The sequence below is a fragment of the Conger conger genome, chromosome 1, assembly GCF_963514075.1.
Source record: "Conger conger chromosome 1, fConCon1.1, whole genome shotgun sequence".
In the NCBI taxonomy this organism is placed as follows: Eukaryota; Metazoa; Chordata; class Actinopteri; order Anguilliformes; family Congridae; genus Conger; species Conger conger.
The window spans coordinates 58,976,300-59,048,388 of NC_083760.1; the positions used below are offsets into that span (position 1 = coordinate 58,976,300).

Genomic DNA, 72,089 nt, shown 5'->3' on the forward strand with positions numbered 1-72,089 from the left:
CAGCAGTGACATCATCCAGTCGTTCCTTTTCCTTTGATAGAAGCTGGAAACACAGAGCATCTACAAGTTACAATTGAGTATCGAAGAAATGTAATTGGGGGGGGGGGGGGTTAGGATCCTGGCCAGGAATATTTTCCAGTGATATCATTGTGTCTGTGTGTGCATGCGTGTGTGCATGGGTGTGTGTGTGCGTTCATACGTGTGTTTGTGTGTGTGTGTGTGTGTGTGTGTGCATGGGTGTTTGTGTGCTTTCATGCATGTGTGTGTGTGTGTGTGTGTGTGCATGGGTGTGTGTGTATGTGTGCATGTGTGTTTGTTCATGCGTGTGTATGTTTATGGGTGTGTGTGTGCATTCATGCGTGTATGTCAGTGTTCTTGTGTGTGCGCGCGTGTGCACATGTGTGTGCGTTTATGTGTCAATGTTCTTGTGTGTGTCTGTGTGTGTGTGCGTGTGTTTATGTGCCAGTGTTCTTGTGTGTGTGTGTGTGTGTGTATGCGTATGTGTGTGTGTCAGTGTTCTTGTGTGTGTGTGCGTTCATGCGTGTATGTCAGTGTTCTTGTGTGTGCGCGCGTGTGCACATGTGTGTGCGTTTATGTGTCAATGTTCTTGTGTGTGTCTGTGTGTGTGTGCGTGTGTTTATGTGCCAGTGTTCTTGTGTGTGTGTGTGTGTGTGTGTGTGTGTGTATGCGTATGTGTGTGTGTCAGTGTTCTTGTGTGTGTGTGTGCGTTCATGCGTGTATGTCAGTGTTCTTGTGTGTGTGCGCGTGAGCACATGTGTGTGTGTGTGTGTGTGTGTGTGCGTGCGTGTGAGCACATGTGTGTGTGTGTGTGTGCGTGTGTTTATGTTTATGTGCCAGTGTTCTTGTGTGCGTGTATGTGTATGTGTGTGTCTGTGTCAGTGTTCTTGTGTGTGTATGCGCGCGCACTTTGGTCTGTGCTGGTTTGCATGTATAAGTGCGTGCCTGCATTAGTACGTGCGTGCGTGCTATGTGCCTGCATGCATGCCTGTGTGTGGCACCCTAGCCTGCCAAGCACAGAATCGGAGACATAGTTCATTGGATTATGTTGTTAATCTGTTGATACCATTAAGTAGCATTGCAGATGTTTATGTGTCGATTTTGTGTGGTAATCTGCATTAAATGCTTTCACGAGAGAACTGAGATGTATATGCCAATTTTCCGGACCCAGACGGTTTATGAAACATGAGGAGTGGGGGCGTTATTTTAGTGGCTGGATCCAGCTGGTAGCATGGTGGGAATGGCGAATGGTAACGTCGTTTGAAAGATGCGGCCATGATGATTCAGCCCACAGCTGCAGGGCTCTCCGTCCTTCAGTTTTACACAGGCAGGTAATAGAGGCAGGGAGAGAAACTAGTGCATGCTGATAAGTGGCAAGTAAGAAAGGCCTCTTCTCATCACTATGTATTATGTTCTTGTACTTTCCTGCATACTTGTCTTTCTACACTACTGTTTATACTTTGCATTTTGGCAGTATTTGATATTATTTATTTCATGGCATTGAATTGTATTGATACACACACACGCACACTCACTATACGTAACACAATTACACCCAGAGCTGGCATTGTAAAGTGCAGAAAATACAATGTATAAGTGTGACTTTAATGAAGGTGTACTTCTAATACTTGGCTGATGCTATCTCAGGGGAGGTTATTGTAGGTTAAACTGTGAGCATGTGCTGACATTGTAAAGCAATACGTCAAATCATCATATGACCCTCATACCTGGGTAAACCACTTCAACCCGACAGATGTCTGCTCCACTGAAAAAATACTCCATAAACTCCAGAATGCTTTGCATAAAATTTCTTAAATTAATATATGCACCAACACATACATTTAAAAATAGTCTTTTTATAATTAATAATAGGCAAACTGGGGTCAAGGAAAGGATAGTTGGAAAGGAAGTGGGTTCAGTTTAAATGGCTTATATCTCAAAGTATGTTAAAATGTGATCAGTCATTATTTAAACCTTGTCTTCATAAAGTGCAATTATTCTATTTTTCCATATTTGAACATGACCGTGTTCTGGTCTGAAAATTCACAGAGGAGAAGTGGGTTGATGTATGGGGAGACAGTTACCTAATTAGACTGTAAGAAATTGAATCTTTACAGCATACGGGTCATATAATTACTGTTAATTTAACGCTCAGGTTCTCCGTCATTAATTTTTATTCTTTTAAATGTGGTTTGGCAGCAACTCCTGGGCCATAGAAATAGAATTTACTGTATGTGAAAGCGCTCTGGCCCTTTGAGTGAATTACCACAGACCTTGCAGTCCAAATAACAAGACTCGCATCGTTTATGCGTTGTTAAGCCGTGTAATTGAACGACCCATAGTTTGCATATTACACTATTAAAGTAATGGGCTTTGTGTTTCTCCTAACACGTCTGTTTAAGCCTCTGCGGCGATGTGGTAATTCTTCGAATTACAGCCCTAATTACCACAAATGTTCTTTTGATTTGGGTGATTTTAGTATTACGCGACGATGGTGTTCAAAATTACGTGGCAAAATTGCCTTGCAATTGCCTTAAACTTTCTTTTTACTTGTGAAGTCTCAAGTCTTAGATATGGACCTGCATTATTTATTTGTTTACTTGTGGATACACCTGAAATATATTATACAGCCTAATGCCATTCCAGTGATTTATTTGGTATGATTATCGTTTACTAGCCTCTTTCTGCAAAAAAAAATTATATTCGATGTTCAACAAATGCGTTTGTGCGTCTGCATCCATACTGTTACTCTTTTAGATGTAGGCATAGAAAAGCTCTCACCCTAGATCCGTTTCTCCTGATTCAAATGTTAAGAGAAGATGCCTTTGATGTAGGCCTTTTGAAAAAGAGAAGTCGAATGCTTACCCCAATTTGACATTATTGCATTACATTAATTTATCAGACGTTCTTATCCAGAGCGAGGTACAAACAAGGAGAACCAGAAATGCATCTAACTGATTAAAATTAGAAATAGCGCCAGACTAGGGTACAACATTCCCAGACCAGCGAGTACATTCAACCAATCTCTTCAGCACTGGTGCCGTAAACGATGCAGATCAAAGTACACATTCTACATAGCCTACATACAGGTTACATCCAGGCGGTCCAAGAAGCCTAAAACTATAAACAATATAATCGAAAATTATACATTTAAAAAACAACCGAAATGAGGAAAATAATTAGGGAGTGCTCTGAGGTGGAGATGGGAGGGGAAACAATTAGGGAGATATCGCATATTTATTTTGCAGTTTCTGTGTTGTGCTATTCGTGGTGGGATCCCTTTTCGTTTTCTTCTTGCATTCTCAGTTGCTAAAACACTTTAGAAAATACCTCGTATCACCTTCCTTCGTTTCGCCTATTTCCCCTTGTGACCTAGACTATATAAGACGAACTTGAAACGCCAACAGTAGCCAAACGCGAACACTAACGTTAAACAAATGTTTTTGGTTTTCTTCGCACTTCTTAGTTTTGATTTTTGATGATCAGTGAACGGAGTTGTTGTTTTAAAAACGTGCGTTTAAACTTTTTGTCAATTTGTCTATTATTGATTTGGGAATATGATGGTTTACAGCTATAGGCCAGTCTATATGCAATCACTGACATTCATTCTGACATATTTTTCTGTATCTGCCACAAAAAAAGAACCATAGCCTATGGGCTACACGCATTCGTCCATTCCAGTTGGCCACTGATAACACCATACAAGGACTAGTGTGGACACTGATTGTCGCGTAAGGAACTATTTAAACTGGCCCATTCATTACCCCATAGTATCTCTCTCTCCCTCTCTCTCTCTCTCTCTCTCTCTCTCTGTTTCTCTCTCACTCACTCCCTCTCTCTCCCTCTCTCTCTCACTCTCTCAGCGGCTTTGTCCTGTCAGCGAGCCGTTCAAATGGGTCTTTAGATATATAAGAAGAGGCGAAAGCAGCTGTGACGTGAGCTCTGTTATTTCAGTTTCTCCTCTCTATAGCAACCGGCAGTGGGCCGGGAAAAATGCCCTTTCTGTGGACAATGTCGCATCCTTCAGAGCCGCACAGAAAGCGGCAGCTGCGGCGTCCCTGACACCGCACACCCGGCCACGCATTGACGAGTGAGGGGGTAACATATTTCCCAGTAAGGGTGCATCTTCAGCATTAGCCTACTCTTTTAACACATAATAAATACCAATTCATAAAACTATTTTTATATAGTCTAATAAGTTATGTAATGTTACAGTTATTTCCTGTTGATTTGTTATTGAAATTGAGGTGTTTTTTATTAGATGTAGCCTAATTTGGAACATTTTCCCTTGAAATGTAGGATATTCATTTTTACTAAAACCTGGCCAAAATATTGACTCATCTCTGCCTATATTTCTAACTATAATGTACCCCCAAGCACAGTGTCATGCGCTGTATTTAATAGATAAAATGGAGAGATAAAACTTTTAGGCTAGTTGATTTATACGTACTGTACTGTAGGTCTCAGGCGTTGTCACTGAAACATCAAACAGGGCAGATCTAAAACAATGCTTTAAGTTAAGTGATTGAACACAGTATACCTTCAATCTGAGCACAATTCATTCGGAAAAAAATATTACAACACGGGTTATATATCCTGATTGTCCAATCAATCTGTGTCAAAATTGAAGCCTACTTTACAATAAATTATTGCCTCTATAAAAATGTTGGCTTGTCAAGCGAAGCACTTGGCGGGCCACCAAGGTGGCATTGTGACCTGTGTTTACAAGACCTTCTTAACGCATCTGAATTCATTGTGATCTTATTTCATATATTTCCCGTTAATGGAATGTGTTGTCTTTCAGACATCGCAATGAGCTCGCGTCGTAAATCGAGGATGACGTCAGCGGGATATGCTATAGCCTGGACTTTGTCAGATTCCTGATCAAACAAAATAACTAGTAATATTCCACATAAAGAGAGTAAAGCCGGTTTGTGAAGTACATTTTTGTAAACGATAATTTAAAACAAAAAATAATGCGACATTTCTAATAGCATTTGTTTCTCCAAAAATGGGCCTGTAATATCCAGTCCCTTCGGTTGTCAAAAAGAAAAGTAGATTAGGAAAAAATATATTATTTCGCATATAATTTTCAGATAAATTTTTTCTAGTCTAGCACAATAACGTTTTTGTTGAGCAGACTCGTATTGAATATGGACTTGAACATGTTTGAACAAGAAACATGAGCAAAATCTGCAGATCTTACAGCTATGACATCATCATTCACAGGGCTTCTGAGCAGAAGTCAAATGGTGCCAGAGGTAGTCTGTTAGTCAACATGTAGAAATGTACAGATATAATTGTTTTATGGGAATTCACGTTCCGTAGGCCTATTATGGTACACAGTAGTAGATTACCCGCCATATATTTTCTTTGATGATGTAGCTTCGTTAGCCTTTATTTTCTCGTAATGAAATGTATTATTTGTGTAGCAAAGTTCTCCGAAGAGAAACTTTAATTATTTCATTAAACAAACGGTATTGCCTTTCCATGCCAACAGTTTTAAGGAATAAAACATTTAACCCTTCTGGGTTTAAATAAACAGGAGTTGTTTCGTTTTTGATGGCTGATACAATACAACAAGTAAACATTTAGACTGGAATCTGTATGACCTTTATCATTTGTATGAAGGCTATGGACAGAACTAGTACTCGGTAGAACCAGTAGCCTAGCCTGCACTCATTCCAAAGCATACGAGAATACTTACTTGAAATTAAATTCCCAAATACTTTCACCCTTGGTAAATATTACCAGCAAAAACTTCATCCAATTTTTAAAAAGATCTTGAGTCTAGACCGTTAAATATCCTCCTTATGATCCGAAAACTTTCAGAATGAATAAAGTCAACTTTTTGGGCTACCTCTTTCTCTTTTAAAATCGTAGTTCTTTCACGACGAAACAGTTTTTATATCTTCCAGAAGTAGTAGTGCTCCCTGTCACGTTTAGAACTGGCACACATCTTCTACAACCACAAAGTGGCACAATGTAAGTTAGCATTTTCCTTGCTTTACACATCTTTGTAGTGATAAATATGATATAAAACATGTCAATATTTCGGAAATAATGTCACAATATTGTAATATAGTAATACAGACTGCACAAATTTAATTTTAACGGTGACGCCCATAAAACAAAAAATATATGCTAACATAAGAGATCGCATAAACTTTAGGCTACTTATTTACACATAAAATCAATAGTTTGTGGATTTGTTTGCTACAACAACAAAACTCTCTAATGCAAAAATGTTACCACTCTTTATTTTCAACGATTCCTGTGAATCACCTCCTTTCCTAGTCTCCTGTGCCGCTTTCTCGACCCATCATGTTTATCACGTTTAGAGACGCTGCAGACCTCGCTGTACTGTTGGAGAGAATAGATGGGCTTTGTAAAGAATCTCCAGTGACCAATGAACAGGCAGTTGTTAGGGGCAACTACGTCTGTCAACTGTTTGTAGCCAATAAATTGCTCGGCAAGGCGGAGCTCAGGTGCGCGCTGCTGCGTCCACTTGGCGAGGAGCCTGGGAGACGCCTGTGGCAAAAAAGTAACTGTCAAATGTGCGGCTCCTTTAATAAGAGCGATCAGTCCGGCTCCGAGAGTCATGGCGACCACAGCATCTACTCATTACAATATCCTCACCTCCAGCTCGTCCATCGTGCACTCGGAGCCCGGGAGCATGCAGCAAGCGACGGTGTACAGAGATGCACAGACTCTGTTGCAAAGCGACTATACACTGCAGAGTAACAGTCATCCGCTCAGCCACGCACACCAGTGGATAACGGCGCTGTCACACGGAGAGGGGGCTCCGTGGTCCTCCAGTCCCCTTAGCGATCAAGACATAAAACCTGCGGTGCAGAGCAGCAGAGACGAGCTGCACAACTCCAGCAGTTTGCAGCACCAGCCACGACCGCCTCATCTGGCGCACCAGCCGCATGGGACCCACCAGGACGCTCGGGCATGGAGAACGACTTCTGCTGCGCACATACCGAGCATGGCAACCCCGAACGGACAGAGCCTCATCTACTCCCAGCCTGGCTTCAGTGTGAATGGCTTGATTCCGGGCAGCGGACAGGGAATGCACCATCACACCCTCAGAGACTCACACGAAGACCACCACAGCCCGCATCTCAGCGACCACGGACACCAGCCCTCCCAGCTTCAGCACCAGCAGCATCAGAACCACCACGAACACTCCGACGAAGATACGCCGACCTCGGACGACTTGGAACAATTCGCCAAGCAGTTTAAACAACGCAGAATCAAACTGGGCTTTACACAAGCGGATGTCGGGCTAGCCTTGGGCACACTGTATGGAAACGTGTTCTCCCAGACCACGATCTGCAGATTCGAGGCCCTGCAACTCAGCTTTAAGAACATGTGCAAGCTCAAGCCTTTGCTAAACAAGTGGTTGGAAGAAGCAGACTCAACCTCTGGGAGTCCGACCAGCTTGGACAAGATTGCTGCACAGGGCAGAAAGAGAAAGAAGCGGACGTCTATCGAGGTGAGCGTGAAGGGGGCTCTGGAGAGCCATTTCCTAAAGTGCCCCAAACCAGCTGCTTCGGAGATTACTTCACTGGCGGACAGTCTTCACCTGGAAAAGGAGGTGGTCAGGGTTTGGTTTTGTAACAGAAGACAAAAAGAGAAACGTATGACTCCTCCAGGCGGACCTCTCCCTGGGACCGAGGATGTGTTTGGAGACACGCCACCACATCATGGGGTCCAGACACCGGTACAGTGAACAACAGCGGACTGCTAAAACTGTTTTGTGAATGTCTCTGTTTTCATTCCTCCTGTAATGAACTCCTAAGCACTGGACTATCCTAAGCGAATACCGGTGCTTTGTGTTTGACTGTACACGGGAAGCCCACACGCAAAGTGAGTATCACAACAAGGTAAATAAGGAGCCACTCAGTAGAGCAGTCGTGTTCCTAAAAAGCTAGATGTTGTGTAACGATAACCAGCACTGTGATACCGCGCGGTTTTAAGGTGTAACCTCATTGTGGAAAGAACGCCAATAACAGCCTCGAGGTTTCTTTAAGGTTTACATATATTGCTTTTAAATCATTGCATAATTTTGTACAGGATCCAAATGCGTGATGTAGTCAATGAAAACATTCAGAGAGCCACGTTAGGAAAACAAACCCCATCTTAAAAAAAAAAAATCAACTTGCAACTGGGGTTGCGCTTGGGCCGATTGCACCTGCCAGTTATCTGTCCCTAGTGACCATGCTATTAACCAGAGAGGTAATCAGAGATGCGCAGAATGTATTATTATTATTATTATTATTATTATTATTATTATTATTATTATTATTATTTGTTTTATAATAATAGTAATAATAATTTTAAAAAATACTGCCTTTACGTTGAAGTCCGGGAAACACGAGTTTTTCCAGGATTTTTTAAAGCATGGATGCATAAACACCGAGCCAGTGAGTCGATCATCTATTTCAGAATTATCGCGGTGCAGTAATAAAACACACAAAGGCTGCCAAAACCGAGCTCCGCGCCACGCGCCAGCAGCTCGAAACAGGTCAAGCAGGGGCTATGTGGCAAAGGAAATCTGTCTCGTTTCACGTGCGAGATATTTCAATACAGAGAATTTTGACAGAAAAAATTGTAATGAATTTTGTAAATATTGTATATTTTCAACAAAGTCATGGCTTCGTTTCCTTTACACTGGGGCACTTTTTCTTTAAATGGTTTTTAAAAAAAACAAGATAGCTGTTCAATTATTTTTTTATCCAAAATGGCTTGACATAATTTTCTATTCGGTTTTCTTACATTATATTTTTATTTATGGCAATTTATAGCAGTAATAATGCTTGCAATTTCAAGTATAATATGTTGCCGCTACAGTTTGTTTTGTTCGACTGATATTTTGTAGCCTATAGGGAGTAATGGCTTCTCTGTTTATGCTCCTGTCACTGACTTTCATGATATTGCGTGGGCATTATCTGTGCATATTAAAATGTCACCTAAACCTGAAGTTTCCAGAGAAAAGGGTGGAAAGATTCAAATGATTGGCAACAAAACAGTGATGTAAGAGAGCGGCTGTGTTACAGTATATCTCTATTTAATGTATACGTATACATAACTCCTTTAAGGAAAAATATTACATTTTTTATTTTATGTCCGAATTCTTTAATGTCTGACACCGTTGTAATATTATTATTATTATTATTATTATTATTATTATTATTATTATTATTATTATTCACAGCCATTTTGTTCATTTTTCCTTTTTGTAAGTACTGATGCGTTACTCGGGGGAAGTGGTTGTCTGGTAATGAGATTGTAATTTATTTAAGTAGCCTTTAGAGGTAAAATCAGGTTTTATAGGTTTTTATCAAAACGGATTGACAACAAATAGGATTATGAGGGTATAGGCTCAGAAAAAAGGATCTACATTATTTTTTTCTATTGTGGCATCACGAGCGGGTTTACCATCACTGCTGTGTGTAAATTTGTCTTTTCAATTACGCCCTGAATGGTTGTTGCTATATTTCTCTTTATGTCCACAGTATTTCCCAGGGAGATATGTTCACATCATATTGAGGTGGCTTGGTTCGCGCTAGTTCTTTAAAAGAGAAACAAAACAAACGGTAGCCTACATCTGTACCGCCTGGCACCGGTTCTTTCATCTGTAGCTTTAATTAATTATTCAATTATTTCATTCGTTGAAAAATCCTGTGGGGTGTATTTTTTCTTGTTGCTGATGTTTTATTATTTTTTCCTTTTTTTTTTCTTTGTTACATTTTCTATCAGATTTTGGTTAATCTGAATGAACTTGTGGGGAAATAAAACAACTCAGAGTCATTCATGATAAATCAATGTTTAAGTAATATTTTATTACTGACATAACCAAGAATTGCACATTTTATGGTCTTGACATTAAAATGTTTTTTTCATTACACGTATGTTGAATGTATTTATTCAGCTGCATAAGGGACAACATACTGAACACACTGTCACACTGCTGCCATTCATATTTGTAAGTAGTTTATATCAATCCAAGTGACTGTAATAATGTGATATCATTATACGTGATATTGCTGCTTAATATGAAAACATGATTAGGTGACAGTGTTGGATCGTATTTTACCTTTTGCATTTTAACTTAGAATTGTGTACTTTTACTGCTGGATAAATAATTTAAATATGATTTCATTCCATTCAGGCACATGGCTTATAATGCGTACATATTGTGTCTTTTAACAATAAAACGTTGTTAAACATTATTTAATGACTGTAATCTATAACATGTACTAGATTACTACCATAAAGATGTAGTTTTTTTCTAGTAAAGCCATAGAGTGGCTCCAGCGACTTACAGTGCAGAATAGTATTCCTCGCTCCTGGAAAACCCCACCGCGTATCTCAGCAGCTCAACTGGTCAGCTGAACTACAGGGTCAATAGTGCAGAGAATACAACTGGCCAATACATCAATCTAAAGAGCTCTTTTTCGGACAAGAAATCAACTGCCCTCTGCCGGCAGTAGCTTTGGCCCTCTTGGATGTATCAGACGTCAATCGATGTGTCGATATTACACCAAACCTCACAGCGAACATTATAAGAACGGGCATGTCAGTGTAGCAGCTCAATAAAAAGTAAAGTAAACCAACCTACTTGTGACCTACTGGCGCCGCGAATGACCATGCGATGAGCCTACCATTCCGTGGCCCTGTCAGTTTAACACACAATACTCTAGGCTACCCTTTTCACTCGGAGTGTTTGTGAAACATGCCATTTTACCAAATTAATAATATACATTTTCTTAATGTCAGTAGAGGAGTATGATATAAAAACGACATGCTTGTATCGCATTTGACAGTCTTGTTATATTACTTTTACTATAGGCCTACTGTTACTGAATTTCTAAAGATGTCGCTCACCTATAATATGGTGTATTGCACTGTTGTGAATAGCTTTCCTTGAAAAGTGTATGCAGGCCTAACCGTTATTTTTTAAGATTTTTATTTTCAAGGTTCCATGCATGCTGCAGATTATACGAGCTGGGTGAGCCTATCCCATTCACACCCGTATTAAATATGTGTAAACTATTTCTGGTCAGTTTGTTGGCCTATTTGACAAATATGATAATGCATGTTAAAATGCAAAACGCAACTTAGAAGGCTTGGGTACATTTTGGCGGATCTATTTATACATTCTTTGTGTAACACCAGAAAATTATATGAGTCCCTGTAACAAAAATCGTCCCATTCCTAGTATCCTAGTATTTTATAAACATTGCGTGACTTGAAAGACAAAACAGCAATTTGCCGATGGGATTAACGAATGTGGCCTAATATATATATATATATACAAAATAAAATTCACGGTTTACGTGTAGGCTAATCAGCTTTCAAGTAACAAGAACGCACAGACCTGCAAGTGCATGCGAATAGATCAGCAGATCGACTTTTGATTTGTTGTCTATAGTGGATTACTTTGTGGCGGGATGAATATTTATAGGACGAGTCATGGAATGGAGTTGTATAGGCCTATCTACAAACCTCGTGTAACCCATTGTATGCGTAATTATTATTTTACGCAGGGGTTTACTAATAATGATCAGGTCTTATAATGGTCTACTCAGCATGAGATTTGTCTCACTCCTTTTTTGACCGGAGAGAGTCATTAGGTTAACATAGTAGGAAATGATTGATGGAGACAAGAAACTTTTTCCTCTATATATTCAATTACTGTCGCGCCACTAGCTAACATTGCACACACTTGCTTTTACACATTGCCAAGGTTATAAAAGCAATCGAATATTGCTCTAAGTACCGGAAATTGAATTAAATGATAGCTGGACCGTTTCGGTGAGGCTTGCGGGTTGTGCACTGTTGTGGTTTTGAACCTGTCATTAATTGAATGAAATGACCCTTTATTGTTGATGATTTATTGGCCATTCCTTCTGAATACTCTACACTTTGTGTCCTAAACCAAATCCAAACTAACCCCAAACCATGCCATATTCATAGGTTTTTCATACATCATGGATAATTACTATTATACGCTTTAAGTTGTGTTATTATTATTATTGTTTGTTGTTGTTGTTATTATTATTATTATTATTATTATTATTATAGAACAAAATAATACTACAAGGAAGAAATAAAAAAATACATACTTACATACATACATACATACATACATACATACATACATAAAATAATGAAAATAATATTAATTATAATAATAACCAAGGGAGTCTTGGTATGAAATATATTGTTTGCGGGAGAAGGGATTCAGGCAGTGTATCATAATTTTCATCTGGTTTCTGGTGACAATCTGCAGGTCTTTCTGTACAGAACCGTACTGAAAAAAGGTAGCGCGCGCTTCTCCTCGCAGGCTGTTAACCTGTCATTTCCAATGTTTCAGAACGCTGTCGCGAGCGCAAAGCCTCGATCCTCCTGTCCTGCGTGCAGCGATTCCTAATCGGGAAAGGTGTGGTATTGTACAGTTCATTCGTCTGCGAGAAGAGGCAATTAATATTGCCGTGTGTTAATTACATCTTCTTCATTTAGGTAAGTTGAAATTTCCCTTTAGGATTACACACGGTGCCTAAACGATCCTGATCCTCTTTGAATAGATCACGGCTGTAAAATAATGGCCATCATAATACTTTAGTGCCACCTAGCGACCCTTGAGAGGGTGCGTTGTCCGAATGGGGAGACTTTGAGAGTTTGGTTGCCTATATGTCTCATGTGCTGTTCTTGCATAAAAACTGGTCGAGGCGATGTTCTGTTTTGCGTTTGGCATTCATCTTTATTGCTCCTCAGGCACGCGCAGAGGTACGGGATAATTGTGGCCCGAGCCACTGGCCCTTTGCCCTCTCAGTCCCGAAGTGCCCTTTTGGGTGCATCAATTTTTGGTAAAACACCAAACAAAAAAAGCGCTAAAACGCCGTTTATGTAACTTGTAGACTTCTACCTTTTTCGCAGTGGATATTTATACATTATTGATACACTCATTTGAATTGCTCTCATCTCAAAGCTGTATTGTTGTTGAAATTACATTTTAAATTATGGCATTGCTATGTTGCAGAGTGTTAGGCCTACTCCAGTCAATCCGTTTTTGCAGCTGCAAATGTTTTTTTCACGTATCCTGTGTCGGACATTATTCCCAGAATAGTCAACATAACACTCATTGCATAGTTTATTTTAATCATGGCGAGTGCTGATGACTCTTTATGTCATGTAAATCGTTTGTAATTATTTATTTTCATTTAAAACGTCAAGCCCCGATTAAGATATACAGCCACGTATTTTCAAATGGTAATGCAAGCTTTATTAAATTAATACGTCAAAAGAGAAGTAACTTGACTTAGGCTATTCATAGCTAATGAAGCTAGTTTTCAATACGCTTTGAAGTGTATTGTGTAGTGTAGTGGGTTGATTTAAAAAAGTACTGATTAAAAAAAACTATAATTACGGAAGTAGAACAAGGAAGAAAACAACATGTATAGGATTAAAATACCACAAGTACTATAATATCAAAGTTTTGTTTTTTTCTGTTTTGCCAGTTATGGTTCCAAATTACAGTATGCAACAGTATGTAATTCCCTCTTGTTATATTGTGGAAATCCATTCAAAAGAGACAAAACAAAATGAGTTATGGTCTTTACTATATGAATGATGTGTGAAAAATGAATGGCAGGAGATCTCAAGTATTTGGTGAAAGGTTATAGATACAATTTTCCAAATGTATCAGCATCACCAGACCATGACAGGCCGGAGAGTTGTCCTTGAAAACTGTGCTGAAGCAGGAAGGGAGGAAGCTGCTGTTTTGGAGTTAGCGGGCAGCGCCACAGAGCACGGCGCTGCCGATGTCAGCCTCGGCTGTTTGAAGTGTCTTTAATGGGCCTCTCAGCTCAGGTGAGGGGAGATTACTGCAGGCTTTACACACTTTTCCCCATTCTCAATTCTTCATTGACTTTCAAGCAAGGTCTCCAAACAGCAGAATTAATTAGATGAAAATGAATACCCTTCTGGGGATACTCTGTGGATGTTGGAGAGCTGACTTTGCTTCGCTGTGGTATTCTCCGCACATCTGGATTCCTTTTTTAATTGCTGTTTTGCCTGTAAAAATATTTTGGGGGTAAATTTGCTCAGGGTTATGTGAGGTATAGATTTTTAAAGGGTAAACAGGCAGTTTGTTTGTGGCACATATAGGTAAAGGAATCAAGTCAAAGAACTGTCCACAGGAATGTGTATAAGGGCTGTACACCTCCTGGCAACCAAACAGCACACAGGCATTTTGATGTCATCACCACAAACATCCTGTGTATTTATAGAACTATATAGTCATTTGCGTTAAACCATCAGGTAAAGGGTGGAATCATAGGTGTTAACCACACCTAATGTGTGGAGTCAGGTGTATTAATCCCAGAGATTTAAATCAGATGTATTAATCCCACAGGTAAAGGATGGAGTCAGGTGTAGTAATCCCACAGGAAAAGTGTGGGTTGTGTATAAATCCCATTAATAGCAGGTGGTCTTGGGTTTATTAATCACACAGATAAAGTGTGGAATTGTGTGTTAAATCCATAGTTAAAGAGTGGTGTTGGGTGCAATAATCCTACAGGATACTGGTGTCAGTGTAATGCCACGTCTATCACTCCAACTCTTGGCCTTTGAAATCCGAAGAGGAATATTGAAATGAATGAATGAGATCATATATGAGTGACTTGTTTTCCACAGGGTGTGTTCTCAACATTATCCTTCAGAATTATGCATTTCATCCCATTCTTTTTTTTTTAATATTTATTTTGCTACTGTTCCCGTTTTGAAACTTTCACGAAAGAAGACTGGAGATTTTAGACAATGTGTGTACAGGTGTACAGGTAAGTAATGGCCACGCTTTTCTGCTAAAGCTGAGAGCCAACGACGAAGCAAGGCTCTTATTGACATCCTCACTGACGGCCATGACCCAGAGTGCTTCAGTAGAAACACTAATATCATCTTTGGGTGAGTCAGAGTCAGCTGCCTCCAACACAGCGATCAGCATGATCCTACCACCGATAACAGCTTCACTGAAACCCCCCAACAGCCCTGCAGCTAAGCCAGCAGACACACTGTATAAACACTCATAACGGCAGCCTGTGTAAACACCTCCGTATCACCAAGGGCACTCAACGGGGTGTTAATATCCCATGGTTGCAGGCAAATAAATGCACATGCTCTTACGCACACATACACACAAACACATCGCTGCAAGACACAAACATGCTACGCGGCGAGAGCGATGCAAAGACGTTTTTTACGAACGTAATTGCGCTGTGTAACATTGCTGTTTACAATCTCATTCATACGCATCCAAGCTAATTACAGCTAGCGCACTTAAGCACACAAAAGGCTTGTGTTCACTGGGTTGTAAACGAGTTATTGTTAATTATAACTTTGTCTGAACTTGGCTGATCAGTGGTCTGTATCGCGTCTCTCATTCAGCCTATAATTGAGCATGTTGAGCACCGAGCTGCATGGGGCTTTCAGCAGGGCTATCTCACGTCATTGGCTGCCACTCTTCAATAAAGCTTTTTTCACATTAAAAGCTCACAGTTCGTGGATTTGTTTATTGTTTCTTCAAACAAGATAAACATGTACTCTGATAGAATTTCCTTCACAATGTAGGTTTTTTTGTCGTCTCACACCTGCGCTTTGTGGATGGATGGAATGGGGAAAATGGGTCTATTTCAGGGGTGTTTTCAGGGGTGACCTTTGTTTGAGAACTGCTTTAGCCAATCAGCAGGATCCAGAAAGAGCTGGAGTGAAACAGCAATGTCGTTGACCAAGAGTTGATAGTCTTCAGTTGGGGCCCTGTGTAGAGATTATGGAGTGTCATTTTCAAGCCTTTCTTAAGGAGGGGGCCTCAGGAAAAAGGGTGACTATTTTAAAGGACTTTGCAATTGAGAAGGCTGGGTACCATTGTATGACACAATTCCACTGAGTGCTGTCCCCACCCAGTATGAGCTGTAATAAATGAACCACTCCATCACAGGCTTCCATCTACACTGGTCACTGTGCAGCACAACCACTGCAGCATTCCTTTAACGAAATAAAGCTACTATTTATGATTGTTCACAAAAAAAACAATGCTACAAAATGATCAGAATGCTCACATTGCGTTTGGGTTACGCACAATATCAGATTACTCACCTAAAGGAACAAAGCTTCAAGATTGCAAAATTAAGGGTTACCCGTCTAATTAAACAATAATACAAAAATATTACAACAGGCACATAAAACGTTGTGACATGGTTCACAGCGGCACCTGAGAGATTAAATGATCCAGCCTTTGTGGTACTGTACTCTGAAACGGAAAAGGAAGCTAATAGGAAATAACATTACATTCCCTGCTGTGCTACATTAGACTAATTCTAATACATATAAATTATATATCTAATATGATATAAGTTCTCAGACTGTTTTAGATATTTGCAGCTATTGGTTGTGGTTATTTCCTGGGTTCATATTTTTTCAACAATGAGTAATGTCCCTGATTGATTCTATAGGTAAGTCTGCACTCTTGTTTTACCCGTTGATTTTTCAGAATCATGTAAGAATGAGCCAGCTTTGCAAAACTGTTCTCTAATATTACCTTGATTTATTTTTCTCTGGCAGGTCTTAGCTCTTGGGTGAGCTATTTGGGTGAGAAAATAGTCCTGCAATTTATTTTCCTTTGGTGAATGGCCAAATGTTCATTAATTTCATTGGTTCGTTTTCATTAATTTGGTAAAGCCAAACCCAACAACAAACAGTCCATGCTGCAAAAAAGAGCCATTATATAAGCAATTAACATGCAAGTATACAAATGTACAATGGAATAACTTTATGAAATTGTGTAATACTTGTGTAATTCAAATAAACATAGTGGGTCGGTGGTGAGGTTTGGGATATGATTTGGGTGAATAACATGAATGTATATTATACAGTGGGGTGCAAAAATGTGGGCACCTTGGTTTAAATATTTGTCACAATGAATCTGTATGTGATTGAAAGCAAACCTGAACTCTAAATGATGCAGAGTTACATGAGACCTTTCTGCCAATTGTAAAGCAATTAAAGCAATTTTCATTTTTTTACTGTTTATAAATTAAATAAAAAAGGGAAAGGGCACTGTGCAAAAGTTTAGGAACCCTTTTAGACTATTCTTTGTTACCCAGATCCAGGTGATTTATTTGTTAGGGCTTCAACGTCTGTTCGTTGAGGCTGTTGTTAACAAGGATGGGTTCCTCTAAACAGTTCACCAAGGCTGTCAGAATGAAGATGGTTCATTTCCACCAAGAAAGAGAAGGCTAGAAAAACTATCTCAATGTTTCAAACCTATTTCCACTGTCAGAAACATTATTAGAAAATGGAAGATAAATGGAACAGTCAAGGCAAGGTCTGAAAGACCAAGAAAGATTTCAGATAGAATGGCCCGAGACCTGGTGAGAAATGCTCAGAAGAACCCACACATCACTGCAAAAGAGCTGCAAAAAAAGAGTAGCAGAAACAAGTCTAGCTGTTCACAGGATAACAATACAATGTACTTTAAACAAACAACAGAGTTGCTAGAAAGAATCACCTTGACACAAAATCAAGAAACCTTTTGGTACAATGTGCTTTGGACCGACAAAACGAAAATTTAACTTTTTGGTCACCACCAAAGAAGATATGGTTGGAGACCAAAGAGTGAAGTGTTTGTAGAGAAGAACACCTTGCCAGCTATGAAGCATGGAGGTGGATCCTTAATCTAACTTTAAAATTTGACGAAATGTGTCATCTTTAACTTTGTACCATTTAGAGGTCAGATGTGCTTCTGTTCACTTTAATTAACAATGAATTGAAAAAGGCTTTTCCAGGGGTGCCAACATTTTTGCACACCACTGTATTTTCAACAATCTTATTTTCTGCATTAATGAAAATTGAATGTTGAATGTTGAAATATGTACTTCATTTGAATTCAAACCCTTGTATTACTAAATTGCAATTACATAGCCATGTATACACACATCATGTACACGGAAATATTGCCATCAGTTTTAACACTGTTCCAAAACTTTTAATTAGGACACAGTGGGAGGCTTCTCTCTTAAGCTTTTTTTGGAGCGTTTCTGCTTTCAGAAATAACACTATATACGGATATTTATTACAGTTCTCAAATTTGAGTCTTATAATATTACGGCAACACAAAATTTCTGCCAAATGGACCTCCTCAAAAAATAGAACAAAAAAAATTACAGGCATATTTACCTTATAATACCACCCTCTTTTTGCAGGGGAATGGGAGAAGGGTAGTAAGCCCACACAATGATACCTGTCATCTTGAGGTCTGTCCTCAGGCACGATGCTGGTTTAGGTGTCTGTCTCCACCGCGGTGCGAAAGTGAGCGAGCTGCCAAGCTGTCAAGTCCCAAAGACGGCACGTTATTGTAAATGTGAGGAACACTGGGCCAAACCACAAGCCAGAAGTGTTGAGTAATTTGTTGAGTTCTGATCTTTATTAGTTCCCCAGGGTATCTGTTGTTTTCAATCAGTGTGGCAAGAGGGGGGAGATGGGACAACAAAAGAGATTTTTATCCAAATGCCTGTATTACTATTGTACAGTACTCACACCATATGCCACAATTCATAGACAATTCTCTAGAATAGGAAAATGTGTCCATGCTTATAGACTTTAAAAAGTGATGCAATTTGGAATGTATACTATTACTGTTAGTCATTTGTAAGGGGAGATATCCTTACATTTCTTAAATATCTGTATTCACAGAAAGAGTGTAAAATAAAATGTATTCTACATATAAAGCTGTGGATTAAGATGCTCAAATGACACAGTTTACCATCAATGTGTGAACTGCCAGAAACTGGGATTGCACTCAATCTGGTTTCACTCTACTTAATATAAATGTTAAAGTTTTGATTTGTGTAAAAATGCTTTGTTCTACTCTGACCTACTGAAGAATAACGGCAGTGGAACCTGACTCTTCTAGATCACTGTCACGCCAATGCATTGGCATCAAATAAAAAGACTAAAAATGCAGAAAAAAAGACAGAAAAAGGCAAGGTGTCAGTGATCCAGATACCCCACACATGTAATAGCATATTGGCGCAAACAAAACATTATCTACACTCAGCACCTTGCTCTCCCAGTGCACCAGGGGGCTTTATCCAGGTCCTGAGTGAATGGAAAGGCTTAAAAAAATAAACATCAGAATGTCGCCAAAAATAATAGGCAATGTATTACTAAACCACTGAACAACTATCTAGATCACTGTAAAAAATAATCTAATTGAAACCTTGCATGCAAATTCTATACATGCATAATTCTATAATTCTATATAACCGAGTTGCCACTAAAAAGAGAAGGCCTCAACCTAAATATCTGAGGGAACATTTTCCCCAATGTATACACAGCATTAAGACCACTCACAGATGCAGTAACGTTATCTCATAACAGCGGCCCATGTCAAAATCTGGGATATATTATATATTAGACGGTAAACGAACAGTTGGCTCTCATAGTCGATGTGTTGGTTGCGGGAGAAATGGGCAGGTGTGAAGACCTGAGCAACTTTGACAAGGGCCAAATAATTATGACCAGATGACTGGGTCTGAGCATCTCCGACCCCACAAGGCTTGCAGGGTGCTCCCAGTCAGCAGTGGTGTGTACCTACTGACAGTGGTCCAAGGATGGACAAACCACAAACTGGCAACAGGATGTTGGCCACCCAATGCTCATTGATGTACAAGGGCAATGAAGGCTACCCCGTCTGGTCCGAACCGACAGAAAGGGTGTCGCATAAGATTTTAATGATGCTTACGGGAGGAATGTGTCACAACACACAGTGCATCGCACCCTGCTGCATATGGGGCTACGTAGCCGCAGACCGGTCAAAGTGCCCATGCTGACCCCTGTCCAATATTGAAAGCGCCTACAATGGGCACTTGAGGACCTTGGAGCACTGGAATGTCGTCCAATGAGTCCCGTTTTCTTTTACATCATGTGGATGGCTGGTACGTGTTCACCATTTACCTGGGGAAATAGCACCAGGATGCACTGTGGAAAGAAGACAAGCCGGTGGAGGGAGTGTAATGCTCTGGGCAATGTACTGCTGGGAAACCCTGGGTCTGGGCATTCACGTGGACGTCAATTTGACACGTGCCACCTACCTAAATGTTGCGGACCAGATACAGCCCTTTATGGCATTGGTATTCCCCGATGTCAGTGGCCTCTTTCAGCAGGATAATGTGCCCTGCCTCACTGCACAAATTGTTCAGGAATGGTTTGAGAGACATGACGAAGAGTTCAAGGTGTTGCCCTGGCCTCCAAATTCCTCTCAACCCGATCGAGCATCTGTGGGATGTGCTGGAACAAGAAGTCCAGTCCACGGCAGCTCCACCTTGCATCTTACAGGATTTGGTGCCAGATACCACAGGGCACCTTTAGAGGTCTTGTAGAGTCCATGCCTCAGCGAGTCAGAGCTGTTAGGCATATTAGACAGGTGGTTATGTTTTGGCTCATCGGAGTATAGCCTTCCTGTTATAAGAGTCATCACAATGAATCATTAACCAGCTAATCACTAATATTTTTTACCACAGCCAGCTTCTCCCAAGCATTCATCTTTATACATGTAAACAATAGAAATCAATACAATAGAAAATTATTGGGCAAAAACACAAAAAAGTACATACATTTTCTATAGTACCCTAAATAGCTGTACAGTAGCATCGTCCTTACAGGGCAATCTTGACTATCCATAGGATAATGCAAAGGCAGATTTAGACTGAAATAACTGTTATGTGCTCCTATAGTAGTGTTGTTTTCTGTTTTTGTAAATTCCCATTTTGCATCAACAGCTTGGGTAAACCGTCTTATCAACAAAATACTTTGGTAGCAGTTTCACCTTAAAAAGTGCCACATTAAAGCAATTCATGACGACCATTATTAGGCAAAGGCAATAGAGTCCCCACACCAATATACTACCTCAGAAATAACAAACAATTAATTCTATTACACACCACATCATGATTGTTTTGACCTGTGCTGGGACTCTGTTCAGGTTGAAATGTCAACTTGTGGTGTATTTTAAAACAAATTCTTAGTAATTTGGAAGCTCAGCAGTCTGTAGACTCTGCCTTAACCTACAGTTGTGTTCAAATAAATAGCAGTGCATTAAAAAAAGTGAATAAAGTGCAACGCCTATTTTTTAATAGCTTTTAGTTCCATATTTCAAATGTAGTGGAAACATTACACATTCAATTCCAAATCAAAGCATTAACTAATCTTATAAAGTCTGTGTTATTCTTTTACAGGAAGCAAAGACAAGGAATATTAATCTGTTAAAAAAAATGGCAGTGTCGACATTTTTCTCTTCAGACTCAAACATTACTGTATAAACTAAAGACATTTTTCAAGATTTAACTTAAATTACTGAACTAATATTTAGTTGCATAACCATTGTTTTTTTTAACTGCTGCGCATCTGTGTTGCATCGAGTCTTCTTCTGGCACCTAGAAATAGGTATTTCAGCCCAGGATGAACAAACTACATTCCACAGTTCCTGTGAATTTTTGGGTTTTGCTTCAGAAACAGCATTTTCAATGTCACCCCACAAGTGTTCAGTGGGGTTGAGGTCGGGGGATTAAGCTGGCCACTCCATTACCTCAATCCTTTTTGTCTGGAACCAAGATGTTCCTTGCTTACTCGTGTGTTTGGGGTCGTTGTCTTGTTGAAACACCCATTTCAGGGGAATTTCCTCTTCGGCATATGGCAACATAATCTCTTCAAGTATTTTGATGTTTTCAAACTGATCCATGATCCCTGGTATACGAACCCAACACCGTAGTATGAAAAACATTGCCATACCATGCTTCACTGTCTTCACAGTGAACTGTGGCTTGAATTCAGTACCTGGGGGTCGTCTGACTACCACCACACCCAAAAAGAACAATTTTACTCTCATCAGTCCACAGAACGTTACACCATTTCTCTTTGGGCCAATCGATGTGTTCCTTGGCAAATTTTAACTGATTCTGCACATGCCCTTTTTTCAACAATGGTGCTTTACAGGGGCTTCTTGCTGATAGCTTAGCTTCGATCAAACGTCTTCTGATGATAATAGCACTTACAGGTAATTGTAGATCATCTTTGATCTTTCTGGAGCTGATGAATGGCTGAATCTTTGCCATTCTGATTATTCTTTGATCCGTTTTAACAGTAGATGCTAGTTTTTGTCCGTGTGTTTTTCTGCCATTTTAAAGCATTTGAGATCATTTTAGCTGAGCATCCTATAATTTGCTGAACTTTTTCATATGTTTTCCCCTCTCCAATCAAGTTTTTAACTAAATGACATTGTTCCCCCGAACAATGTTTGGAACAGCCCATTTTACTTAGCAGTTCAGAAAGAAAAATATTTTATAACAATGTGTGAAACATTTGCTTCCCTTCTTCCTTAATAAAGGACAATTACAGACACAGTAACAGTAAAAGAGGACAGGGCCATAACCTGCGACACTGAGACAAATAAAGGACACCTGTTTTTTCAAAGAATTAATGAATTCTCTAATTAAACTCCACACTGCTATTATTTTGAACATGCCCCTTTCAATGAATGAGTCTATTACTCAGAACAAGCAGCTTGCATGTCATGACAGTTGGGTCTGTTGTTTTTCTATTACACTACTACATCTACAAGTAAAGTATTTGCCATGCAGAAATATCACTACTACTAATAACAGTGGTTCATCAGGTTACTGATGTTGTACTGCTATTTTTTTTAACATGACTGTACTTGTTTTGTTGTTTTTATGTCCTGGACCTGCATCACTGATTTGGATGTGTGTGAGATAGTATTTAATTATTAGAATGATTATTATTTTTAATTGTACAAAGAAGGTGGACAAATGGATTATAAAAAGGGGCTATCTGAAAGTTAGTCCTAATGAATAAAATGTAACAGAAAATGGAGTGGGGCATCACTTCTTCATGATATATTCGTGGAAGAGCACAACTGTAAACATCCCCCAGTTCAGATACAAGAAGGAAGAGGTAGAGGTGCTCTATGCATACAGAAAAGGAGATGCACCTCTCAAAACAGAGGGCTGAGTTTTAACACCATCACAGCAACACAGTAAAAGAGGACAGGGCCATAACCTGCGATACTGAGACAACTGCCAGCCTCCACTTTATTAAAACCAACAACCTTTCCCTCCCGTCATTAAATGCTTCTCCATGGCTATCGGTCTGCAGTGACTGGAGCTCACTCTCATTTCTGACTTTTTAACTGAGGTTGAATTACATCACTTCCTGACCTACACATGGCACAGAGGATTTTCACACATCCAAAACAAAAACACAGGAGGAGAAATTACAATCATTGCCATAGCAAATATAATATAAAGAAGACATGTTGCTTACTTAAAATCAAAGCACTTTGATCCAATAATAAAAACAAAAGGTTTTAATGTAGTTTTTTGTAGTTTTATACCCCTCGGCTAAGGGACAAGTTAAGATGTGTGTGCGTGTTTACTGATCCTCTGTGTGAGTGTGTGTGTCTGTGTATGCATGTGCCTGACTATGTGTATGTGTGTATTAATATACATACCTGAGGAAATAAACTCCCATCACTCCAATGCAATGCAGTTTACCTTTGAAACGACAACCTGCTCATGAAGAGGGCCCACTGGCCACAGGTAGGATTTATGTGTTTTTTTACCGTATATTCTTTATAAACAGCTGAATTTTTAACAATATTATCTCCTGCATAGGCAGTCAGTGACACTGGATCATATGGTGATAGCACAATATAAAGTGCAGTCCGTAAGTATTTGGACAGTGATACACTTTCTGTTCTTTTGGCTCTGTCCTCTAGCACATTGAATTTGAAATGAAACGATGAATAAGAGGTTAAAGTTGTCTGGCCTTCGTGTCTGACTTATATTTTACAACCTCATAATAGCTTCCTTGACTGTCATTGGCACAATTATGGTCAAACACCAATAATAGACTACAAAGGCGATCAAAAGCCAAGAATCAAGACTAGATACTCAAACTTTCAAGGAAGTGATTGAATACACCTGACGAATCTGAGAAGCAAACTGTCCAATTACTTTTGGTCCCTGAAAATGGGGGGACTCTATCTGAAAAGCTATGTAATTCCTACACACATATGGATGAAAATACCCTGAAATGAAAGGTGACCGTCTGAACTAACCTCTGATTGACTGTTTCATTTCAAATCCACACACAGCCAAAAAACTGAAATTCTACCACTGCCCAAATACTTATAGACTGCCCTGTATTTCTTTGTAAATGAGGCTTTCTCAGAAGTGTGCCTATTGCTTTGGTAGAGTGCAGGGCAAACTCGTCACTGTGTAATTACGACTACAAGCAAACAGCAAAACTACACAACATTCTGTCAGAAATATAAGGCACAGTACACGTCATAACAGCGGGTCACAGTAGGATTCGCACCCCCGATTCTCTACATACCGGTACGTGTGCAAGAAGCCATTACAAGATTAATAAATAATAAACATTAGAGCAATGTGTATCATATCATTCACACCCATTAAGTAAATTATATTTTTTCTCCACATTTAACATCAGTGCTTAAACATTGAACTGAAATGATCATAATCGGACCATGATCTGAATTCCAAGGTCTGCATCACATTAAAAAAAAAGCTGGAAAAGATCAGTGTCACAGATAGACTCTGACAGGTTCTTCTCTCTGAAAGGCAGAGCGGATGAGTCTATCTGCTCTTGGTAAGAAAAAAACAAAACAAGGAAAGTAAAAACAACCCTGAGATTCAGATCCACATAGAAGTCAATCTGTAAAGTATGGTAAAGAAGCAAACTGTGGTAGTCGTGTTTGCGGTAAATGAAGTGGTGAGTCGAGTCTCCCAGCCGTCGCTCCTTGTCTGCATCTGTTAATGGCCGACCCCGAACCCCAGTCTCAGCCAAAGCGGGTCTGTCGCCGGACCCTGGTCGATGTCGATCGCGGTCGTGGTAGGGAGCCTGACTCGGGCGTCGGAGCACCCCCTCCTGGCCTTCCCGCGGCGCTGCGCTCACTGGGTGAAGCTCTTCTTGATGGAGACGGCGGGAAACAGGCCGCTGAGCTCCTGCACGGTCCGAGCATCGATCTGTGAGCAGAAGGACACGTCCAGCAGGAGCAGCTGGGAGCAGGAGCGCAGCAGCTTCCGCAAGGACCCCGAGCTGACCATCCGCGTGCCTGTAAGAAATCAATAATCAATAACCATTCAGATGCCTGTTAGACATCAATAATCAATAGCAATTCAGGTGCCTGTTAGACATCAATAACCATTCAGGTGCCTGTCACAGACGACAATAATCAATAACGCCATCCACGTTGCCTGGCACAGACATCAATAATCAATACACATCCGTGTGACGGGCAACAGACATCAAGAATCAATAACGCCATCAATGTGCCTGTCACAGACATCAAAAATCAATACACATCCGTGTGCCTGGCACAGACATCAATAATCAATAACCCCATCCGCGTGCCTGGCACAGATATCCAATGCTAATGTTAAAATGTTAATTACTGTTCAAATAATACCAAATGGGTGCCAAACAACAGCTAACCAATCAGTAACATCATCCATATGCCTGGCACAGAAATCAATTATCAGTATCGACATATTCAAAAATCAAACAATACATTCTACAGAGCCATTCTCAAACCAGTTGTCACACAGTACTTGACAAACTATAGTAGTTTTCAGTCAATACTTCATAATAATTCAAATCAATAATATCATCAGAGGTCCTTATATAGAAATCCATTCTCAATAATGGAGTGTCCCCTGTAGTGGGTGTATATTGTCCCCAGTAGTGGGTGTATAGTGTCCACTGTAGTGGGTGTATAGTGTCCACTGTAGTGGGTGTATAGTGTCCCCTGTAGTGGGTGTATAGTGTCCCCTGTAGTGGGTGTATAGTGTCCCCTGTAGTGGGTTATAGTGTCCCCTGTAGTGGGTGTATAGTGTCCCCTGTAGTGGGTGTATAGTGTCCCCTGTAGTGGGCTATAGTGTCCCCTGTAGAGGGTGTATAGTGGCCCCTGTAGTGGGTGTATAGTGGCCCCTGTAGTGGGTGTATAGTGTCCCCTGTAGGGGGTGTATAGTGGCCCCTGTAGTGGGTGTATAGTGTCCCCTCTAGTGGGTGTATAGTGTCCCCTCTAGTGGGTGTATAGTGTCCCCTCTAGTGGGCATATAGTGGCCCCTGTAGTAGGTGTATAGTGGCCCCTGTAGTGGGTGTATAGCGCCCCCTGTAGTGGGTGTATAGTGGCCCCTGTAGTGGGTGTATAGTGTCCCCTCTAGTGGGTGTATAGTGTCCCCTCTAGTGGGCATATAGTGGCCCCTGTAGTGGGGGTATAGTGTCCCCTGTAGTGGGTGTATAGCGCCCCCTGTAGTGGGTGTATAGTGGCCCCTGTAGTGGGTGTATAGCGCCCCCTGTAGTGGGCGTATAGCAGAAGCTGACCCAGGATGTCGAGGTGCTGCAGGGCGGGGCAGTGCGCGGCCAGCTCCTCGATGTCCGAGTCGCAGACGGTGCGGTTGGCGGTGAGGAAGAGCTTGCGGAGCCGGGGCAGGCGGCGGGCCAGCTGGGCGAAGCAGCCGGAGCTGCTCTGCAGCGTGGAGCACCAGCCCAGGTCCAGCTCCTCCAGCAGCCTGCAGCCGCTCACCAGCTCCGTCAGGCCCCGCTCCGTCAGGTTCTTACAGCGCCACAGGTCCAGAGAGCGCAGCAAGCGGCAGCGCACCGCCAGCATGCTCGCCACCACGTCGTAGTCCTCCATCTGCAGGAACACACGCGCGGTACAGCTGCTGTCAGCCGCGAATGTGTTTGTGTCTGCTTTATAGAGAAACATTTTAATCCGTGCCAGTGTTTCAACATTTATGAAATATCTTTTCGGCTCAAAAAAACAGGTCGGAAAGTGTGTTCTGCTGCATATGAAGGCCCCACCTGAATCGTGACGTCAAAGGGCATAGTTAGATGTCATATATAGATATCCGGTTGGAAAATTGTTGACCCCCGCAGAATCGTCCATTTAATTTAACAGTTTGTTTTTAAAGTCGGCAAGTCAGCTGTTATCAATACGAAACAGAACATTATCTGGACCTGATTGGTTAGAGAATACTTTATGCAAATGAGATGGACACACCTACTCTACCCACCCCACAATGCATTTTGTCAAAATTGTGTAGAAGACGGAGCCAGGCTGAAACTGCAAGGGCAATTACACTTTCAAGGATGACTACACTCTACATCACATGTATTTTAGATAAGTAGATACATGCAAGTGCTTTTCTAGACACATGAAGCGCTTACAGTGATGAGGGGGAAACTCGCCTCAACCACTACCGATGCGTAGCACCCACCTGGGTGATGCATGGCAGCCATTTTGCGCCAGAACGCTCACCACCACACACCAAGTGAGGTGGAGAGGGAGATAACTATTTTTGTTAATTAACTCAGGGGAGTTATTAGGTGGCAGGTTGAAAGAGTCAAAGAGTGGGAATTTAACCAGGACCGCAGGGAATCACCTATTCTTTGTGATGAGTGTCATGGGAACTTTAATGACCACAGTGAGTCAGCACCGCGTTATAACATCTCAGCTGAAAGACGGCTTCTCCTGCAGCACAGTGTCCCCATCACTGCGCTGGGGCATTGGGGTAATTTGACTAGAGGGAAGATCGCCCCCTACTGTCCCACCAAGACCACTTTCAGCAGCAACTTACTTTTCCTAGGAAATCTCCTATCCAAGTACTAACCAAGCCCACACTTGCTTAGCTTCAACCATTTGGCAGGAGCAAGGTGCATGATGGTATGGTTGCTGCAAATAAAATGTTTGTATGCTTACTCTATAGTGAAACATTTTAATTCATGCCATTGTTTCAACATCATTCTGGCATTAAATATCTGGCATGAAAGTGTATTCTGCCGTCCAGGGTGGCCTGTAGCGTAGCGGTTAAGGTACGTGACTGGGACCCACAAGGTTGGTGGGTCGATCCCCGGTGTAGCCACAATAAGATCCGCACAGCCGTTGGGCCCTTGAGCAAGGCCCTTAACCCTGCATTGCTCCAGGAGAGGATTGTCGCTAGTCTAATCAACTGTACGTCGCTCTGGATGAGACCGTCTGCCAAATGCCTGTAATGTAATGTCTATGAAGTTTGAAAAATGCTTTCTGCAATCCACTCTAGCCCCGCCCCAATCGTGATGTCAGAGTACCCTTTTCCGAGGTGCCTAAACATCATATACACTCAGTGACCACTTTATTAGTTAAACCTGTACACAGAGATTGTTAATGCAAATATTTAATCAACCGATCATCTGGCAGCAACTAAATGCATAAAAGCATGCAGACATGGTCAAGAGATTCAGCTGTTTTTCAGACCAAATGTCAGAATGGTGGATAAATATGATAAAAGTGATTTTGATTGTGGAATCATTATTAGTGCCAGACAGGGTGGTTTGCAAATCTCAGAAACTGCTGATCTACAGTTAGGGGGTGCTACACTTAGCCCGCATGCTCTTTATATACTCCACATTCTTCAGAAACACACACATTATAAAGGTCACTCTATCATTCAGGCCACTGTGTGCGTATGCATACCAGTGCTTTAACACAGTGTAAACAGTCAGCACTCACTACAGATAGACCATGAAATGAGCCTCTGTAGGACAAATAAGGACAAGGAGAGCATGCCTGTGTGTGTGTGTGTGTGTGTGTGTGCGCATGTGTGTGGGTGCGCTTGTGTGTGTGTGTGTGTGTGTGCATGAGTGTGTGCATGTGTGTACGTATGTGTTTTGGAATGTGTGCGCATATCAGGGCTGTCACAGGGCTGTGGGCTCACTGTCATGTTGTGTGACAGCTTCTCTGTAAAAGTTGACAGCGCATCGAAAGGGTGGTATGAGGAACACCTTTTACTGGCGTATGTGCATGTTTGTGCTTGTGTGTGTGTGTGTTTGTGTGTGTGTGTGTGTGTGTGTGTGCGTGTATGTGTGTGTGTGTGTGTGTGTGTGTGTGTGTGTGTGTGTGTGTGTGTGTGTGTGTGTGTGAGAGAGAGTGTGTGTGTGTGTGCGCGTGAGTGTGTATGACTCTCACCATCACACAGCTCCCCAGGTTTAGATGCTGCAGTTGAGTACAGAAGGTCACAATGCTGAGCAGGGCTGTTTGCTGCTGACAAAACCGGGCGTGGCACCAGAGGGGAGAAAGATACAAAGGGTTACAAGGCTTTGTTTGTTACAGTGATCTGAGCTTAAACACGGAGTAAAACGAGACCGAGGAATGCGCATTAACAATGCTGACAGTGGAGCCATGTCATTCAATACCCTCTCTTTGTTTTTATATACAAAATTAAGGAGAAAAAAAAAGGGAAGAAATCAATTGTCATGAAGCTATGAAATGGTTTAATGGTTTGTGCGGCGGTTGGCATGAACATGGCTAGAGCCGCTGGTAATGAGGCGATATCTCATTTCAGCCTGCCAGTGTTTATTATGACACCGCTTCACCCATTAGCGCTAATTTAGGTCTCGTTTGGAGCCCCCAGAAGCAGACAGGTAATACCTCTCACCTGGAAGGATCGGCAGAGAATGCAGCCATTGTCTCCCTGACGTCGCTCGGCTGGAAATGCGTTCAAACGCGGCGCGACACGCTATCCGCCCAGCGGCAGCAACGCGGGGCACGTGACGCGCGTGTGTGTGCGCGCGCGTGTGTGTGTGTGTCTGAGTCATTCTGGCGCGGCACGCTGTCTTTTAAAAGAGCAAAGGCGCTGTAATTACCGCTCTGACAGGTTAATAACGGCGCGCGGGCACACGGGTGTCAGCACACGCACTGCCTGCAGGGTGTGGGTTTGTAAAGCATCCCAGCGATGCGTGCTACAGAAAGACTACACCCTGGCAGCCGGCCCTGGTCACTCACAAAGAGCGTTTAAAACGCGCGAGCAGCCGTATGCTACGCACAGCACCAGGAAGGAGACACTCAGCGGGAACTATAGAGTGACCAGCATGTCCCTGCCCACACATACTAGAGTAAATTCATTGTTGCTGCCTTTTACCACACAGGTTGTTCTTGTTTTGAGTTTATTTGCAAGTGAGTCTGTCAGTATTTTATACAGGTTCAGGTGAAGTGGTGTGTCAGCTCAGGCCATTCAGAACCACTGATAGGGTGAGATAACATAAACACACACACATATACGCAAGCATGGACACACACACATACACACACACACACACACTCAATGAAACGGACGCACACACTCACAGAAACAAACGCACACACACATACACACACAGAAACGCACGCACACACACACAAACACACACTCTCCCACACACACTCACAGACTCTCACCTCTATCTTGGTGCGGTAGAGTATGAGTCGGCGTAGGGAGGTCAGCTGGGCGATGTGGGAGAAGGCCTGGGGGTGCAGCCGGTCGCAGGAGGACAGGTTGAGCTCCTGCAGGGCGGGGCAGGTCTGGGCGATCACCTCCATGCAGCCCTCAGTGAGGAAGTGACAGCACGACAGCTCCAAACACACCAGCCCTGCGCCACACGCCTTCACAAAGCTGCACCACACACAGGACAAGAGAGAGCCTGCAATCAGACACACTACTATCTAATATCCACACACACTGTACTATCACACCTACAGACACTGTACCATACACACTGTACTCTCACACCTACAGACACTGTACCATACACACTGTACTATCACACCTACAGACACTGTACCATACACACTGTACTCTCACACCTACAGACACTGTACCATACACACTGTACTCTCACACCTACAGACACTGTACCATACACACTGTACTCTCACACCTACAGACACTGTACCATACACACTGTACTATCACACCTACAGACACTGTACCACACACACTGTACCATCACACCTACAGACACTGTACGATACACACTGTACTATCACACCTACAGACACTGTACCATACACACTGTACTATCACACCTACAGACACTGTACCACACACACTGTACTCTCACACCTACAGACACTGTATCATACACACTGTACTATCACACCTACAGACACTGTACCATACACACTGTACTCTCACACCTAGACACTGTACCATACACACTGTACTCTCACACCTACAGACGCTGTACCATACACACTGTACTATCACACCTACAGACACTGTACCATATACACTGTGCTATCACACCTACAGACACTGTACTATCACACCTACAGACACTGTACCATACACACTGTGCTATCACACCTACAGACACTGTACTATCACACCTACAGACACTGTACCATACACACTGTACTCTCACACCTACAGACGCTGTACCATACACACTGTACTATCACACCTACAGACACTGTACCATACACACTGTACTCTCACACCTACAGACGCTGTACCATACACACTGTACTATCACACCTACAGACACTGTACCATATACACTGTGCTATCACACCTACAGACACTGTACTATCACACCTACAGACACTGTATCATACACACTGTGCTATCACACCTACAGACACTGTACTATCACACCTACAGACACTGTACCATACACACTGTGCTATCACACCTACAGACACTGTACCATACACACTGTACTATCACACCTACAGACACTGTGCTATCACACCTACAGACACTGTACTATCACACCTACAGACACTGTACTATCACACCTACAGACACTGTGCTATCACACCTACAGACACTGCACCATACACACTGTACTATCACATCGACAGACACTGGACCATACACACTGTACTATCACACCTACAGACACTGTAACATCCACACACACTGTGCTATCACACCTACAGACACTGTACCATACACACTGTACTATCACAGCTACAGACACTGTAACATCCACACACACTGTACTATCACACCTACAGACACTGTACCATACACACTGTACTCTCACACCTACAGACACTGTAACATACACACTATACTATCACACCTACAGACACTGTAACATCTACACACACACTGGACTATCACATCTACAGACACTGTAACATACACACTGTACTATCATATCTACAGACACAGTAACATCCACACACACTGTGTTATCACATCTACATACACTGTAACATCCACACACTGTACAATCACATCTACAGACACTGTAACATAACACACACAGTGTACTATCACACCTATAGACATTAACATCCACACACACTGTACTAACACATCTACAGACACTGTAACACCCATAGACACACTGTGTTATCACATATATAGCCATGCTGTACTATAAAATCCATAGACACACTGTTATCACATATACAGCCATGCTGCACTGTAACATCTATGCTCTGTACTATCACATCAACAGAAATGCATTACAGTAGCATCCACTAATACACTGTACTATGATACCTACATCCATAGACACACTACTATCACATATCCAGACAAACTGTGCTATCACAACTACAGACACACTGTACTATCACATCTATACACATGCTGTACTGTAACATCGACAGACACATTGCAGTATCACATCTACAGACATACTGTACTGTAACATTCAGACTCAGTATACTATCACATAGACAGACATACTGCATTAGAATGTGTACATACACATTGTGCTATCATATCTACAAATGTAAAGTACTGTAAAGTCCACAGACACTAAACTATCACATCTACAGACATGCAAAACTATAGCATCCATAGACATGCTATACATTACACTCTCATCTACAGACATGTTACTGTACAATAATATCTACAGCAACACTTCTGCACTTTAATACCTTCCTGGCAGAAACGCTGCCATCTAAAGTACATGTGCTGTTGTCATACATACTGCATTATAAGATTTAAAGGAAATAACTGCTAGATTTCATTTACATTAAGTGTAATCTCATTTCTTAGCTTGGATGACATCAATGCTTAAAACATTGGCAAAAACATTAGGATGTGAATTAGAAAGACACTCATATATTTACACACACATACACTTATGCACACAGTGGACTCCACAATTATTGGCCCCCTTGATAAATATGCACAAAAAATACTGTAAATAAATTTTTTTTAATAGAATAGTTATTGACATAAGAATTATTTTCCAAGATGTGTAGTGTGATTTATTAATGATTCAATGGAATCAACTAAATGCTTACATATTTCAAACAAAAAAATTTTTTCCTCAAAAAACAGATTTCACGATTATTGGAAACCCTGCTTAATACTTGGTCCAACCATCCCTGGCAAAGATGATTGCCATGAGTCTTTTCCTATAATTTGTGATACGGTTAACACATCTGGAGGGATTTTAGCATTCCTCCATGCAGAACATTTCAGAATCATGTTTGCAGTCATTTTCCTGCTGGACAATCTACCCACGGCCAAGTCTCAGCTTCCTAACAGAGACAACCATATTTTCTGCCAACATTTCCAGGTACTTGGAGGAATTGTGTGATCTTAAATAGTGCCCCTGGACCACTGGCAACAAAACATCTCTAAAACATCAATGGCTCACCTCCATATTTGACAGTAGGTATGAGGAGCTTCTCCTTGTATGCTTTCCTCTTTTGCAGCCAAACATGTCGATGGGTGTGTATGGCCAAAATGTTACATTTTGGTCTCATAGCACTCACTTCCAGTCATAATTCCAATGCGGTTTGGCAAACTCAAGATATTGTATAGGTATTGTTTATTGTGCCCCCAGTAAGGGCTGTTTTCATGCCACCCTTCCAAAGAGTTTGTTGGTATGGAGGTTCCATTTATGTTTTTTTTATTTTTTTTATTTTAGAACTGACGACCCCTAGATTCAACCAATCTCGGCAATTCTTAAACTGTGACCCTTGGGTTCTTTATGGTGTGTTCTGTTGGGGACAATATGCACTTGTGTCCTCTTCTTGACAAGTTTGCAGCATCACATATATTTTATTTTTTTAATTATTGCCCTATTATTGAACCATTTATGTTTGTTTTTTTCGTACCCATTACCAGATCTGTGACAATCAATTACCATCTGTGTCTTCTGAATTTAGAGTTCTTTGGCTTTCCCCATGCTGATGGATGACAGAGGGATTTTGCATGCTTGTTACCTCATTTTCATAGTCTATTGAAACAGGACCTGACAGAATGACACAATGTAGTTCCTTTTAACTAAATTAAGTTAAATTGTTTTGGCAATTTCACTTTGATAAGGTGAAAATGTAACTACATTTCAGGGGTGCCAATAATTCTGATACTTTTCTGGAAAAAATGAGATTATAAATTGGAACATTATATATGTTTGAAAATAACATATAGATAATTATCTGTGTTTATTACATGCAGCCTTTTTTCTTCATTTTTATTAAGGGTACCAATAATTCACAAACCCACTGTATACAGATACACCACCCAAACAGTAACACACGTGTGCACACACCCGCACACACCCACACACACAGAAAACAAAAGAGAAGGAACTCCCATTTCAGGTCCGAGCACGCTCATCTTTCAAAGAGCAGTAGTTGGGCAACACCACAGTGACCTCTGACCCTCTATGGAACAGCCCTAACCTGCAGAAGCCGGTAGGGGTGACAGCCCCGCGGTTGCCGGTCCATGACAGATTGAGCCTCTGGATCAGGGTGCAGCGGTTCTGGAGGTATCCCAGTGAGGTATCAGTCAGACGGGCCCAGTACGGCTGCAGACTCAGCTGGATGTACTGCAGTGGATCGCAGCAGTGCTGCTGGAGCAACTTGCAGCTCTGAGCCAATCGGCACAGGTCTGGCAGGGTCAGGTGACTCACGATTAGCTGGATCAGCTGTAGCCAACAGGAAAAGGCCCAGAGAAAGACAGTTGTCATGTTTTCAACCAGAACACTCTGTAGGCAACAGACAGCAACAGGCTCAATGAGACTTAAATGGTAAGGAAGCTTCAAACATTTTCTGAGGGCCAGAACACGGGTTCAGGTTCACAAGTGGGAGTAAGAGAGGGTGTGTGTACATGTTGTGTGCAGGTGTGTGTGTCTGTAAGTATCTCTGCAAGTTTATGCCTGCATTTATTTATGTTTAAGCTTATGCATGTGTGTGTGTATTTGAAGGACGGTACCAGTAGATAAATAACCCCATTGTGTTATAGACAGCATACACGCAGCTATGATTACAGCAGATCTGAGTGACAGCGGTTTGGACGGGAGATGAGAGGAGTAACAGTAGAAGAGAGGCAGAGGGGCAGAGAGGCAGGAGGGAGGGCTGAAGAACACTGGATCTTTATTTTTTTACATTGTGTAAGACAACATGGCAACATGTTTTAGGTAATGGAAATTACCTCAAAAATCAATATAAGCAAAAGTGTTTCCAGGTAACCGCTAATACCACAGGAAGGGCCTGGTGCCAAGGTTGTGGGGACCATTTAACTATGCTATGTAATTCAGATTTCTGTGTGTTCATATCAGCATGCGTTTGTGCATGCTTGTGTGGATATTTGAGGTTCTGTCCAGCATATGGGAGTGTCTGTGTGCAGGTAAATGGTTGGCATTTATATAGCGCCTTTATCCAAAGCGCTGTACAATTGATGCTTCTCATTCATCCATTCATACATACACACACACCAACGGTGATTGGCTGGCATGCAAGGCACCAACCAGCTCGTCAGGAGAAACTGGGGGTTAGGTGTCTTGCTCAGGGACACTATGACACACCTGTGTGCATGTGTGATTGAGTGTGTGTGTACGTGTGTGTGTGTGTGTGTGTGCGTGTGTGATTGAGTGTGTGTATGTGTGGGTGTGGGTGTATTTGTGTGTTTGAGCATCTGTGTGTCCGTGTGTGTGTGCATTTGAGCATATGTGTGTCCGTGTGTGTGTGCATGCGTGTGTGTTGGTGATTGAGTGGGTGTGGGTGTGTGTGTGTGTGTCTGAGCATGTGTGTATCCGTGTGTGTGTGTGTGTCTGTGTGTGTGTTTGTGTGCATGTGTTTGTGAGTGTGTCTGTGTGCTGTGTGTGTGTGTGTGTGTGTCGGTGGATTTGTGTGATTGAGCGTGTGTGTGTGGGTGTATGTGTATGTCTGTGTCTGTGTTTGTGTGCATGTGTTTGTGCGTGTTTGTGCATGTGTGTGTCTGTGTGTGTCTGCGTGTGTGTGTGGGTGTGTGTGGGTGTATGTGTATGTCTGTGTGTGTGCTTGTGTGCATGTGTTTGTGTGTGTGGGTGTGTGTGTGCACCTCATAGGGCAGTTTGTTGAAGTAGCCGTTTCCTGAGCTGCTCTTGCTACTGCTCGCGTCCTCGGCTGCCTCCCGCTCCTCCTCGCTGTCGCTCAGGTCGATGATGTCGATCAGGGGCATCTTATAGAGGGACAGCACGGGCCTCTGCTTCACCCCCCGCAGGATGACCGCGTCCAGCTCCGTGTAGTACTCCAGCAGGGAGCTGTTCACCTCCAGCCGGATCAGGTTGGTGGGGAAGTTGATCTGCTTGAGGCTGGGGGAGAACTGCCGTGCCTGGGGGGTCAGAGCCTTGGAGGGCTGCCCCGTCCACAGGACCTCCCACCTGCACACAGAAACCGGCATCACCACCAGAGTGTTACAGGGCCACATATGGGGGCCATATAGTATGATTTTGGGGTATCTTTTTGTGTTAAAAGGGTATTTTAGGAGTTTTGTGCTATAAAGAGGGGATGCCATGTTGGGTGATGTTGGCCAGTAGTAACTGGGAAACATTGATCGACATGGGTCTTAAATGGCCTAAAGGCTACCGTCTATCAGCACTTAATAAAACATATTTGAAAGCCATTTAAATACTGTCTGATAAAGAAACATATGAAAAACAATATGTAAACAATAAATGTTATTGGGTTAATGTTGATCAATGTTGTAACGGTATGGTGTAACAGGGCTATGTTGGGTAATGTGTGTGAAGGTGTGATGTTGGTTGGGACAGGGCTACGTTAGGTGATGCGGGTGTGTTAGGCTGATGTCGGTTGGGGCAGGGCTATGTCGAGCAATAAGGGTGTATATCAGGGAGACAGGGGATTATAAACGAGTGATACATCTGAAGCGTGTCACCTGACGTCAGCGGGTGGGTTCTGGGAGAAGGGATTCAGCGAGCAGGCTAGGATCTGGATGATGGCTCCGGGGTGGTAGGTCTCCAGCACCTCGATGGCGGTGGGGTACACGGGCTCCTCGAAGGCCAGCTCGATGTAGTCCTGGCTGTGGAAGGACAGGGGGGTCCGGCGGAAGGGCAGGGGCGCGCTGGCGCACTGCTCCCACCACGTCCCGTACATGCGGAAGACGGCCGTCTGCGTGAAGTCGCCGGAGCTGGGGAAGACGTTGGGCATGCCCGCCAGGTTCCACATGGTGTAGGACATGCTGTTCTCGCTGCCGTAGTGCGAGCTGAAGTCCAGCACCTCCTTAGCATACTGCTCCACCTCCACACTCAGAGGCAGGGACCTCTGGTTGGACTCCATGGCCCTCCGGCTGTTCAGGACCTCGCCCCGGGTCCCGCTCCTGGACCGGCGCCGCAGACATATGTAGTAAAACATGCTCAGAAGGGTTAGCATAGGGAACATGGAGCTCGGGCCGGACCGGGGCGGAAGCGGTGGCAGCAGCGGTAGCACCAGGCCGGGTTCTGCTCTACGCGGTGCAGACTACAGCCCCAACCACATGCATGACCTGTGGGTTCAAGGGAGAGAGAGAGACGCTTGAGAGCATGAGGAGACTTGATCAACTTTGCCCTGTAGCGGGCAGTGCTGTTAACCTTCACCAGTATGGTGGGTGGGGGGATATGATCTGTAAATGTATACAGAGATCCAGTCCTGATAACATCAACATGGCGGGTGGGGGGTGGTAAACTGCACACTACTCAAGCAGTTTAGTATTTTCAACAATGAATACAGCTGTGTAACCATGAAGGTTGTCACCTGTTTGTGACTGTTAATATAATGCTAGGGCGACAATCGCATACAGTGTAAGTATTTTGACAGTGCTACAATTACTGTTCTTTTGGCTCTGTACTCCAGCACATTGGGTGTGAAATGAAACAATGACTATGAGGTTAAAGTGCAGACTGTCTCCTTTAATTTGAGGGAATTTACTTTACCCCTGTTCAATTACTTTTGGTACCCTAAAATGGGGGGGAACTATGTATAAAAGAGATGTTATTCCTACATAGATCACCCGATACAGATGAAAATACGCTCAAAATATAGGTGGCAGTCCGCACTTTAACCTCATATTCAATGTTTAATTCCACATCCAATTTGCTTGAGTACAGATCCAAAAGTATTTGGACAGTAGTACAGTTTCTGTTCTTATGGACCTCACTGTACATCAATTTTATGTTGACACCTTGCACCTCAAACATCAGGGATAATTTAATCTGGCTATCAAATCCAAATCCACTCCTGTTTTTCTTTTCTCCCAGGTAATTAACTGAACAATTGGACAGACTACCTTCACACCTGACTCTCACGTAAACCGAGGACCGGAATTTGATAATCCCAGTCCTGCACTGTTTAACCGGTAAAACGAAGGTCCAAACCTACCAATATGACCCCGAATATACAAAAAACCTTCAGCATACTTAACTAAGCTTTCCAGTGACGAGAGGCACAACATACCATTTACCAAAGTGTCCAGTCGCCTTTTCTACCGTAGAATTACCCATTTCTTGTATGTCTTCAATTTAGTTTGTCATTGGGCACTGATAGCTAGCTATGCAACACATTGTACTCATTTCCAAAACAAAAGCAGCCAGGGAAGCGAACTAGGAAGTGCGCATGCCCTTAGGTCACGTCGCCCAATGAAATCATGCGATTTCGCAAGCTGTCATTACCATTATCGCAACCGCTACCTCTTGTTGTCAATACATTAACGTTACAACGTAGCGCCAATGAGACTAATCGTTGCCAACCGTCCTCACCCTTCACCTGTCAAATTCACTTCCATGTTAGCTAGCTAGGTAACATCAGGCTAGCTACGTTAACTTTACCGGTACTACTCGGGCATTTTTGTTTGTTCGTAAATCGCTGTCTAATAAACGTTAAGTTATGTAGCAATATTAAGCCAATAAAGGTATTCAAAAGCGTATGCGACGCTTGGATGCAACCGGTACTTACGGTATATTAAAATACCAGTTTAAATTACGTCTTTCCATTATGGCATTTGTCTCAGCTGAAGCACAACCAGCAGGTTCTCTTTTCTGTTTACCCTGAGTATCAACATCCGGTTTCATGCGGACGAATGGCATTATGGGTATTGTAGTCAAATAATGTGTTTGTCTTTGTCCCATAGGTTTGCCCGCCGTCTTTGAAGCTTTCGCAAGCGAGTCTTAAATAAACTACAAACTACAAATATGTTCACAGTAAATGCGTGTCGAAATAAATAAAAGAACAAACATGGCATGACAGCTTCTATGTTTATTAAAATGTTTACTGTTATGTTGGTGCTTACATGCAGAATTCTCATGGTTTCATGTTTGTTCAACCATGTCACACACTATATAAAGATGTAGAACGTGCAGGTGCATGGGTGGAGAAAGACACAAACAGATGTAGGTTATGTGCAATCAGACAGTCAACGTGATATTTTAGTAATCTCTTAGGGTCATCGGTGGTCAAATACAGTATTGACATTACTGACATGGGCACAGGGAGTTATATTTTCATCCAACTGTGCTCCTGTCTGTGTCTTTGTATGTGATATGCTATGTCGGTGCCAGTGTATGCTACAGTTTCATATTAGACACAAAGCCTCTACTTTTACGTCTGAAAAAAATAACAAAAAGAATGATTGTTTGATTTGTTGAATAAACCATTTGTCAGTCAGAGCAGCACCAGAACGAGGCCATGTGACATTTATTTTGAAACAAATGAACGAGTTCCCCAGTGGCCTCTTGTCCCTTCTGCGACGAAGAGCAGCTCGCGAGCGCGTCGCACTCGATGGGGCGAGCTGAAGGCCATCCGTCACACATGCTCTGTGCTCGCCTTGATGAAGAGAGTAACGGACGCGTGTGACCGCTCTTGGCTGGCATTTGCATAGATGAATGATTTGTCCAGCCACTCGCTCCCCAGTGAATTGGACTCCCATTGTCAACACAAAGAGCATCCGGTCCCTGCGGAGCGCTCACTGGCCAGTCTTCCATTCGACAGCAGCCTGTGCCACGGAGAAAGCCGATAATTACCTCTGAGTAACCACTCTCCCTCCCTCAAAAACACATCAAGCTGTGCAGATCCTCACAACAAGATGGGGTCGGAGAAAATTTACCAACAGGCAGAAATGTCTGTCAAATTTATTTTTCTTAACAACAGAGTGGGAGCGATGGTGCTTTGAACGCACATGTGCTTTAATCTCTTGATTTGCTTTTTCATTTTCATTATTATTCTTGAATGGAGCACTTGAAGGATTTGCATATCTTACGATCAGATACTCTGTTTGATTCAATAAAAATGAGATGATATTTCGTCGAGGGAAAAGAAGAGACATTGGTTGGGTCAAATCAACAAAGTGACTTAAAAACTGCTCACATATTGAAAAAGTTAGTATATAAACAAATATCTGTTAAAAAAAAAAGAAGAAGTATAAAAAGTTACTAATAATTGGAGATTATAAACATAACTCATCCTGCTTATTCCATGGTGGAATTTCAGAGGATATTTGCATTGCCTTGTCCAATTAACATACTATCAGCTGTCAACTCTGAGAAGATTGTACTGATGAATAATCATGAATAAATCAGCAATATTCATTAGGATGTTGAGTGAACTGCATTATTTATAATCAAAGTTGCTAATATTTTCACCATCGAATGCTTTCAAAACAACAGAATAGAGTAGACATACATAAAGTGTTTTTAATTAGAGTGAAATCTCAAACTGAAACTCACAAGGGCCTTTGCTGGAACTTAGAAAATCTAGGCCAGTAGTTTCCAAACTCAGTCCTAGAGCCCCATGTATGCTAATATTTGCTAGAGCTAATCTATTGGTCAATTAAGGTTATTGTAAAGTACTGAAGGTTGTACTGTAATGCAGCACTTCAGCTTGAAAACATGTGTTCTACCATCGTTTAGGTTTAGCTCATTAGCTTTGACTTTGAACTCTTCCACAAATTGGTTAGGTAGACAAGGTATCCAGACCACTGAAAATCAGCATACACAGGGTGGCCCATGGGTCCTTATTTGGGAATCACTGATCTAGACCAACCTTTTATGGAGGGCAAATCCAAGCAAGAGGAGAAGCCAGCGTTTGTCATATAAGAGGGGTAAGAAGTTGTGAGAGAGAGAGAGACTCATTTACCTGAGTAAACAAAGACACAAACTGGTCCTCACGCACACATACTAACATACACATGCAGATTCACATGCACAAACACACACACACACACACACACACACACACACACACACACACACACACACATTCTTTTTTGTTATCTGTGTGCAGAGGCTGCCCATTTGACACTCACTCCTTGCTCTATCCCAGCTGTGAAACTAAATAACAAACATGCCCCTGTGTGGCTCTTCAGAGTGGCTGAGGAGGGATTCAGTGTGCACCAGGATAGGCAGAGTGGGATCACTCCTCATTAAACCCCACAGTCCATTCCATCACCATCCACTGCTCCACTAACCACAACTAGCAATGGCTGTATTCTCTGCATTCACCCAGCACAATGCCCACACACGTACGCACACACGCACACACACCCCATCTCCAAAACCTCTGTACATGATGTCACAAGACATAACCTCCCACAAAAGTGAGATCTGATTACTGCACAGATTAGTTTATTATTTACTGCATTTTTAAAGGGCAATAATGTTACCATTACAAAAATCCAATCAAATATGTTGATCAAGTTGATTAGCCCAACTTCTTTGCCTTTTGTCTAAATGACAGAATCTGCAAATATAATTAGCTGCGTAATAAAAAGAGTGAGATAGCAGAAAACCTGTTGTCTCCGTATGCTATTGTCTTCCTTGCTGAGTCCTCCAGCTGAACTTCACCAGTGAGTTGAATTATTTTCTAATGTACTGAAGAGCAAAGTGATTGAAAGTCACCACCTCGATCTTTCCTCTTGATAATAGAGATTTTCCAAATGCATGCAAATCTCTTCAACTTAAACAACAGTAGATAGCTTTGATTTGTGTGTTTAGTTCTGATTAGAGATGCTTAATTAATGGCTCAGGACTGAAGACTTCGCAGATAAACAGAGGAGACAATGACACTACAGTTTGCACAGACTGTTTTCACTTGTGCAACTTTTCTAAATAAACAACAGATATTTAAAAAGCCAGAGGCAGTATGTTCTCAGATAGGAAACCAATACTGCAATTGTAAAGTTGTAAAGGCAGTGGTCTCCAAAACCTTTTCATCTCAAGGGTACTTAAAATTGCCATTATTTTGGTTGAGGACCCCAGCAACAGTTGACACCTTTATGCAACACCCCCTACAGGCTCCAATACAGTGGCTATGCAGCATACATGCAGTTCTGCAATTTATAAATGTATATACTGTCATGCAATGGTATATACAGATAGCAATGATAAATAATACAATGAGATATACACAGCATTTTATTAGGAACTACTTCATGGGATTATCGAGATTATTGATTATCGAATCAGCCAATCATGTGGCAGCAGTACATTGCATAAAATCATGCAGATATGCGTCAGGAGCTTCACAGTTAACTCAGAATGGTGCATAAACGAAAAACAAGATGTTAATGAGAAGGAGAGGAGGTCAGAGGAGAAGGCCCAGACTGGTCGATGCCAACAGGAAAGTAACACTAACGCAAATAACCCCACATTACTGCAGTGGTATGCAGAAGAGCATCTGTGAACACACAACGCGTCAAACCTCTAAGTGGATAGGCGATAGCAGCAGAAGACTTAATAATTAAAAACAATATGTCACATAAATATGTAATAAAGTGTAATATCTGTGTATATTTAATAATGTCTATGATTATGATATTACCCAGGCTCTTTAATCCTTGACAATCAAGAGGAGATCACAAAGATCACATTCAAGATCTGTCAATCTGGCCATCTGATCATCACCAACTTTAATTTGAGGAACAAGTCCTTCTTTCTCCATTTCAGCGGATGTGTGGTGAGCCTTCTGGTTCGGAGTGGTATTTGGGCCCCATCCAGAACATGGTATTCATGACTGAGGTCTCAACCACAACCTGAGGTTCATGAAAGGTGCTTTGTGAATGCAATTTGTATTTTTAGCAAGATTAGTGATCATGGAACCGGGTCGGTTTCAGATTACGATCTGAAAACTTGTGGACCAGGTGGGGGGAGGGGGAAATCAGGGTGCCCCCTGTTCTCCACCGATTCCACCAGTTCTTTCCAGACAAACACTGCCACGCTGAGTAATAATGGACTAGGGCTATAATCTCATTCACAGATGACAACTAGGAAAATGAAAATAAAAAAAATCTGGATCAAAATACATTACCACTATGAATCAATAAATTGATGCAAATGACTAAAAGATGTATTCAAAATGTATATAAAAAATAATTCAAAACCCCACCGCAACATTAACTCTTTTTGAAGCCTTTAGGAAATTAAAACATTGATTGAATCAGTTACCTTCTGCGGCAAAATTATTTTCCTTTCCTCTACAAGATTCAGCAACTCTCCAACTATAATCCCCATCAAGGATCACACATCATTACTCTTGGCTTTATAATATCCAGTAACAGGTGACATTTCATCCCAGACTCAAATATTACTTTTGTTCTGAAAACCTCATTCTCAATTCACTGGTTTTATCAACATAGTACAACCTGCAGGGACACTTTAACATGCTCGCAACACATTTTATGATTCTGCCTCTTACTTTAAACTGCATCCCAGCATGTGGATGGGGGAAAGTGTCTGTTTTATCATTCCATTGCAATTTACACAATTCAAGCCAGGTAAGTTCCTGGGGGGATAATAGAGAGAAGATATCATGGGGGTATCTGCTTTAGCCAGGTATTCACTCCAATTTTTTTGCACTTCTAGAAGCAAAGCGTGGCTGACTATGAAACATTACCCACATTGGGAAGGTTGAGGCAACACATGCCAATGCTTTTTACAATCGTTCTCCCAGCTTGTGATATAAATGTGGACTCTAGAACCATAGGTTGCTGGAGTAGCGAGACTAGTTTTGGCCTCACCAGGCTCTCATTTAACATTATGTACCTTAGACATATAAGCATTTTACAATTTTCATCATATCCCTTTGAGAAGTATTGGTCACATAAATCTGTTTCATGCTGCTCCAGATCATTATCTGACTGTACATGACTATGTCTTTAATGCTCTCAAAAGCTGAATATAGGGCAAGAGGATAAGTGTGAAAAATAGCTTCTAGCCACCTCTTTCCAGGACCCTATACTAGAAGTATCTCGTTTGATTCTGTCCAGACGGCAATAAAGATTGGGATAATCTGTGCTCGGGTAGAGGTAGCCCCACAAGCAAGATGTTTGGAAGACAGGCTGTAGTTCAGTATCCAGTACCTTCAGTACCTGTAGACAAGACTGTAGGTGAAACATCCATGTTGTCTACTAAACATGCTCTTTGATCAAGCCGGATTGGCATGAGGCGTCTCCTCCACAGCGACTCGAGGTAGCAGTGCCAGCGTGGCGCTTGAACAGTGAAGTACGTTCCTGACACCCGCTGCCTGCTTCAAAACCTCTCCTCTCTCGCTCGCTATCTATCTTCGCTTCTCCTTCCCCCTCTCCTGTTTCTCTCCCCTCTCTGTCCTTTCTCTCTCCCTCTCCTCTCCCTCTCCTCTCTGCAGTCTTGACACGCAGACTCTTTTGTGTGTGTGCCAGCTCAGAGATGCGCTTATCTCTCTCCCACAATCCCTCTTGGCACTAAGGTCGGCTCCCTGTGCCTTTCACACCTCCTGGCATGGTGTCCCAGTGGAGCTGCAGGGTTTTGCACATCCAGCCTCTCGCTGCTCACTGGGGCGATATCTCTTCCCCTCCTCCCCCCTCCCATTCCCCCCAAAGCCCTGACAGGGCTGCATAATTCTGCTCCTCATGCATGAATATTTCACTCCAGTGCCTGCGAGAGACGGCTGTAATGAGCCCGGCCTGGAACAGTGCACTACTGTGACAAACGCAACTCTGCTTTCCCCACATCTCACCTCCAACCAAGTTACGCGGCACAGAAGTCCTCTGTAAATTGTGCAGATATACAAAATATGCAGAATGCCAGCAGTGTAAGCACTGCGCGTAATCTTACATATATTCCTCTGTCACTGTGCCAAAAAAGAATAGCCAGGGCAACACTGTGGATAAGTGTCCAGAGCAGCAGTATGGAGCAGTGTTTATGGAATTCATTATGCATAGAAATGACACGTTTAATCATTTTCATACACATCTCTGCTAATGATTTAGTCCACACACATCCTCTCCCTCCCTTCACTCAGGGATCCTTCAACGTTCTTTCAAAAAAGGAAATGGTCTGACTGTGCTGACTGTGACACATGGAGTAGGTGGTGGTGGTGGTGGGGGGGTCCTACATTTATTTTCTGTACATTTCAGACTCGCTGAAACCTCAAACAATGTTCTCCCTCTACCTGTTGTCTATAAACCAGAAAAGACAATACAAAAAATAAAGTATACACCCAGTAAGTGTGTTCAGAGATGCTCTTCACTGTTGCAATGTGTTGTTATTTGCGTTACTGTCACCTTCCTGCCAGCTTTGACCAGTCTGACCCTTCTCCACTGACCTCTCTCATTAACAATTCATTTTCTCCTGCAGAACTGCAGCTCAGTAGATGTTTTTTGTTTTTCACACCATTCTCTGCAAACTCTAGAGATTGTTGTGCGTGAAAATCAGGAGACATTCAAACCACCCGGTCTGGCAACAACAATCATTGTTGTACGTCACTCTGGATAAGAGCGTCTGCCAAATGCCAATAATGTAATGTAATGTAATCATTCCACAGTCAAAGTCACTTAGATCACATGTCTTTCCCATTCTGATATTTGGTCTGAAAAACAGCTGACCCTCTTGACCATATCTGTAGGCGTTCATGCATTCAGTTGCTGCCACGTGATTGGCTGATATAAAATATTTGCATTAATAAGCTAGTGTACAGGTCTATATAATGAAGTGCTCAGTGAGTGTATATTTTTAGGATCCATGGAAATCTGCTCATGGGAGTATTGTTGACAGAAACATCCACATTAACAGCACAATTTTGTTCTTTTGAGAAAAACAACTTTCAGTGTTAAATGTCCAAATGTCACTTAAAAAATAACAACAGATTTTCCAGCTTTGAAGTGAATGAAATAAAATGTTTTGAAGAATTTGGGGGGCTATTTAAATGATATCTGTCAGATGAAAGCCCCTACAGAGACGGAGAGAAGTGTGCGGTGTGTGACAAAGGCGGCTGTTTTGAATAATGCCCCTCGTTAGCTGGTGGATGGCGTTTGTGTGTGCGCCTGTCCCCGGTCATTTTGCGCCATGGTGATCGAGGAACATTCCTCCTGAGCATGAAAGTGGTCATAAATCTAAACACCGCAAGTTCTGTGCCTGTGAGGCCGACACCCTCCTGCTACAGCTGATAGAGCAGACTCTCTCCGTGTGAAAATGCGGTTGATGCCGCCCACTTAGTTCAAAAAGAACACCATAACACACCATCAAATAATGTTTTCAGAACTCAAGCAGGACAATTTGGTCAGTTTCTATTTAACATGCAGAATGATTTGCAGAAAGACGCATCCCTGTGGGAAAATATTCTGTGTTGGAATCCCCCCGTCCACACACCCACCCTAGTTATAAAACAGAAAAACAAAAGATAAATCCATATTCACCCCACAACCCTATGTCAGGAAGTGTTCATCATTGCCACAAGAGATGATTCCACTTTTTGGCAGCAGGAAAGTGCCACATACTGCCCCCCACAGGAGGCCCCCATAGACACACCATCAGTCACTGCCAGAGCATAAATGTGCATGGTGTGGAGAAGCAATCTGGGAGAATTTGATAAGGGAATGTCCTCTTCAGTTGGAGTTTGGCAGTAGGCGCCCCATCACAGCTCAATCTTCCTCATCAACTCTCCTCTCCTGCTGCTCTCCTGAGGGTGGGGGCCTAAACGCCCTAAATACTCACTAAAGCAGGGGTTCCAAAAAGACTGGCAACCTCTGTTGGGTTGTCAGAGGGATTGGGTTGGGTTGCCAGATATTCATATCAAAAAACACAGTACATATACTTCAAACTGACATTTAAACCAGCCAAATTTGACACTACATTGCATGTACTGAATGAGTACCAGTGTACTTGCAGTTGTTTTGGCACTAGTTAATACATTTTAATTCCATATTTTAACAATGAGACCAATGCTGAATACAACTGATTTTGGAGCTGCCCACAAAACCTCTGACCAGACAGATGCCACACTGATTATATCAATTGAATCCACCGGTTGAATGAAGAACCAATCGGGTCAGGACAGAATGCTTTTGTGGGGGACAGTGTTCTGTAATGGAATGGCCGATGCCTCGAAATTACAGAGCACTGAATGTTCCACTTGTTGATTGATTCCCCTATAAAGTAACATTAGATTTAATCAGTGTGCATGCCTCTCATTAACCCTCATTATATTCATAAGGGAATCTATTACAGCTAAGCTACTGTGAGCCACTTCCAGACACTACATATAAAACTCACTTTTATTATTCTGTGGCAGCTAGTGACTAAGTAGTTTTTAGTATGAACACATAGATGCATGCACACTCAGATACTCACATGGACACGCAATCAACATGAGGCACATTAACAATTTGACATAGGCTACACATCAACGCACATGTTGTTGTTTTTCCATGGGTCTTATGACACAACGAGGAACGGGTATTTAAACATTTGCCACGGGGGATTATGTATGGGTGCCACAGGGATGTTTGAGATATCTGAGACTCCTCCCCATCGGAAGTCAGAATTCAATTACTCCTCTGCAGCCCGGCTTACCCGCAGGATTAGGATCAGTGCCATTTAAAAGTATGATTACTAATAAAACTAATAACATTTTGACTCCTTGGTAATGGACCAGTAGATTAGAAAATTTAGATTGCATTTAACTGCCTGTGGATTCTCATTAAAACCGTACGAACTAGTTAGAAACAATAGGTAATTAAGAGTTTAATGAAGCCTTCCACCGTTACCGCGAGTCGACTGTTTGCCTCTGTTGGGACTCGGTCTTACTTTGCACTTATCCTACAGCAAAGCGACTCCAGCGTCTCGTTTGGGCAATAGGACATATTTAATTAGATTAATGAATTTTTACAGGCTCTCCAAGGAGCTTGCGTGCTCCTCGCGATGACAGAGCAACAACAGATTATATATTAGAGGCTCGTGCTGCTCCAGGCAGCCGCGCGCGCTCGCGGGAGAGAACAGTGTAACGTTTGACAGATACTGCGCAACTTGTCTCAAATGTCATTCAAATTAAAATTTGAGGGTTTTTTTAACAGCACGCGTTATTACTTTTTTGTTTCATTTTAAGTAGGCTAAAACTTCTGCGATTCTCTATTGAGCCATTTTTCATATTTTTCCTAATTATTCATTAATCCGTTTTAAACATGGTTTTCCTAAATGTAGTGTGACAATGGCCATAATACCATTGCCTAACACGTTGCAGAACAGTTATTTCAGATTTGAGAAGCTGGCCTCAACCATTAGGCTACTAAGTGCTTGCAGGTTAAAAAAGAACCGTTTCACTGATTCACTTGCACTGCTTTATTTTAAAAATGCCATACAATTAATTTAATTGAATCATTATTTTATTTTACAAACTGGTGAAGTCATACATTCATGTAGTTTCCCAACTCAGGTTCTACATATAAATTATCCGAGACAAATATGTAGCCTAACAGTATGTGCTCATTTAAAGAAACAGGTTTCTAGAGCAGTGCTGTCAGTTTCTCTCTTCAATTTAAAGAGATTGCACTCTCACTGTAGGTACAGATTACTTAGAAAACATGAAAGCTATTGATTGGACACATCATGAGAAATCTTAGGAAAACTAATATTATTTCAATCAACCCTCCATATTTGGACATGGAGGCCATGTCTACACTTAATCTGACTTTACATGTCTCTACTCAAATGCTGTGATTCTTCTCTGAGATCTGTGGGACATTAATCAGTCATTAATCATTAGTCATTAATCTGTGAGACAGTAAACCAGTAAACACAGCCAGATTCCTGAGAGGTTGCAGTTAACCAGAGTGGTTGTGCTGAGAAACTGTGACATCTAAGAACACAATGGAGCCAGAGCTGTGATACTGACAGACTGTTGAAATACAGTTTGAGGACCTGTCCAATGTCATTTTCGGAAATATTTCAGTTATGTTATTAAGTGAACGTCATTTCAAAGCGGTTCACAACACAGTTGGGATTTATGTAAAGAAACAGAACTAAACTACCATGATGCTAAACTACTGAAGCAGGGTGATACTGCCCTCTGTGGGCCTGAATGCAAAGTACCCAATAACTGTTTGGTATTGATATGTGTAAAGATACAAACATTAATCCACATCTCTCTCTCTCTCTCTCTCTCTCTCTCTCTCTCTCTCTCTCTCTCTCTCTCTCTCTCTCTCTCTCTCTCTCTCTCACACACACACACACACACACACACACACACACACACACACATACACTGTTGCAGCACTGAATGAACACAAGCAGAATATAAGAACTACAGTATTAAAGTATAGCTGACAAGAGAGTGTTTGTGATATAGATGTAGGTGAGATGTACAGGTAAATCAGGCAAAGGTGAAGTGAGTGAAGAGGGTTGAGGGGAATATATTTTGCTCTCAGTACATATTTGGAAACCAAAAATGGCAGTCACCCTGCATTATTGCCATACTGCTTAAGATTATATGAGGAATGCTCTGAAGCACTATATGGAAGGAATATGTTATTATATAATGGATAGCATCTTAAATGGATAGATTTGGAATTGGTTAGTATATAATGGATACAAAACGCATTTACACTAATTTGGTGCAGCATCAGTCATAGAGATTTGCCTTGCTTCTATACTGTTGGCTGACCATGCTTGAACATCAGCTTCTCACCAAAGTATTTTAACATGTCTGGGCATGTTCAGTTAAAGATCCTACAGAACTTACAATAACTTGCACTGTCTTTGCCTGCTGACATCACCTGTTGCTGCGATTCATAGAACAGACATAACACATACATGTTTAGCCCAAGAGAAACATATCATTTTGAAAAACAACAGAAAGCAAAATCATAGTTTCTTTAGCAATTACTGGTTTTTTGGATGTACAATACACAGGTGTGATGCACTTAAGAAAATACCTGATCTCAGTTTCTTCACAGTAGGTTCATGACCTTCCAACTGAAGGGTTTGTGTGTGTTTGAGTTTGTTTGTGTGTGTGTGTGTGTGTGTGTGTTTGCGGGGCGATTGTGTACACAGACGAAGAAATGAGCCAAATTCGTCTCCACAGAGAGGAGAGTGAGTGGCAGATGGCTGTGTGGAGATTGTCTAAACTCTGCTCCAAGCTCCAGACAAGGCGGCCTCACCCTGGCCCCCCCTTCCCCTCAAACCTGCCGCTGCGTTGTTGTGCAGCCTGCAATTCATCCCCAAAGACCCCTGCTTTATGATGTCCATGTCCCCGTCCCTTTGTCTCACTGTTTCTCATTTCTAAATGCAATCAAGTGTGACATGAACTACTTACCCTCTGTGTCTGCCGCAACCAGGAGAGGCAGGCTGAATCTAGCAGCACAATAATCCAGCCTAATGCCAAGGAGTTTAAAGAGGCTTTGCCAGCATCCCACCTTCTCTGAGAGAAAACAGCAGAAGATAAAGGAGGGAGAAAAACGGAAGAAAGGAGCTCTTAAATTCATCCAATCTCACTGGGATTGCTAATGATTGTTTTAGAGCACAACAATTAGGGTATTAAGGTATAAGCAGCTGAAGATCTGCAGACATTAATGAAAGGGTGGCAGGTGAGATAGTGAAGGAATGGAGGGGGAGTTACATCAGGAGCTGGAGGTGAATTTGTCTACTCTCCCTGAGGTACCAGTACAGCATGGTGAGTCTGCCCTCTATCAGTACTATTCAAGCATATTGTGCCTGCTCTCTTTGAGCTACTATTGAAGTGAAATGTATCTGCTCTCCATGATATACTATGAGAGTATAATATATCTGCTATATAGATGAGATTACAAATGAGGTACTATTGGAGCATTGTGTCTGCTCTATGATGTACTATTGGACTGTCTTGTGTCTGCTCTATGAAGTACTATTGGAGAATTGTGTGTCTGCTCTATGAGGTACTATTGGATTGCAGTGTGCCTGCTCTATGAAGTACTATTGGAGTGTAGTGTGTCTGCTCTATGAGGTAATATTGGATTATAGTGTATCTGCTCTATGAAGTACTATTAGAGAGTAGAGTGTCTCTGTGAGGTACCACTATGTGGTGAGTTTGCCTGTTCTCAATGAGGCAGCTCCATATTACACAGAGAAATTGTCACACAAGTAGAGCATGTGAGCTGCTCCTGTCGATCAGGGTTTGCATTCTGTGACCTTAATGGAACAACATCTAGCAGGGGAAAAGTCTTGATACTGCTTTAGGAGTAAATGCTTACTGATATTATCATTTTAGTGTTCCAAACAATAACTGATCACTCACTGAATAGCATTCGAATGGAGTGGCATCATTAAAAATGTAATCCTAAAGGACTAGGCAATGAGCCGAGAAGTCAGACTGTGGAGTCTGCCTCAAAAGAGAAGCGAAATGGGAGAGAGGCTGGCTGGAGATTTGTGACCAGAGAAGCAGTTCATAGAGAAGCAGGTTACAGAGGTGTAGCCGTACAGAAGAGGTCTGGGAAGATTATGACCACAAAGAAACGCTCTGGGTGCATGTGACCACAGAGAAGCGGTCTGAAGGCATGTCACCGTAGAGAAGCGGTCTGGGCGCATCTGACCGTAGGGAAGCCTTCTGTTGGTACATGCTGGATATGGTCCAGGCTGCAGGCAGCTGGAGTGTACAGAGGCAGCTGGAGATCTCTGGATGCCAGTGACTGAGTAAAGATGTAATTAGTAAAGAAAACAGCATCACCTGTCTGTGTGGGCCCCCGGTACTGTGCCTTTGTGTGGCGTGTTTGATCCTGGACGCCAGGCGTCTGCAGGTGTGCAGGTCCACTGGGTGTGTCTGCCAGCAGCAGTGCCCAGGTGACCCGCAGGTCACAGCCTCCAGGAATACAGGCAGCGTGGAGCAGATGGAGGCACTGTGCCTGCCAATCAGCTAGAGGCACACACACACATGCACACATCCACATACATACACTCACATATATAGGCTACACACATAGTACTCACAATACACATGCTATATACATATACACACTGCACATGCTCACATACATACTACACACATACACACACACACACACACACTGCACATACTCATACCACACACATAGACACACACACAAACCCATATACGCATACAACTCACACATACTGCACAATCATATAAATTGCTGTATATACATGCAGGCACACTAACTTACTCACACACATGCATGTATCTATAGAAATCTATCAACAGATTAACAGATTATTAATTTATCAACAGATACTTAGAACGATGAAACCTTGAGAAGTCTGAACAACGTCCCAAATGCCATCCTGTTCATAAATCCGGTTTATTCCCCCACGTATAGCACACTTGATGACCTTTCACCCTTGGAGGAAAGGCCTGTTGCACTGAACAATAATAATACAATAATAAAACTGTGAGCATTCTGAACAGTGTAATAACAGATAAATCAATTCAGAAACATTCACTGTATACATGTTTATAGATTCAAATTAATTGATTGCAGGAAAGTGGTAAGTCTCAGACTGACATATGGATTGATGACCATAATTGATGACACTAAACTGAAGCCCTGTATTACATATAGGAAGTGTGTAAAGGCCAAGGGTACCTCTGTTTGTATGTGACTGTGTGCGTACTTGTAAGGGTAACTCAGTTTGTGTCTGTGTATGTAAAGGGTACTCTTGTTAGCATGTGTCAGAGTGTGCATGTAAACGATACTCCTGTGTGTATGTGTGGGTCTGTGTGTATGTGGTGGCGTCTACATTTGTGTGTGTGTATGTGTGCATAGGTTTGTGTGTGCATTCTGCATATGAAGCTTTGTCAGTGTGTTTGTGTGAGGGTGGCAGTTGTGGTTGCCACCGTCTCCTTCAGGCCAGATTGACAGATGCTGCAGTGTTTATCTGTTGACTTGGTGTAATTTGTTTGCTCTAATTTGTTTTGGTACCATGGGAGTTTCCTTTTTAATTTCAGTCTCTCTCTGCCCCTCAGTGCAAGGCTCTGAGAGGGAGAGAGAGCGCGACAGAGAGAGAGAGAGGGAGAGAGAGAGAGAGAGAGCGAGGGAGAGAGAGGTCGGGCAAGCACAAACCCAAATTAAAAAGAGCTGCAGATTGTTTTAAGCTCTGGCTGCCCCATCGGGCCCAAAGGCCTCGCTCACAGGCTGCACCTGCTCCGTCCCATGGGAGCCTGGTTCCTGATCCATGTCCCTCTCCCTGCACAGCGCTCCGCCTCCCGCTCCATTACGCCTCCAGCGCCTGGCAGCTTCTTAATCAGCTGGACCCCCGCCATTCAACAGCATGAGCACAGCCTGAGAGCTGCAGTACAGCATCACTATACCTACTGTATACATGTAGCCCATAAATCCAATATATCTACTGTATACATGTAGCCCATCCACTCACTATACCTACTGTATACATGTAGGCCATCCACTCACTATACATACCCTATATGCTCTCTATACCTACTGTATACATGTAGCCCATTCACTCCCTATACATACCCTATACACTCTCTATACCTACTGTATACATGTAGCCCATCCACTCACTATACATACCCTATATGCTCACTATACCTACTGTATACACATAGCCCATCCACTCACTATACCTACTGTATACACATAGCCAATACACCCACTATACATACCCTATACGCTCTCTATACCTACTGTATACATGTAGCCCATCCACTCACTATACCTACTGTATACACATAGCCCATACACCCACAATACATACCCTATAGGCTCACTATACCTACTGTATACACACAGCCCATACATTGCCTATACATACCCAATAGACTCACTATACCTACTGTATACACTTGCCCCATACACTCTCTATACATACCCTATTCATTCACTACACCTACTGTATACACTTGCCCCATACACACACTAAATGTACTACAGGCACTCGTTATATCTACTGTATACACATGCCCCATAGACACACTATATGTACTTATCACTATACATACCCTACACACGATACCTACTGAATACACATAGCCCATACATTCATTATACCTACTGTATACACATAGCCCATACACTCATTATACACTCAGTGAGCACTTTATTATGTATTTATTTGTTTTTGTTGCATTTCTTTTTTTTTGACGTATTAAATCTTCTGCTGCTGTAGGCTATGCACTTAGAGGTTTAACATGTTTTGTGTTCAGAGATGTTCTTCTGCATACCACTGTTGTAATGCATGGTTATTTGTGTTACTGTCACCTTCCTGTCAGCTTTAACCAGTCTGGCCCTTCTCCTCCGACCTCTCTCATTAACAATGCATTTCTGCCCACAGAACAGCTGCTCACTAGATGTTTTTTGTTTTTAGCACCATTCTCTGCAAACTCTTGAGACTGTTGTGTGTGAAAATTCCAGATGATCAGCAGTTTCTGAGATATTCAAATCATGTCTGGCTCCAACAATCCTTCCACGGTCACTTAGATCACATTTCTTCCCCATTCTGACACTTGGTCTGAAAAACAGCTGAATCTCTTGACCACGTCTGAATGCTTTTATATATTTAGTTGCTGCCACGTGATTGGCTGATGATTAAATATTTGCATTAACAAGCTGGTATACAGGTCTACCTAATAAAATGGTCACTGAGTGAATATAATGTACACACATTGTAACCTATCTATAAACATTATAAACACTATAAACATTCTATACACTACCTATAAACAAATTACACACTTTGCCTGCACTATCACTGTATACACTCCATACCTGTACTATACACACTCTACGTATCTCCCTACTTGTAGAATGTATAACATATGCACTATAAATACCATACCCATTATGCATACATGCAGTACTGTGCAAAAGCCTTTTTTATATCAATTTGGTCTTAGATGTTTACTACTTTATTTTCTACATTAGTGTGTCAGTAGAACATTTTTGTGTCAGTGTCAGATTTTTGTATCTCATTAAATAAAGTAACAGAAAGTAATGCTCTTCATAGTAATGTATTTAGACTTTTGCACAGTACTATGTACACTAAATGCAAATTTTATATGCATTCAGACAAACCTGCACTTAGTGGCCACTTTATTAAGTACATCTATATACCCACCAGGGACCACCACATATCTAGGACCCCAATTGTGCCTCCAGAACAGCCAGAATTTTTAGAGTAAACTGAAGTCACTGTCATCTTCATGGAACCAGCTTGAGATGATGTGTGCTTTGTAACATGGCACATTATCCAGCTGGAAGTATTTATTTGAAAAAGTGTAGACTCTGGCCATGAAGGGATTCACACAGTCAGCAACAATGCTTAGGCATACTGTGGCATTCAAATTATGCTCAGTTGGTATTAAGGGGCCTAAGTGTCAAGAAAGCATTCCCCACACCATAATACCACCACCATCAGCCTGCACTGCTGATTTGAGGCTTGACAGATCAACGCTGTTTACGCCAAATTCTGAACCTACCATCAGCCTGCACTGCTGATTTGAGGCTTGACAGATCCACGCTGTTTACGCCTAATTCTGAACCTACCATCAGCCTGCACTGCTGATTTGAGGCTTGACAGATCAACGCTGTTTACGCCAAATTCTGAACCTACCATCGGCATGTACTGTAGCAGCAGTAATCAAGATTCCTCACAGGCAACATCTTTCCAATCTTCAACCATTCAGCTTTTGAGTCCCCGTACCCATTGTAGCCTCATCATCCTGTTCTTAGTTGACAGGAGTGAAACCTGCCGTGGTCTTCTACTGCTGTAGCCCTGTTACATGAAACAATGCGTTGTGCATTCAGTGACGCCCTTCTGCACACCACTGTTCTTTAAGCATGTCACCTTTCCGTTAGCCTTAACGAGTCTGACCCTTTTTCCACCGACCTCTCGTTAACAAGGTCTTTTCGCCCACAGAACTGCCATTCACTGGATGGTTTTTTGTTTATTTCACTTGCATTCAATTCTCTGTAAACTCTACAGACTGTAGTGTGTGGAAGTCACTTAGATCATGTGTCTTGTCCATTCTAACAGCAAATAAACCTCTTTGCCAAGCTTGCATGCTTTATACTGTATACTGAGTGCCAGCCAAATGATTTGCCGTTCAGAGGAGCAGGCTATTTGCATTAACAAGCAGGTGTACTTAATAAAGAGGCCACTGAATGTAATATCTATTTCAATACATCAATACTTCTTATTTCTAAGGTCAATAAAACTGTCTGCATACATTATATATATTGAGTTTCAGCCACATGATTAGCTTTTGGAGTGGCAGGTTATTTGCGTTATCAAGTGGACATTAAATATATAATACATAAATGCTGGCATCCACCAAGCACACCCACACACACAAAACAAAAAATCAATACACATTGCAAATATTAAGAATACTTCTTGATACAATTGTCACAGCTCTATTTAATGAAATATATTATGGGCATTTTTACACAATGTCTAAACTTATCTAGCTTATTGTATATTCATAAGTCTTATCACTTCTTAGTTCATATACAATTTTGCATCTACAGTACAGTGCTTAAACACACATAACAATAATTGTGTAATAAGACTCTGCTAATGAGCAGAACTGATATCAAAATGATTGGAACAGAGCTGCCAGTATCTCAGGAACATTTCTGCTGTTTCTAAATCAAACACCCACAGGGTGTGTCAAAATAACACTCAAACACACAAAAACCTGCAAGGGTCGCAGAAAGAGCTCTGCTAATTCCTCAGGTTTTCAATTAAACAAACAGACAGACAGACAGACACATACGCGTAGTACTTCTTAAATTATATTACTGATCCATTCAAAAGGTTCATTTCACAGGAGATTGAGAATATGTATCAAGCTAAAATGGTGTATAAAAGAAATATTACAACATAAGTCTTGTTTACTTCAAGTATTCAAGTAGGAAAATGTAAAAGCAAGATGGTCCTATTCATTGGCAGTGGTCACCATCACTGACCGGATGTTTAACATTGCTCATTTAACACTGCTCTGCCCAGCAACAGGGCTCCCCCCGCCCCTGAACCCAAGCCCCGCCCTGGCGCTCAGCTGAGTGACATCACTCCTAACTCCAGCTGTGCCAGTTGCTGAAAGCTCAAGCAGGCACTGTATACAAAATTAAACAAACATTTAAAAAGACCTGTCCACCTCCTGCGGTGGGTGACATACACCCCAGGGCCGCGTGGCACGCGGGGGCAGCGTTAACACTCATCCTGCTCGTGTTCGGAGGCGTCCGTGTCCGCGTGGGAGTCGGAGGGCGTAGCGGCGCTGCGGTCCGAGTCGGGCGTCACAGAGCAGGAGAGGCTGCAGTCCGTGGCCTCCTCTTCGGAGGTCCCGGCGGGAGAGAAGAGCCAGAAGTCCAGCAGCTGGGAGGGGGCCCCGCTGTCCTCGCTCACGTCGTCTGAGGAGGAGCCGTCGCAGTCCGCCAGCCACTCCGGCCAGAAGCGCCGGCGAATCCGCTCGCAGTACATGGCCAGGTTCACCAGCTCATCTGCACGCAGGTGACCACCACACAGCGCACATAACACTCGCTACATATACAGAGACTCTGTGGATAAGGAGTCCACAAGGCTACATCTATTATTGCCTACAATTTGGTCCATAGAAACTTTTACCTGAAAGTCTATCGTGAGCTCCAGTGAGTCATGTCTATAACAGTCCTATAATGAGTCCAACCAATAATCAAAATGTATATAATGAAACTACGGTAAGTCTACAGAAGGTCTAGTACTAAGCTGGACCTGAAGAAGGCATCTGTACAACCTATCAGAAAAATTCAATGTCAGCGAGTAATAATGGGACTGTGAATTTGGTTGTCACTAAACAATATGAGTCCTTCAGTTTATATTGAAAAGAGGGCACTACCGTAGACTGATAAAATGGGACAAAAACCTTTTCTTTAGCCTTCAGAAAATAGTAGAACTAAAAGTGCAATTCCTCAAGAACTTGTTCATTGTAAAGCTCGTTATGAAGGACTAAACCATCCGCCACTGAAAATCATTAGAAAGTCTATGACCCCCATCTAGTGGAGCCATTGTTCAACTGCACTTGGACAGAATATATCAGTCAAGTATAACCAGTAAACGGCATTTTCCTTGTTCTCAGGCAACCGACTGTAAATATATTTGAGCTGAATACTCCTCTTAGTCATTTTTACTGTATCTATGACATGTTAAAACAGTACATGAACAGTACTGAAAATAAATGTCTTTGAAAATATTTGAATATTTGAGGAAATACAGTTGAAACAGGTGAAAAGGCAGCAGAGCAGAAGAGGGTCAGATTATTGGGCATGGTACTGCAGAGAAGGTGAAAAGGTGATGTCTAGAAAAGCAGATGAGGGCCAGGTGAAAAAACGTACAGTGCAGAAGATCCATTGAGGGTAAAAGAACAGTTATTATAAAGTCTGTAGAGTGAAGGGTAGGATATGAGGGTGTATATATTTATACAATAAATGTCTGTGATAAAAGATGTAATGATGTCCTGATGAAGATGTTTATTATCTGAGTAAAGTTATGAGTTTCTATATAGCACCCAGCATTGCTACTTATGGCATGGTAATTGGTGGAACAGTATTTTGGTACTGCAAACCAAAATTATTTTTAGCAGTTTCACTGTCATGTCTGGAAAGGTTTCATGTAGGCTGTGGTTACATTTGTCACATGCAAATTCTTTTGGTAATAATTGCTCTATTTCCTGTGGATTTAAATTATGTTTATGTGTGGTAATGTGTGTAGGTTATAAAGTTAAACATCAGTCATATGCTTCATGTTTTTCTTATTGAAAATGTAATTTAATTAGAAAAAATTAATGGAAGTAAATGTATCTCATGTGTATGAGTTTGGCCTTATAATGCATACATTTTTCATTAACCACTATAACCATAGCGCAACCCCGCATTTTACACACTTGAATTTTTATGGACTGCTCTTATTGCATTATAGTGGGGTTTTACTGTATATACGAAATCTATATTGAGAAGTTACAATGGTATGATTGTATAACTGTATAAGTACTATACTCACTACTACTCTAAGTACTTAGAGCAAAACAAGGTGTCACACACATCCAAAGACAAATGCTTCCAACACACCGGTTTAAGTCAGGAAGTGAAAGTGTTGGTGACCTCACCTTGGATCAGCTCTTCAGGCCATGTCCCGGGCAGGGTCCACATGGCCTGGGAGAGGTGGCTAAACACTGTGGCGTCCACAGTTGACATTTTCTGCCCCATGATGTACTTCTTATCACCTGCAGCAAGAACATCAGCGCCAAAGTTACAATACCTTCACAAAGAATGAGCATTCCTTCACAACAGGAATACATACAACAGGGAGGAGAGAAAGTGCACGCATCAAATGAAATAAAGGAGGGAGAAATCAGCATCCTATTCAATTATCCTTGTTTTTGTGTTTCTAAAGCAGGTGGTTCTGAAACTTCAGGTTCCTAAACTTGAGGGGGTTAAGTCTGAGATAATGTTACACAAGAAAACAAATGTACAATTCAGTGTACAATTTCCGGAGGACACTGAAACCAGTTGCTCTGTTAAAAAAGTATTTTTAATTTTTAATGTGTCATGCTACATTTTAATTAACATTTCCATTTAAGGGCCGGGTCACCTGAAAGGTATTCTCTCATTAAGTTGTTTGTGGGCTGAAATATTTTGGTTGTAATTATGTGTGTGTGCTGTGCTGGAATGACATGGTGTAGTACACTTATTCCACCAGCAGAGAACAGTAACAACAGGCAGCTAAAGCAGTGTTATATCATCCATACAGAAAACGGAGAGCGACAGAGAACACTCTGTATGACCACTGTGGTCAAACCCCCCTTCCCCCAGTACCCAGGAAGGTGGCCAGCGTGCGCATGTCTCTCTCCATCAGGGCGTACACCTCCTCCCTGGAAAAGCGTCCAATGCCGTGGCTATACATCTCTCGCCTCACGATGCTGCTGGTCAGGCGGCTGAAGATCCACTTCAGCAGGTCACTCAGGGGCCCAGTAAACCCCAGCATCTCCTGAGTTATCTCCAGGTTGTCCACCCACTGACTGTATGCTATGGTCCTGAGACACACACAGACAAAGACAAAAAAACACAAAGACATACAAACCCACATATACACACACATGCTTTTAGACAGAAGAACTTATGTGAACGTGCCATGTACATGCAATCCATTATAAAAAGGAGCAAATAGTTTCTTAAATGCTTTTTGAACCTGTATTATTATTTTCTTTTTTTATTGATGAAAAATGATTAAATGTGTCATGATGAAATACATCAAGCACACTGAAAGGCAGACTGAATAAGTGTGAAATATGGATAATTTACTGATGAGGGAGAAAGGCAATAGGGGCCCAAACAAACTGACTTGTTACATCTTTACATCTATTCACAGGCTTAACAGGTAGCTTCTTTATGATCTAAGAGAGACCGTGACAGAATTGTACATGGCCACACAATCTGCTTCAGGCAGGGGGTTATTGAGCAGCTTGTTGGAAATGCATGAGGTTCAGTGAGGAATGTGTGTGTTATATAACTGCAACTCTGTGTGTGTTTATGTGTGTGTGAGAGGGAGACTCTCCAGCGTGTGAAGGAATGCCTACTATATGTGCAGCTCACACCTGTATCAGTGTTTCTCTGGTATGTGTGGACGTCTGCAGTCACAGAGCATATGACACTGACCAGTATAAGTGCTCCTCCACCATCCTAGTGATGGTCTGGGACACTGCTCTCTCCTGGGGGCTCAGGCTCTTGTTGAGGTTCACTCCCAGCTGCTCCTCCAGGAAGTCAATGATGAACTCCGTGCCTGACACCTGCTGGCTGTTGTACTCAATCCAGGGCATCTTACCCTGAGGAGACAGCTTCCCATCGAAATAATTCTGCAGACAGAAAACATGTCATTTCAGACTGAAGCGTATCAGTAATCTATCATTATCAAATGGTCATTATCAAAGCATGAATCCAAGCTGAACTCATTACCAGTTAAACCATTAGGGAGGGGGAGTGGAGAACACCCAGTGATTACACACACACATACACACACACATATACACACATAGTCATACAAACATACACACACACAGGCAGAGTGAAAGCATAAGCACTAGCCTAGCACACCTGATAGGGCAGGCCTGCCATGCGCAGGTAAGTCTCCATCTTCAGGCAGAAGGGGGAGAGGCTGGGGACCCCATGACTGGGCCGGGAGAACTGGTGGAGAATGATGGCATCTTTGGAGTCCAGTTCCTGCTCCTTCCTGCAGAGTGACACATAGCATGCCTCTCTCAGCTCAAATGGAACACGATATTAGCACCTCCATTAGCTTATCCTGATCGGTCTCTGACTCACTGACACACTCACCCACATTAAAACAAGTACAAAATCATGTTAGAAACCATCTGCTTTTCCAGTATGGCAGACATACGGTTCATTCCCAGAGGCCATTTTCCTGCTGGCTACTACCAGAAGCAAGAGGGAGGCTGGATTAAATGTAACTTGAGCCCCACCTGCCAACACACACACACACACACAGGGAGAGTGAAAGCCTGAGCACCAGCCTAGTGTAGGACCCCAATACCCAATAATTATTATTTTTTTAAAGTCTTGTTTCCTCTTTTGAAAATAGAGGTTTTTTAATAACTGAACCAACTATTCTGTTATAACTTGGATAAATAAATATTTGAAATAAAAAAAAAACTTGGCAAAGTTTAGTCATTATATGCTTTGATATTACAACAGACTGGTGGAATTTGAGCCTGGTCCTTATAAGAGTTTTATAAATCTGGTTTCTAGATCAGATTACTGTTGTGCCAAGGCAAGAGAAACTGGTTTGACTTTGAAGGAAAATTAAACAACTCTGGAAGTGTTTGGGTGAGAACAGCAATGCCGATCATCACCAATAGGGCTCAGCATCAACTGCAGGCCTCAAATCATCCTATAATTGCCCAGGCTCCAACTAGTGTGCTGATCCCTAGTATTCATCCCTATTATTATTAATGTTTTTTTTTATCTGAAGGACTGTAGAGTGACTCCAGGGAAGAGCCTGAAAAGGACATTCTAGGCTCCAAAGCCTACTGTCCTTCAGCTGAAGACAGAAAGGTACATCTGACAGTATTTGAACACAAATTATTCAATAACATCTCTGAAATTATTTGTGATTCTCCAGAATGTTGGGGGGATATATATATATCATATCATGGAAAGTACTGTATCTTAGACAGAACTGGAGGAACTTCATATGGGCAGACACTCATCCCGTAGACCCATTCACTCCTGTATGTGCCTAAACACCCCACCCACCACTGTTCCATCAAGTAAAAGGCTAGCCTATATGTATCATTTACAATTAATGAAAACAATGAAGGATATCATTGTAAGAATGTCAATAAGAAATACCCATGGTATTGTGTTAAAATACACAAGCTGCATAAACGTCTAATCAAATGGACTGAATTTATATATACACATAAATCATGCACTCAAACGTCGACCGGGTCATACACAAACGTCAGCACGAGAGTAGCACACTAGCCAAAATAAATGACATCCCCCGCATTTCTTGTACCTGATAGCCAGCAGCTCGTGTATGAGATAGGCAGCGGCGGCTAGCAAGGCGCCACCAGCCAAATAAAGGGTTCTCTTCCACCATGAGTCGGATCCCAGCCCCGACATAATCCCACTGTAGTCCTGCAGAGGGAAGGCAACAATGTAGCCATAAAATGAGTAGTTCTCATCGGAGTCACACAACCCGAAGGAGAAGCTCTGATTCCGGCCAAGATCAACGACGCACGGCCGGGAAGAGGAGAACCCAAACCCCCAATACATTGTCCTTCTGACACGCCTTTTGCTTCCGTTCTCAAACCCCTCCGGCTTCATCGATAGCATAGATTGGCCTAGATATTAAACCATCGTAACCCTTGTTTTGTGGACAAGATGCGGGAACAATTCCCGTGCTGTTGATAGTACTTCCCGCATCACGCCCAGCATCCTCTGCAGGGGATTGGATGTGTTCCAACTGAAATGTGTGATGTCACACCACGATCGCGTCTCGTGTGATGCGCGGAAGAAAAGCAACCTACATTTCTCGGGAAACATTCTGCCAGAGGACCGCCGTTTTCTTTATAGATACAGTTGTATGAACCAGTAATACTTTATTATGGCACAACCGAAATTATTACCGCCCGTCGTAAAACATTCGGCTACGGATTGCCTATAGCCCAATAGCTATAGCCTACTGCAATAAAACATTTAAGACACAAAATAACATTACTTGAATAACTTATATTACGATTATTATTATTCCTATGGCACAGCCTATAGGACATGCACTTGGCTCCCAATTGTTTCGCGGTATAAGCACAATCTTTACCAATTCTAAAAGCTATGCTGCTTTACGCATTATATTGGCCGATTGAATACCTTACATAAAAACAGAACAATGTCTCATTTATCAAATACGTTTACACTTGTCGCGTTTTCTGAGGGGTAGGTTTACTTATAAGTTCATCCCTTGAGGCATTCATAGCCAGCATCTTGGTCGAACAAAGTAAGACTCAACATTCATGGTGAGGCTCCACTATTGTTTTAAGAAGTGCACGTTTCGTAAAGGTAATCTGGTAAGGGCAGTTGCCAGAGCATCAGTTCCCACTCGAGGGATTTCCATGCTACCTCTGACGAATCCCCTATTGAGCACCGTACATTTTCCAAAACAATGATATAGCTTGCAAGGGAAACAGCTACAATATGTCGATAAAAGGCGGAAGAGGAATGGAAAAGCTATACTCTCAGTAACGTTAAATCTATTGCCTACAATAGGCTACCTTAATTTCCGTATAGCCTAGAAGATGTTCCGTCTCACTTTCCGATCGGTGACTGATCCATTCGCTGCATTGTTTTAAAAATTAAATTGCTTAAAATAAGAAATATATTTTTTAGGGAAGTTGTAAAACTGATAATTCATAAAATATGAAGTGATGCACCCAACCACTATCAGACACGAAATATAGCCTTTTATATAACTTTTATTGAAATGGAAATGGAAATTAAACACATTGCCACACAGCTAAGTACAGATCTCTTCGGTAAACTGGGATCATTCATGGTATTTTTCATCCGTTTCCTGACAAACTCATTGTATTACTGTTGCCGAGAGATATGCACTCGGGTACTGCCAATTCGCACGGTATAACCCGTTAGCATGGTTAGCTCCTGAAGGAGAACAAACGGAAACGGATCACGGCAATCCCTCTGTGGTTGTAATAGTGCCTCTGGCTATCAGGGAGATCGATTTCCATAGGCCTACAAACACAACACAGGACACCACTGAGCCAGGCTGGCTGAGATCGAGGCAGGCCTTCCAAATGTGCAGTAAACGTCGTACAGCACCTCTAGTATCACTTTGAAATGGGTTTGAAAGGGAAAATGAAGGCAACAGCATAAATCTGCCATTTCCACTCCATGGAGTGTATAGGGACCAATATTTGGCACCAATCCATCTTATCCCTCCCTAAATAACACTGCCTTAACAGTCTCTCAAGCACTTTCTCCCCATCATCATCACACAGACAGCAGAGTACTGACAGCACTCAGCTTTCTTCTCTCTGTTGTCCCAGCACTGTGTGGGCAGTGGCTGAATTATCTGTCTCTTTGCAGCAGAAAGTTCTCAGTTGTGCCCGGCCCCTGGTCCAGGTGGCCCTCCAGCTCTGGCTTCAGGCTCGCTCGTGTGGCCCTCGGTCTCGGCGGCTGACTGGGCATAGTCAGGCTGCGGCTCCTCCCTCTGCTTCACCGCATGGAGGGCGTAGTTGATGGCAGTGCTCTCAATCCAACTCCAGGATCCAGTCACCGGGTTCAACAGCATGCCACGGACAGACTCCACAAAGAAGCCACCTGTGACATGGGAGAGAGACGAAGCAGTCATACAGCAGTAATGCAGTGCCAAACATGGTCAAAGACAGACATGGAAGCATTAGTGGGTTGCTGGGTGGCTCATTCAGTTAAGGCATCATGCTGTGGTGAACCCAATGGTCTGGGATCACATCCGGAGCATCCCAGAGTTGACTGTAGACTCTAGCAACCCCCATTGGCCGGGTGTGTTTCCGAAGAGGTACGGATGTTTACACTCGTCCAAACTAGCAACAAGGGGTCATGCATGACCATGGCTACAAATAGTCATTGGATATTTCAAATTTGTTTAGGAATTGGAGATTATTACCCCCATGTTGGTCACCATATTATTAAAACAAGGGAAAGAAACAGAACAAATGCATTGGAAGACTCACTAGACTCTAGCAGGCGCTCCAGGTCGACTGGGCTGATGAACTTCTCCCAGTCATGTGTCCCGCTTGGCACAATGCGGAGGATCTGCTCGGCTGCCACAATGGCCAGCGCGTAGGAAAGGTTGGTCTTGCTGATGGTGGTGATGAAGAGGGACCCTCCTGGCTGTAAGGTCCACACAAGGAAGACAGTAGAATAAGAAGCCAGAATAGAGTGCAGTATACAGTACAAACCAAAGGTGCCCAACCCCTGGTGATCTACCTTCCTGTAGGTTTTCATTTCAACCATAATTTGGCTGATTCTACTCATTAGCAGATCAATGAGATCTCTAGCTGTTGAATGCAGTGCATTTTGTTAGGGTTAGGGGAGTGAAAACCAACAGGATGGCAAATCTCCATAACCAGCCGTGGTATATGCATAAAATACCAAAAAAAGTAAAGCAGACTTATTTCCTGCGGCATTCAGTAAAGCAGAGGAGGTTGGAATGGTTAACATATCAATGGCTTGCAATGTATGATATACTGCAAATATAAACATAGTAGTGAATACATTACATACCAATACATACCAGGAATATAAAAAAATACTGGCGGCACACATTCAGGCTGTCTTGTGAAACTAATACCAAGTACTTCTTCTCTAATTAAGATTTTAGGAGTAGAATATATTCTTGTATTTATATTCTAAATTCTTTGTCAGTCTTTATCAGGGGTACATCTGTACCAACCCCACTGTGGGTCAGAACCAATCCAAATCAGCACCAGCAAAGTGGCCAAACTGAGGCCTGCTGAGTCTGTCAGTCTGAAGCAGGCCTCTACATTTCCCTTTAATTATAGCCCCATCTCCCTATCAAACCGCCACTACAGCTGCCTGACAATTTAAACTCACTCTTAGTGACACATGTCTAGGACAGAAACAACAGCAATCGAGAAAGAACTAATGAAAGGCAACAGGGGCATTAACATTAGACAGAAACACAGATTTAGAAAATATGACAGAATGCACTACTCTGCACACATTTACATTTTTCCAAAGCGATTTACAAGGGCATAGGTTCTCCCACAGGTTAAAGCATCAAATCCATAACTAGTAAAATACACGTTGACATCATGCAAATGCAGAAAGGATCAGATGGCATTCACTTCTTTTACTACATCTTTCTTACTGGTAGTTTAAACTCAGCCTGTCTTGAAAACTCTATGCTGGCAGGATTAAAATATCAGACGGTAAACTCTGATAAATACGATGGCAGATTTCAGGAGGCTGATGTTCACCACATGAACACACACACAAACAGGCCTGCATCTCAGAGGAGCTAGCTGGCTTTACCCAGATGAAGCTGTATTAAGAGGAGGTTATGGAGAGACAGGCTCCCTTTGGTGGCTTTTTTCTCTGTACCGCCAACCCAAGTTCATGTCTAACTCCAAACAAAAGCCTCACCGGCATGGAATGTTGATGTCACAGCAAAATCCCAGATGGTTTTAAAACCACACAGCCGCAAATTGCACTGAGCGTTTCTCACTTGTTTTCTGAATAGGAGCACATGAAATGGGTTCCCACCAACTATCTTTTACCATCCAGCCAGGTACTGGTTTATACTTTTAGGCATCCCTTATGTTTTACATGCTAGTTCACACACACACACACACACACACACACACACACATACACTTAGTGAGCACGTTATTAGGTAGACCTGTACACCAGCTTGTTAATGCCAATATTTAACCAGCAAATCATGTGGTAGAAACTAAATGCATAAAAGAATGCAGACATGGTCAAGAGGTCCAGCTGCTTTTCATACCAAATGTCAGAATGGGGAAGAAATGTGAGTTACTTTGTTACTTGTACTTGACTGTGGAATGATTATTGGTGCATGATAGAGTGGTTTGAGCAACAGAAACTGCTGATCTCCTGGGATTTTCATGCATAAGTGCCTCTAGAGTTTTGAGAAAAACATCCAGTGAGCAGCAGTTCTGTGGGCAGAAAGGTGTTGTTAATGAGAGGTCAGAGGAGAAGGGCCAGACTGGTTGAAGCTGACAGGAAGAAGATAGTAACAAAAATAACCACACATTACAACAGTGGTATGAAGAAAAGCATCTCTGAACACGCAACGGATCAAACCTCTAAGTGGATAGTCTACATCAAGACTTAAGTCTCAAATATAAGTCTAATAAATACCTAATAAAGTGCTCACTGAGTGTATGTGTGCTTTCTTCTCCATAACACATGAGACACAAAACGCTTCAAAATCAATGTATAATGAATGTTAATAATTAAGTTAAATCATTTTCAGCTGGACAAATGTATACAATTATCCTGACTGTGAATGCTATGCATTTCTTATGTCTGTTTTTGTGTGTAAATGAAGAACATCTGCAACCAAGGTTCAGATACTGTGGGTATCTACTACATCTTTTTACAAGTACTTGAGGCAGTAACATACTACTGCCTGGTGTGAAGAAAGCCAGTCACCAGACACACCTTTAGCACTTGGTGACAGGAACAGGCGAAGGTGTCCAAGTCAGCCAGGTGTTCCACCACCTCGGAGGCCACAACAGCGTCAAATCCTTCGGCCTCCTCCTCAGACAGCTCCTCCAGAGTGCACGCCCGGTACTGAACGCGCTCCATCAGGGCTGGATCAAACGACCCATGCAGCTCCGCCATCCGAATGCTGTCCTCTACAGGGTCGATCCCTAGCACATCTGCGCCAAGTCTGCCCAGCGGCTAGGAGAGAGCAAGAGAAGGAAAGTTTATTGTTTTATGACTGTAAATTGCTGTATAAACCTTTTCCCTTTGCTCTTTATTGTGTGTAATTGTTCTGTTTTTCCATTACTTTCATATGCTTTGCAAAATGAATGTATTCATTGTATGCAAGGTCAGATATTGACAGATGTTTGACAGAAAAACTGCAGCAGATCTTTGCCAGTGTCAGAAACCATGCTGGGGCACTCGTCATTATCTCACACACGACACCCCTTGACACCACTGCCCCTGGTGTGTGGAGGTCAAAATCACAGCTGCTAAGTTAAACAGAGGGAGCTCCAGGCCTGTGGGGTGCGGAGGTGATGGGATTCTGGTAGACATCAGACACAAAGCAGCACTGACGGATGCCGAACGGCTCGGAATGTGTGAGCAAGGCTGACAGCGCCTGCTTCACTCAAACTCAAAGGAAAAAGAACAATAAAAAGACCTTCGCCTGAGGATGCAACTGTTTTATTATGAGCACAAATTTCATGGAAACATCCACATAGCCAATGCATCAAAGGTGAATTCACCTGATGATCAATTTGCTATCAGGGCAGCAATAAGCAATGTGAGATGAATATCTGATTAAATCTGGCAACTTTATTCTCTTCGTAAACTGAATCTTTTTAAAAACATGCACTTTTTAACAAACAAGATTCACACTGGCCCACCTACTGCATACACATACATCCAGCAGACATGCAGTACAACATACTCACAAACACACATACATAAATTCTATTCTCGTGCGCGCGCGTGCGCGCACACACACACACACACACACACACACACACACACACACACACACACACACACACACACACAGTGGACAGTACCTCTGTGAGCACTCCACCTCCACAGCCCACGTCCAGTATCCTGAGCCCAGAGAGGGGTCCGCCCCACTGTCGGCCTCCGTGCATATTCAGCAGATTGTCCCTAAAAAGAAAGGTCACACCTTTCTAGGCACTATGACAATTACGCCATCACTATCCTCAGTAAATCTAAGTATTGGAACACTAGTCTGTCAAGAAACCACAAGAATGCATTTTTTAGAAGGCAGACAGCAAATGCCGGGTGATGCTCTGTGGCCCACACCCATTACAGTAACCACCCCCCCTCCCCTGCAAACCCAGGCATACACAGCCCCAGGTGATGAGCAAGGAATGAGCTGAACGTTGAACGAGCCCCCCTCATTACCACAAACAAAACCGCAGTGTTTGTACCACGGTTATACATGTGTGACCTCGGGCGCCCGAGACGGGCTACTGGAGCAGGGCAGAGAGGAGAAATCCAAACCTTCACTCCCTCTCCCACCCTACCCCGTCTCAGCACGAGCCTCTAATGCGCCGGATTATGTCCTGCACCGCTGCGCTTTCAGCATTGCAGGCCCAGAAACAAACAGCCAAGAACTACAGCAGCAGCAGCAGCAGCAGCAGCGGTGGCAGCACTGGCCTCATTTAAACAGGCCCTGAGGGCTGGACTAAATCACCTCTCGCTAAACCTTGCAGATACACTTCACCTAATCACACACTTCAGTGGTCATGTCAACGAATGTGGGGGGTGGGGAGTAGAGCATTATGGGATGGATTGTTGTGAATAACTGTGACAACTGTGGGCTTGGAGGATGATAGAAATATGCTGAGGGGCAGCTAGGCTGGTGTTACCCCATCCCCACGCCAACTTTCACAGGGTCCACACAAGTACGCTCCGTCACATTTTCATCCTCTGGCCACTTTCATGACTTTCCTTCTTGCTCCCGTTTCCTGTACCTTTTTCTCTCTCTTCTCTCTCTCTAACACAGGCACTCCATGTTCCCCGGCCTTACAGCTCCATCCACAGAACATCCTCAGGCCTCTATTCAGTGGCATGTCTCTGCCTGAGCCTAAGCTGCATTGAGAAATATGAAACTCATATATTTCAGCAGACAGCTTCACAAATGTGGCTGTAGTGTCACCTCATATTGGCCCATTTACAGTACCCCCGCAGCAGTGAGAGACCATACAACTCATCTGGGCTTTCTCAAAAAGGAAATAAAAATAACTGTTGGTTGTGAATTTGAGATGTGAAACAAACGCTCTGTGATTACGGACCAATGTGTTTGAATACAGGTGAGCGGGAGTGCTACTTTACTCAAGCACAGACACACTTACTCAAGCACGCACCGTATGAAGGGGACTCTGAGATCGTTCATGGAGTGGAGGGGGGCGAATTCACCCTGCACGTCCCACCACTTGCCGGCGAGCAGCTGGAATTTCTTGGTTTCGCTGGGGTCCACTGTGGACTGGGGCGCGGCGCGAGCACTGTGTACACCATGCATTCAGGGGGAGAGGTTCAGCCACAGTGCAGGATTGACAAAGTACATTTACAAGACCATCATGTTAGCCTAAACAGAACATAGCTCAGTTACAGTGGAACTTGAGCTTTTACATTTCAGTTTCTCTTCATAAGGTCAATACCTCCCTTTGGATTCGTTTTAAATTATTTTAGCAACGATATTACATATATGGCTGGTCCAAATATATATATATATATTATTGTCCATCTCTCTAGACCAAACAAGACTTGTAACTTAGACTACCCCCTTAACCACATTAATTCCGCAGTTTCAAAGATTGTTTCCTTTTCTAAACGTGGCCATCATGGCTGCATTGTTTCATACGCGTAGCGTAAAAGAGCCTAGTAAAAGAGCGCAGCGAGAGGAACATTGCAATCAAATGCCAACTGGCTGCTACTTAAAATACTTAATGGAGCTCCATATACGTCATATAGTTTTAGTGAGCAAAAATGAGTCTGCTTCCGCCTAGACTTTTAAAAAGTAATCTCGAGTTCAAAACGGATACATTTTTTATAGTAGCTAGCATGAACACACCATATTATTCATCAAAGACTGTTTTTGAGTTATGACCATGATTCACTGAACTTGATGTCATCCAATCAGGGTTTGAATAACTAGGCCAAAACCGCAAAACACGCCCACGACACGCTTAATGAGTGGAACAGTTTACAGTAGCAATGCAGCGAACTCACACAGTCGTGCTAGCATGCCTCATAGCACGGGACATGACACTTTGGTGTATATTCCTCCAGAACCCATGCCGTTTGTGAGAATGGTGTCCATATTCCGTAACCCATCTGGACACGGTCCGCGAATAGATGATTGTCGAAGCGACTTCCACAGACTTTGTCAGATGTTGATATTTCACCCCAGCACCAAGACACGTCAAATATATACGTTTTGCTGAGTACATGATTTCCCCAAACAAACCTCTGCTTTTCAAACTAGCTAGCTAGGTAAGCCCTGTCAATGTGACCGAGCCATTGCGCTGAAACAAGTGCTCGACTAGGAACTACTTACTAGACACACAACAGTTCCTAGGAGTGTCGAACCAAATACTTTCGTGAGTACTCGGGAGTTTCCCCCTCATCACCGACCATTTTGTGACATTAAACATATTATCAAAATAAATGTATGTTTCCTAAATACCATTAAATCCTTCAAGTAACAATACTCATCGTGAGATATTACGCTGCCACAAGCAACTAAGAGGTATTCACAGGTGTTCAAATCAATCACGGTCAATGATCGACAACGATCTGAATCACGGGTCCTTCGGGTTGAGCTCCACCATTCTTTACGCGTAATGTAATATTACATGGCATACGATTATTTTATGACAAACGTGTATGTACTGTACTAATAAGTTATACCCG

General features: G+C 42.3%; 4 protein-coding genes across 8 annotated transcripts; 1 reads left to right on the plus strand and 3 right to left on the minus strand.

The window, feature by feature from the left end:
- Positions 1-6,427: 6,427 nt before the first annotated feature.
- pou3f2b (POU class 3 homeobox 2b) lies at positions 6,428-9,932 on the plus strand. Its single transcript, XM_061251271.1, is given in 1 exon segment — positions 6,428-9,932. A coding segment is annotated over 1 exon segment (1,329 nt). The 3' UTR covers positions 7,757-9,932.
- A 13,224-nt stretch (positions 9,933-23,156) lies between these two features.
- Positions 23,157-39,227, minus strand: fbxl4 (F-box and leucine-rich repeat protein 4). 4 transcript variants are annotated; one of them, XM_061250433.1, is made up of 8 exons: positions 39,119-39,227; positions 37,068-37,673; positions 36,231-36,552; positions 34,592-34,836; positions 30,383-30,596; positions 29,135-29,209; positions 26,512-26,824; positions 23,157-25,240 (listed from the first exon to the last, which is right to left on the minus strand). In XM_061250433.1, exons 2-8 carry the CDS (start codon positions 37,568-37,570, stop codon positions 25,077-25,079), a joined length of 1,836 nt encoding a protein of 611 aa, XP_061106417.1. In that variant the 5' UTR covers positions 37,571-37,673; positions 39,119-39,227; the 3' UTR covers positions 23,157-25,076. The 4 variants fall into 4 exon arrangements, with proteins under 4 accessions (XP_061106417.1, XP_061106441.1, XP_061106432.1 ...); XM_061250457.1 differs by having other exon boundaries at positions 37,068-37,508; positions 39,119-39,197; XM_061250448.1 differs by lacking the exon at positions 39,119-39,227 and adding an exon at positions 38,621-39,070 and having other exon boundaries at positions 29,135-29,206.
- A 17,508-nt stretch (positions 39,228-56,735) lies between these two features.
- faxcb (failed axon connections homolog, metaxin like GST domain containing b) lies at positions 56,736-63,484 on the minus strand. The gene is made up of 6 exons (XM_061262854.1): positions 62,923-63,484; positions 61,479-61,614; positions 61,044-61,240; positions 60,204-60,421; positions 59,495-59,611; positions 56,736-57,854 (listed from the first exon to the last, which is right to left on the minus strand). Exons 1-6 carry the CDS (start codon positions 63,240-63,242, stop codon positions 57,565-57,567), a joined length of 1,278 nt encoding a protein of 425 aa, XP_061118838.1. The 5' UTR covers positions 63,243-63,484; the 3' UTR covers positions 56,736-57,564.
- An 876-nt stretch (positions 63,485-64,360) lies between these two features.
- On the minus strand, positions 64,361-71,717 carry coq3 (coenzyme Q3 methyltransferase). 2 transcript variants are annotated; one of them, XM_061255867.1, is made up of 6 exons: positions 71,406-71,717; positions 70,541-70,678; positions 69,215-69,314; positions 68,115-68,357; positions 65,636-65,795; positions 64,361-65,243 (listed from the first exon to the last, which is right to left on the minus strand). In XM_061255867.1, exons 1-6 carry the CDS (start codon positions 71,624-71,626, stop codon positions 65,020-65,022), a joined length of 1,086 nt encoding a protein of 361 aa, XP_061111851.1. In that variant the 5' UTR covers positions 71,627-71,717; the 3' UTR covers positions 64,361-65,019. The 2 variants fall into 2 exon arrangements, with proteins under 2 accessions (XP_061111851.1, XP_061111842.1); XM_061255858.1 differs by having other exon boundaries at positions 70,529-70,678.
- Positions 71,718-72,089: the final 372 nt, after the last annotated feature.

What these genes read in the sequence shown, in the direction of transcription:
- faxcb (XM_061262854.1), bottom strand. Translation starts at nt 63,242, where the DNA reads ATGCTATCGATGAAGCCGGAGGGGTTTGAGAACGGAAGCAAAAGGCGT. An exon ending in TGGCAGGCCTGCCCTATCAG is followed by an intron (nt 61,241 to 61,478) that starts GTGTGCTAGGCT and finishes TTCTGTCTGCAG; the next exon opens with AATTATTTCGATGGGAAGCT. An exon ending in GCCTGAAGAGCTGATCCAAG is followed by an intron (nt 57,855 to 59,494) that starts GTGAGGTCACCA and finishes ACCTGCGTGCAG; the next exon opens with ATGAGCTGGTGAACCTGGCC.
- fbxl4 (XM_061250433.1), bottom strand. Translation starts at nt 37,570, where the DNA reads ATGTTCCCTATGCTAACCCTTCTGAGCATGTTTTACTACATATGTCTG. An exon ending in AACCCACCCGCTGACGTCAG is followed by an intron (nt 36,553 to 37,067) that starts GTGACACGCTTC and finishes TTCTGTGTGCAG; the next exon opens with GTGGGAGGTCCTGTGGACGG. An exon ending in TCAACAAACTGCCCTATGAG is followed by an intron (nt 34,837 to 36,230) that starts GTGCACACACAC and finishes TGTTGGCTACAG; the next exon opens with CTGATCCAGCTAATCGTGAG.
- coq3 (XM_061255858.1), bottom strand. Translation starts at nt 71,626, where the DNA reads ATGTACTCAGCAAAACGTATATATTTGACGTGTCTTGGTGCTGGGGTG. An exon ending in TTCATACGGTGCGTGCTTGA is followed by an intron (nt 69,315 to 70,528) that starts GTAAGTGTGTCT and finishes CTTTCTTTTTAG; the next exon opens with GGACAATCTGCTGAATATGC. An exon ending in CCTGTCACCAAGTGCTAAAG is followed by an intron (nt 65,796 to 68,114) that starts GTGTGTCTGGTG and finishes TGGACCTTACAG; the next exon opens with CCAGGAGGGTCCCTCTTCAT.